A 72089-nucleotide genomic window follows, 5' to 3' on the forward strand; every position below is an offset into this window, starting at 1 on the left:
CCAAAGTTGGTCGCTAATTAGCGAGCAACTTTGGTCGCTAAGGTAAAAGGTCCACCAATATAGCTACCACGCCTGTTTGGACACGTTTTGGTCGGTATATTGAGATAAGCGACTAACGTTGGTCGCTATATGTGGTCGCTTTTTACCGAATTTCTAGTAGTGATATATATATATATATATATATATATATATATATATATATATATATATATATATATATATATAAAACTTTGGTCGCTAAGGTAAAAGGTCCACCAATATAGCTACCACGCCTGTTTGGACACGTTTTGGTCAGTATATTGAGATAAGCGACCAACGTTGGTCGCTATATGTGATCGCTTTTTACCGAATTTCTAGTGGTGATATATATATATATATATATATATATATATATATATATATATATATATATATATATATATATATATATATATATATATATATATATATATGTATGTATATGTATGTATGTATATATGTATATGTATGTATGTATATATATATATATGTATGTATATATATATATATGTATGTATGTATATATATATATATGTATGTATGTATATATATATATATGTATGTATGTATATATATACACACACATCTAACATCTAGTAATTTATTATACGAATTTAACTTGTTATAGCATGTCGCTTACAATTTATTATAGGTTACTAATTAATTTATTAAATAGAGTTACCCGAAATTTAAATGATTATATTAAGTAAATATTTTATCTGCGGCTGAAGATAAGAAGTTTTCGTCATGATCAAGCTTTTTCCACCAATTCTCTACCACTGTCTATTCAACTGCAAAAGGAACAAAAAGAGGAACATTTGCTGGGTTAAGTACTTAATAATTTGATCTGTCGTTGTGCAACAAATTTTAATTACCACTTAGAGGGTGTTTAGATTGGCTTATTTTAAGTATTTATTGGCTTTTAAATACTTTTTTAGTTTGTGTGGTGTTTGATAATGATAAAAAGTGCTTAAAACACTTAATTTTAAGCATAAAAAGTACAAAATAATTCAAAAACCAAAAGTTGGGTATTACCAACTTATGACTTTTGACTTTTAACTTAAAAACTATTTTTTATAAGTCAATCCAAACACCCGTACTTTAGAAAGCTGTGATTTTCTAATTTTGATTGGAGTTACCATCAGGTGGTGTTGGAGAAACCACTGTTGAAAGTGCACTATTTCATTCTATGAGTGCGTATACAATAATGTGAATTCTACTTTCTGTTTCGAGGAACTTTCTCATTAACAAGTACTATAAGAAAGTATATTTAATGTAACAATCATTTCCTATTTTAAGAATCACATGAGAGAGTTCTTTCTTCGACATCTGGAAAGTTCAAGTAGCTTTTAAGTAGATAGGTTAAAGAACGTACAATTTTCGTAAAATGGACCAAAACTAAGATTCGCATAAAAAAGTTCTTTTTCAACATCTGGAAAGTTCAAGTTGCTTTTGTTGAGAAAATAAGTTTAATAATAGAATGTAAAGTACTAAATTTGGTAAAGCTGGACGGCATAATAATATCACTTCATTCCTACCTAAATGATATATAGTAGAAAAATATCACATGAATCATTCATCTGCATGCGTTCGTGTCAAAATATTGCTCCCGCAGGGCTGTGTTTCAGTAGTACTATATAAAGACCTAGTACGAATTCTGGACTTTCAGCTTTATGCAGATTCCAAGTTTGAATGCCCCTTAAATTTTCCAGATATTTACAGTCATTTTGAGAATAAGTAACTCACTAAAACCCTTCACATTCTTCTTCCCAATGTGACGTGCATAAAAGCATGACATTAGTCCTATTGAGTGCTAATTGATGAATAACTTAGAACAAATGAGAGACAGAAAAATGAAGCATTATAATAGTAGGAAATATGCACTGCTAATGGTAATGACTTGTAAAAAATTTGTTAGGCTTTGAATAAAGAGATGAACTCAGGAGCAAGATATGGTGAGTGCTGGTAACTTTAACTTGTTGGGATTAGGAGTTGCTCCTTTACAGGCCAATCATATAATCTGATAATATTACAAGATATTTATCTTCTTCTTTTTAAAATTCCCCTCCCCTTTCATCTCCTTTGTTGGAACTATTGCTTCTTTGGTAACTCGAATCCGCTACCTTGGGTTGTAGGTAGGGGGTGCTGACCATCGGAGCAACCCCTCTTGTCGGATATTTGTCTTTTATTGATTGATTGCGCAATAGAACTCAAACTTCCTTATTTGTTGTATCTATTTCAAACTAATGTTTAATTCCAAGTAAATCATGACTTACCCTGGCTCTACTTTGATATCACTGTGCCAATAAATAGAAACAATTGTGTAAATAAATACAATGGGGTGAGAATGCTAACGTCAGCGGTTCTATGGTGTAGTGGTTAGCACTCTGGACTTTGAATCCAGCGACCTGGGTTCGACTCCCGGTAGGACCTTTATTTTTGCTGCTAAGCAAACTTTCGTTGTTATGCCAATATTATACACGAAAGCCATATCATTCTACAGTTCAACCCCATTTTGCAAAAACTATAAGCACAATAAGATGCACGAGAACGAAAAAGGTCCAATAAAATTTTGGGCCACAAAGAAGGACCTGGTGAAGTGCATAGATAGCTTTTTAGGATCCCTATTTTAAAAAATACTCGAAGTTTACAAAGTTTTCTAAAGTTTAACCACCTCATAATCATCTTAAGTTATAATCGCGGGTCTGATTGAGTGCAGGTCAAAATCAGACCTTCAAAACATGCTAAACTTTGAGTAATTTTGAAAAAAGAATATATTTTAAATAAGAGTGCTAAAAGCGGCTATGTAATGTCATTTGTACGGTGAGTCTTCCTAAAATTCCTTTTTCCCTTCGTTATACCAATGTGATACACGAAGCCCAGATGATTCTACAGTCCAAAGCCCATTGCACAATTATAAGAAGAACAAAAAGGTGCATAAGAACGATTAAAGTCCAAGAAAATCTTGGGCCACAAAGAAAGAAACCTTAGTAAAATGGCGTGTGGTATTTGCTTTTTATCTAGCAATTCTAATATTAAGCAAAAATAATCACTACTTTGTTAAAATTAATATGAAAAGATATTTTTACCCTTTCTTCCATTGCTTTTCTTCTCAAACCCTCGCCTCTCTTTCTCAAGTTCGATACCCATTATTGATCTCTCAAATTGTGTTTGCAGAATCAATATGTGATCCAGCAGAGAAATGGTCAGATCATTAATCATGGTATTCCTTGTCACGGTCCATTTTCTGAACAAGCCGGGATCGGCACCCAATCACTAAATATGACCGAGCGAACCATCTGCGCTTATCAAATTTGTCATAACTTCAAACTTTATATGCCACAATGCACTACTATAACCAAATACTTTTAGATAATTTAAATATCTAAAATAATCCAATTTCAAAACTTTATTCGTAGTAACCAATAAAATACAACTAAGTTATTATCAAAAACATTTGAATCTTAACCTAACGACTATGTCTATGAAGCCTCTACTGATAAACTGACGCACTACTCAGGACATGAGATTTACTGGCCAGTTCTCTAAGTAAACAAAGAAATAACTAAATAAAGATAACTCTAAGAAATACTCCACGAACAAAAGCGGAGCTCACCAATAGCACTGGAAGAGAAGGAAGTCCTAACCAGTAGCTAGCTCGCCTGCAAAACCGGTTCCTACATTGTACCGCATACCCACGTAGGTTCCCAAAGAGAACGCCAGTACCATCCACTGTACTCAGTGAGTCTCAACAACAGGGGATAAAACTTTAATAACATATACATTACGAGCAAAAGTTCTAAATGCATGTAAAACATAAAGCTTATAAGAATAATTCTAAAATAATTGCATAATAACAGTTTATGAATATTCTAAAAGAAATTCTTTTCTTTTTCTTTCTTATAAAAAATACTTCACTTTATACTTTGGGAGTTCCAACTATCCTGACTTAATTCTGTCTCAGTCACCGTGTGATCGGCACGGGTTCGATCCCAACCTGATCGAATAGGCCCAATCCACGAGGTGCCACTCGCTTCATGGTTCTCAGCGCTCATGTATCATACCTTAGCATGGCTAAGTAAATTCTCAGCAACGAGACCCTCGGCTCGTATGCTCCCTACTTTGGCACAAGTAGTTTCAGGAAGTCAACGCCTTGGTCAGGACCCTCGGCCTGGACGATGACCTCTTCTCAGAATAAAGGATACTCCCAAAAATCTTTTCTTTCTAAAACTTCTTCTTGTGACTTTTCAAGTCTAAATCTTTTCTTTATAGAACATCATGTACATGTTCATGCCGGTATCCTTAAATGTAAAGCATGACATAAGAATGAAATAAACATGTAAAAGTGTTTCTAAAGATTCTTGCTTCTTTATAAATTTTTAACATGAAAATAACATATAAGAATAACACAAAAATTTGAAAATTTATACACATATATCATAATAAATCATCTAAACTTTTGCTAGAATAATTCTAAGTTAATAAGTACTCACTCGCTCCAACTAAGTAAATATAAACTCTTTTAAGCAATTCATCAAACATCTTGTATGCATGTTTTTGTGAGTTAAACCACTTTAGTAAAGGGGTTATATCAACTCACCTCAAAACTTCTCAAGCCAATACGTAGGTCCCAGTCTAATTGACACCAGTCAAACAATCAATTTTACAACAACCAGTACATTTTAATCAATTTTAAAGTTTCACGCTTAAACATGAAGTTTATTGTTGATATAGAGAAAGAAGGGAATTAACTATCCAATTCTTACCTACTACTACTTTAGGGTAATTGACAATAGAAAATTTTATATACCTGATTTTAAGAATTAGTGACTTATAAAGAAACCTAAACTTCATGTTGCCTGTGTGAGTATTGAGCAGCAAGGCTCTGTCTCATGATTAGGGGTGGGCATCGGTTGGTTCGGCTCGGTTATGAATATTATCGGTTTATCATATCGGTTATCGATTTACAAATTTGATAAACCGATAACCAAACCGATAAGATATCGGTTATCGATTATCAGTTAATCGATTATCGATCAGTATCGGTTCGGTTATTGGTTTACCCAATAAGATAACTCAATCTAGAGTTAAGCAAAAAAGAGAAGACAATTCACTAGAGTTAAGCAAAAAAGAGAAGACAATTCACTAGAGTTAAGCAAAAAAGAGAAGAATTAACATATAGTATACTACCCATTTCTGCGTTTTGTCCAGTGGCCACAACTAGAATAGTACTAATTCTTCAACAACAGTTATCCAAATACATTAATAATAATACAAAGTAGTAGCAATTTCACCTTAAAATTAACAAGTCCAAACATATAGTACTAACAGCAAAGATAAACTGGATGTTGTTTGTCAAATGCGTAACCTGAAAAAAAAACCATAAAACAAAACCTTGATCTGTGTGTGGGCAATACTAACATAGAAATGAAAAACACCTAGAAGGCAAGAAAATGTTGTCCTGTTGTCAAAGCTCATCGTACTGTACAGAAGAATAATGTTAAAAAATATATCTGAAACTGACGAAGATTGACGATTGAGAATTGATAAGTACGAAGAGAAACTGGTAGTAGGTATAGGCTGCACAACATGAGCTCACAAAATTAAAAAGCGAAAAAAAAAAGAATCATTAACAGTCAATTTGCTATAGAAATAAAAAGCCTAATGTATAAGACTAAAAACTTACGCTAGGAGTAACTAGTAAGGTCTATAAAGAATGAAGATGAAGCAACTGAAGTGTGAGGCTAAGAAATAATAGGAGAAAATGAACTGAAGACCTAGCATATGTATATAGTTAAGGGTAAAGTCATAATTTTATTAATTTTTATTGGGTATCAGTTAACCTATTAACAAATTGGCAAACCGAGGCCTAAACCGATAACCCAATAGTGAAAAATTCTAAATCGTTACCGAACCGTTAACCCAATAACCCGATACCGATAACTCAATAAACAATTAATGGTTCGGGTAATCGGTTTTACCCGATATATGCCCATCCCTACTCACGATTCTGCGTTTATGCGTGAACAAGGGCTTTTTTTAATTCTGCATTTCAGATTGTGCGTATTCTATTTCTTAGTCCAAACCCTTTTTTACTTCTTTTTGCAGTCCACAACTCTTTATGGGTTAAGGACTTTTCACGTTTTCCTTTTTATTTGTTTTCCCTTTTCTATTTTTTTGTGACTTAACTTGTATTTAATTATACCTACTTTTAGTAATTAATAATATTAAAATTATTAATATTCCCCTAATTGTATATCCAATTATTTATAAATAGAGAAGTAACTCAAAAATCAATCACAAGGGTTTAAATCCGTAATAGAAGTTTTATTTAAGATAAAAAAATTTAAATTCTATATTTAGCATATCTTGAAACTTTTATAAATTTGAGGAGTGTTACAATCTTCCCTCCTTAAAAACATTCATCCTCGAATGTTGCTAGGGTTTTATTCTTAAGCTAACAATCATTTCTTAGGTCCTTGAACCTCTTAAGTTTTCTTAGCACTACTCACTCTTGCAAGGGACTCAAAATTTTGGCTAACTTCCTAAAATTTTAAAAATTTCGGCAGAGTTTCCCTTGTAAATTGGACTATCCAAAAAATTTCCCAGTCACAAATACCACAAATATACCAACACCAACCAAATACATCATAACAGGCCATTCCTAGGCACCATACACATCTCATAAACTAGTTACACACACTCCGGCAAGGAGGTACCATAATAACCAACCAAATTTTAAAGCACAACACTTTACAAAAAGTAAATAACTTTAATGAATTAAATATACTCTGGCATGACACTAAATTATTTAATAACTAAAGATACCCTGACAAAAACTAAATTACTTCAGCAACTAAGTATAATCTAGCAAGGACATAAACACATGCTAACTTGTATTTAATAAATGAAATATAAATGTCAAACCAAACTTAGGTTCACATACCTTTTTCCTCAAATAAATATGGATATTTCTCTCTCATATCTTCGTCGATCTCCCACGTAGCCTCTTTTGAATCATGATTACTCCACAAAACTTTTACCGATGCTATATCTTTTGTTCTCAACTTTCTTACTTGCCTATCGAGAATTTCTATAGGTACCTCTTCATAAGTCAAGCCTTATTTAGTTTCTATGGTATCAACAGGTATTATATGTGACTCATCATGAATGTACTTTCTAAGCATAGACACATGAAAGACAGGATGAACAGAGGACAACTGAACGGGCAGCGCTAGCTCATAAGCCACGTTTCCCTTCTTTTCTATAATTTCATAAGGTCCGATAAATCTAGGGCTAAGTTTCCCTTTCTTACCAAACCTCATAACTCCTTTCATTGGTGAAACTTTCAAAAACACCTTATCACCAACTATGAACTATAACTCACGATGCCTCTTGTCAGAATAAGACTTTTGACGACTCTGGGCCGCTTTGAGTCTTTCCTTAATTAGCTGGACTTTCTCTACGGCCTCACAAATAAACTCTGGACCAATCAATGGCACTTTTGCTGGTTCAAACCAAACCACTGGAGACCTACATCTTTGCCCATACAACACTTCATTAGGAGTCATACCGATGATATCCTGATAGTTGTTATTGTAAACAAATTCTATAAGTGGCAAGTGATCATCCCAATTACCTCCAAAATCTATAACACAGGCACGTAACATATCTTCGAGTGTCTGAATGCTCCTTTCTGCCTGGCCATCTATTTGTGGATGGAAAGCGGTGCTCAAATTGACCTTGGTACCTAATCTTTTCTGAAATGCCTGCCAAAAATGCGTTGTGAACTGAGGGCCTCTGTCAGATATGATTGAAACTGGAGTACCATGCAATCAGACTATTTATTTGATGTACAACTATGCATACTGCTCTACGGAATCTGTCGTCTTTACTGGTAGGAAATGCGCGGACTTTGTTAGTCGGTCTACAATAACCCAAATTGAATCATGCTTATAGTACGTGCGAGGTAAACCTACTACAAAATCCATATTAATCATCTCTCACTTCTACTGTGGTATCTCTATATCTTGAGCTAGGCCATCAGGCCTCTGATGTTTGGCTTTGACTTGCTAACAATTCAAATATTTAGCCACATGATCTGCTACTTGTTTCTTCATGCCTTTCCACCAATACAACTCTTTCAAATTTAGATATATTTTGGTATCACCCGGGTGGATAGAGTACCTCGAACTGTGAGTTTCCTCCATTATGGCCTTCCTAAGACCATCTACATCTGGCACACATAACCAATCATTCAACTTCAAAATTCTGTCACTTCCTAGAGTGAAAGCAGTGATTTCTTTGTTTCTGACTCCTTATTTTAACTTCACTAAGTATGGATCTTCGTCTTGCTTAGCCTTAACATGCGCAACAAGGGAGGATTGCGCAAAGGCATATGCAGTTATACCTCCTTCTTCGGTCTCATCCAATCTAATTCCATCATTTTCTAGTTTTTGAATTTGTCGACCCAAAGATCGCCTTTGTATTGCAAGATGGGCCAAGACACCCATTGACTTCCTACTAAGTGCAACTACTACCACATTAGCTTTGCCCGGGTGATAAAGGATATTGATATCATAATCTTTCAATAGCTCGAGCCACCTTCTCTGTCTCAAATTTAATTCTTTTTGTTTGAAAATGTACTGGAGGCTTTTGTGATCTATAAACACTTCAGAATGCTCGCCATAAAGGTAGTGTCGCCATATATTTAATGTAAACACCATTGATGCAAGCTCCAAGTTGTGTGTAGGGTAGTTCTTTTCATGATTCTTTAACTGCCTGGAAGCATAAGCAATAACTTTTCCATTTTGCCTAAGAACACAACCAAGGCCCACTCTGGAGGCATCACAATACACTGCGAACCCACCCAAACCTGTCGACAAGGTTAACACAAGTGCAGTGGTCAACCTCTTCTTTAACTCTTGAAAACTCTTCTCATAAGCGTCTGACCATTGGAACTTAACTGCTTTCTGAGTCAACTTAGTTAATGGAGCTGCAAGTGAGGAAAATCCCTCTACAAACCTTCTATAGTAGCCATCTAACCCCAAAAAACTCCTGTTTTCGGTTGGCGTTGTCGGCCTAGGCCAGTTCTTGTGCTTCTGTCTTCTGAGGGTCTACTTTTATTCCTTCACTAGATACCATATGGCCTAAGAATGCCACTGACTGCAACCAGAATGCACATTTTGAAAATTTGGCATAAAGCTCATTCTCCTCCAAGGTCTGCAAGGCTATTCTGAGGTGTTCTACGTGATCTTCCTTGCTCTTATAGTATACCAAAATATCGTCTATAAACACGATAATAAAAGTATCAAGGAATGACTTGAAAACTCTGTTCATGAGGTCCATCAATGAAACTGGAGCATTTGTCAACCCGAAGGACATTACATTCATAGTGCCTGTAGCGAGTTCTAAAGGCTGTTTTAGATATATCTTCTTCTCTGATTCTCAACTGATGGTACCCCGACCTTAAGTCTATTTTTGAAAAGTACTTTACACCCTAAAGTTGATCAAATAAATCATCAATTCTCGGCAGTGGGTATTTATTCTTAATGGTAAATTTATTCAACTATCAATAGTCGACACACATTTTGAGAGGCCCATCTTTTTTCTTGACAAACAGGACCGGGGCACCCTACGGTAAAACACTCAGCCTGATGAAGCCCTTGTCAAGAAGGTCTTTCAACTGTTCTCTCAACTCATTATGTTCTGCTAGAGCCATGCTATAAGGAGGTATAGATATGGGCTGAGTGCCTGACATGGGATCAATGCCAAAGTCTATGATTCTTTCAGGAGGAAGTCCGGGAAGGTCATCTGGGAAAACTTCTAGAAATTCTCTAACAACTGGCCTGACTGAAGAGCTAGTGGTTCTGATTCTGGATTAATGATGTAAGCCAAATAGGCGAGACACCCTTTACTGACCATTCGTTGTGCCTTAAGGTAAGAAATAAACTTACCTACAAGTGATGCTAAACTACCCTTCCACTCTAAGATTTCTTCGTTTGGAAATTGGAACCTGACTATCATGGCACGACAATCTAACATGGCATAGCAAGAAGACAACCAATCCATACTCATGATCACAGCAAAATTCACCATTTCTAACTCTATGAGATCGGCTTTGGTGTTGCGACCTTGGATTGAAACTATACAACCTCTATAGACTCTAGTGACTTTCTTTGACTCGCCAACTAGAGTAGATACCAGGAATGGTTCCCTAAGTTATCTAGGTTCTAGTCCGAGGTTAATTGCAAAGTATGGAGTCACATATGAAAATGTTGAACCTGGATCCATTATGGCATAAGCATTATGTGAGCAAACTAAAAGTATACCTATAATAACTTCTGCATATGCCTCTGCACTCTGACGATCAAGTGTAGCAAACAAACGGGGCTGTCTCCCTCCTTGAGTAACTCGATCTGCACCTCTGCCTGCCCCATGTCCGGTCTGATTATAAGAACTATGAGCATGAGGTGGTGTAACTGCAATAGCTGAGGAACTAGAAGGATGAGTTGATCCACCACTAAAATTACGTCGCAGCTTTGGGAAGTTGGCCTTTATATGACCAATGTCTCCACAATGATAGCAACTATGAAACCCGAGCTTGCACTGACCTGAATATTGCCGCTTACATGTTCCACAAAGACTTTGTTGGTGTGAATATTGCTCAGCATGACTCTGGCTATATGAGGATGATGTCCTAAAATTCTGATTCTCGCAAGACTGATTCCCATAACTCTGAGTACGTATGAAGAAAGACCCACCACTAGACTGATGACTAGACTGAGCTGGTACTAATGACTCCTTATTAGAGGAATCCCTTCCACCTCCGCTAGATGTACCATTAAACCTGCCCGTTGTCCGGGCTTTCTTGTTATGCTATTTTTCTTCTCTCCTTTGTTGTTTGTCTTTTTCTAAGTGCTTGGTGAATCCCACAACATAGGAGAAAGATGTCATTCCTGCCACTGCAGTTGATGTCGTATCCTTAATGTGGTAAGCCAAACCGCCAACAAACCTGTGAATCTTTGCTTTTTCTGTCTTAACCATGTGAGGAGCATGCTTATCTAGCCTTATGAATTCCATGTAGTACTCTTGCACACTTTTATTCCCTTGCTTGAGATGTTCGAACTCTATAGCCTTAGCTTCCCTATCCTCTTCTGGGGTAAAGTTAGCCATGAAGGCCTCTTCAAATTCTTCCCAAGTAGGCGGACCATAATCTTCATCTCTTTCCTTTTCCCACATCTCAAACCAAGCACCAGCCACATCTCTAAGCTGGTAAGCAGCCAACTCCATAGCTTCATCATCAAATGCTTTCATCACTCAGAGGGCTTTCTTCACACCCTCCAGCCACAACATTGGATCTTCATCAACTATAGAACCATGGAACACTAGAGGATTCAACTTCAAAAATTCATTCACTCTTGAGGACTCAGAATTGTTCTATATATTTGATTAAGGTGGAATCTCATCTCTTCTCTTGTTCTGATTGGCCATGAAAGCTTTAAATATCTCCATAGCATTGTTGACTGCATTAAACATCTGACTCACCTCTGGGGATATAGTTGTCTGAGTCGGAGTTGCTGTTGGGGGCAACACTAGATCCTGAGGTACTTGCTCATCATTATCCACCCCTTCTTTACATTCAACTCGAGGTACTTGGACCCTTTTTATGGATCTACCCTTCTTTTTATGAGTTAAAGCCTTCTTAGTTCTGCCTTGAGCCACAATAGTAGCAATAGTTTCTTGAGCAGCATCCTAAGTGTCGGTGTCTGTAACAACCCGACCGGTCATTTCATGAGTTACCGCTCCATTTCCCCCCATTTCTACTTCTTATTGCTTGTTTATCGGTTCTATGTGTGATCGGGTTGGTTGGCTCGAGTTCGGAAAGGTTTTGGTAATATTTGAGACACTTAGTCTCTTTTGAGGAAGCTTAAGTTGGAAAAGTCATCAGGATATTGACTTATGTGTTAAAAGGCTTGGGTGTGAGTTCCAATGGTTCGAATAGCTTTGGAAGGTGATTTGGGACTTAGGAGCGTGATCGGAATGTGTTTTGGAGGTCCGGAGTAGATTTAGGCTTGCATTGGCGAAATTGGAATTTTGGCATTTTCTGGTTGATAGGTGAGATTTTGATATAGGAGTTGGAATGGAATTCCGGGAGTTGCAGTTGTTCTGTTGTATCATTTGGGATGTGTGTGCGAAATTTTAGGTCATTCAGATATGATTTGGTAGACTTTTTGATTAAAAGTGGAATTCAGAAGATTTTGGGAATCTTAGGCTTGATTTCGATGTGATTTAGTTGATTCAATGTTGTTTGAGATGTTTTGAAGATTGGTACAAGTTTGGGTAGTGGTATATGAGGTGTTGGTTCTTTTGGTTGAGGTCCTGAGGGCCTCGGGGTGATTTCGGATGGATGGCGGAAAGTTTGGAAGTTGGTTTTGACAACTGAAGATGTTCCATTGTTGTCATAATTGCACCTGCGGCTAGGGGACCGCAGGTGCGGTCTCGCATAAGCGAAAAGGGAGTCGCAGATGTGGCTAAGTGGAAGGTTTGCTGGAACTGCAAAAGCGATCGAGAAATTAAGGGTTAAAAATTGGGAAACTAGGGCTTGGTATTAAAGACCTTGACTTGAGGATTTAAGGGGCCATTTGTGGTCGGATTTTGGGACTTTTAATATGTATGAACTCGTGGGGAGATAAGGAATCTATTGATTTAAATTTTATCGAATTCTGAGATGTAGGCCCTGGGGTCGGGTTTTGGTTAATTTCGAGATTTATGTTGTAAACTGATTATTTTCGCATGGGCTTCATTCCCTTGGCATATTTTGACATCGTGATTCTAATTATGGATAGATTCGACGCAGGTTGAGGCCGATTCGAGGGGCAAAGGCATAACGAGCTAGAGTTTGGACCGAATTGAGGCGAGTAATGATTGTAAATGTTGTTCTGAGGGTATGAAACCCCGGATTTCACATCTTTATGCTATATTGAGGTGACGCACACGCTAGATAACGAGCGTGGGGTCGTGCACCGTTGGGGATTGTGACTTAGTTCGTCCTGAATGACTGTTTTACCGCGTATTTGTTTAAAAACTGTTTGCTATCATCATGTTTTGGGTTGAATGCCATATTTAGGCATCGTGCCAACTATTTGGACCCTTATGAGATTTCTTTACTGATATTTCCTCACTATTTTGACTTTTTACTTGCACACAGTCATGTTATATTCTACTGTTTTCATAACTCATCCATGTTTACTCTGTTTAACCCATTAAATAATGTTTTAAATGATAATTTGGGCTGAGCATCATATTTTACTATTGCCCGATTAGCTTATGAGATTCTGACTGAGTAAGGCTGAGGGCCTGTGTTGTGAGGATACATTGATTTATGATTATAAGGCCGAGGGCCTGAGTTGTACGCTACGAGATGGTTAGATATGAGCCTAATAGCCTATTGATTATGCCACGAGATGGCTTGATATTGCGCGTGGGATGTGAGGGGCCCCTCTAGGAGTCTGTACACCCCCAGTAAGCGCGGGTACCCATTGTGATGTGAGATATAGCCCAAGGGGCTGGTATTGTTCCATGATATTGCCCAAGGGGCAGATTTTTATGTGTTTATCTTTTCTAGCTACCTGTTATTTACTTGTTTAACCGTTAAAAAGGTATTTTAAAGAAGCTTAAACTGAACTAAGGTTTTTCATGAGATTTCACAACTTTATTGCACTTTACTGGTTTTACTCTGCCTCTTATTAGCATGTTGTGTTTTTACGTGATTTCTTATCGGTCAGTCTTCATTTATTATTATTACTCACTGATTTGGAGTACTCACTTTACTCCCTGCACCTGATAACTAGGGATTATGATGCAATTTACACTCCTTCTTACTTAGGTTTTAATTAGAAATGTGTACAAAATAGTCTCAAGGCTCACATGTTGTACTTGATTGCAGGGTTTGGTCAACAAGGTGATAATTCGTCAAAACAAGCTCAAAAAGGAGTGAAACATGCACAAGTACCAAGAACGAGTCCAAGCTCAGTATAATAGGACCACTGTGGCCGCACTCCATTCTGTGTGGTCCGTAAATAGGAGGTTCAGAAAGTGCTCATTTCAGGCAGCCAAGCAATGCGGCCGCAAAGCATTTTATGCGGACCGCATTGACTTCATTGTGGACGCACTCGACTTTGTGCGGTCTGCAAAGCTCAAGTTCAGAGAGTTGCCAAGATGGAGGAATATTTCCAATGCGGTCCGTGGTTCATTTTGTGCGGACCGCAATAGAAGCCATCGCGGCCACGGTGCATTTTGTGTGGCTCGCGGTGGCTAAGTTCAGAGAGCAGATGTTTCAGCCAAGAGCCTTAGTGCGGCCGCACTCGATTTTGTGCGGTCTGCACTAGCCCTGCAGGGGTATTTTTGTCCAAAATTTTTGGCCTAGTATAAATAGTTTCTTTTCCCATTTTAGGTCATCAGTTGTATTCTAGATAGTAGTTGCGCTCATGAATAGTGTTCTTTCACCATTTTGAGTAATTTTACAATAGTTTCATCATTGAATCTTCAAGTTTTATCTAGTAATTAAATATTATGGGTTTTCTTCATCTATTTCTTTGTTTTCTTCTATTATCATGAGTAGCTAGACCCATTAGCTAGGGTTGTGACTCAACCCTAGTGTGGGTAATTGATGGGTCTTGTGTTTTAAGGCTTGAATGTCTATGGATGTTTGATATTTGGACTAATTTATGGTTTAAATGTTAAATTAGTGATTGCAAACACTAGTTATGCCTAGTTGACTATGGCTTTTCTTGAGGAAGAGAGCTTAAGTCTATGAAACTGGTCCAACGAGGAATTGGAGTGTATTCAAGAGATTGATAGCCCCAATTAAAAGGGTTAAACCTAGAGATAGTAATACCCTGACTTGAACCTCTATTGCTTGCACAAATTATCATACCCAATTGGTCTTGAGGAAGTCAATTAGGTAAAAATCACTCAAACTACCGAAAGGTATAGAGTGAGAAGTATCGTGCAATGGTTATATCGTAATCCCCAAACATGATAACCTAGCCTTAGATCGAGAACTCGTCAAGTATCCACCTAGGAAAAAGTCACTTCCCTAGTGCCTTTTAACCATTTAGACAACCTTCAATAGTTTACTCTTAGCTTCACTTAGCCTAATTTAGCATCTTAGTAGTATACATTTAGAAGTAATATCAAAACCATCAATGTTAGAAGTGCAATTAGGAACAACTATGCAACTCCAATTTAGATAGACACTCAATTACAATATCTAGCTCCCTGTGGAAATTGATCCCGGCATTCTTGGCTAAAAGCTGCTTTGATCACTTTTGCTACTTTGTAGTAGTGTAGGGTTGGCCTTGATCACTTTTTGGCGCTGTTGCCGGGGAGCTAACGGTTTTGGCTATCTATCTAAATAGTTTTGTGTATTGATTCTTCTTTCCTTCTGTGTTACTAATTTGTGTGTGTCACAAGTTTAGGTACTAAATGGCAACAAACAACGCACCTCTTGGAGATATTCCGTCGGGGGAGGAGGTAGATGACAATATCGATGATGAGGTTCCGGTAGTACCTCAAGCCCAAAGGAGAGGCCGACAGGCCAATGATAATATTCCAGACCCTCCTCCGTCGCCTCCAAGAATGGCTCCTCGAGTGCTTCCAAATCAAGGCTATGCAAGTGCAATTGTCCCACCCCAGATCCGGGAAGGCAATTTTCAAATTACCAATATGATGCTGACATTGCTGGAGCAGCGTGGATATTTCACGGGCGCTGCCAATCAAAATGATTACAAACATCTCAAGGGTTTCGTGGATACCTGTTGGGGGAGCAAGAAAACTAATGTGTCTGAGGATGCACTTGGTTGAGACTTTTCCCATTTTCACTTAGAGGGAAGGCACTAGATTGGCTTGAGCGACTTCTCAAGCATTCCATCACTACTTGGGATGAGTTGACGGACAAGTTCATTGCAAAGTTCTTCTCACCGGGGCATATATTAGCATTGAGAGATGAGATCTTAGCCTTCAAGCAGGAGCCCACCGAACCATTACATAAGATTTGGGAGCGCTATAAAACAATGGTCAAAGAATGCCCCAACAATGATATGACTGAGGCGATGATTCAACAGACTTTCTACAGGGGTATTAACACAGCAAACCAGTGCATAGTGAACCAACTATACGGGGGCAACTTCTTGAAGCTAACTTATGATGAGGCTTGTGACATTCTTGACGAGATGGCTGACACTTCATCTGCTTGGCAAAGTAGAGTCAATATGCCCCAGGGTGACTCCATGGTCACTCATTTGCACAAAAAGCTACATGACCATGGACAAGCTATAGTTGAGCTGACAACTACAATGAACCAACTAGCAATGTCACAGTTGCAACAAGTTCAAAATCCACGCTAAGTGAATGCTATGGAGGGTGTCAACATGCTAGTCAACAAAAGAAGACAAAGAGGTCAACAAAACCAAGGGAATTTGGAGCCATTTGACAATGATTGTGGTGGATTCCAAGATGATGGTTATGATGGGCAGAATGAAGAGGTACAATACGTGAACAACTATCAAGGCCAAAGGGGCAATTCTTCCAACCAACAACAATGGAGACAGCAAGGCAATTGGGGCAATCAACAACAACAACAAGGCAATGGTAATTGGGGGAATAACAACCAAAATTCCAACTGGGGCAATCAGAACAAGCAGGGTAATTGGAATGGCAATAACAATAACTGGGGTGGTAACAACAATCGGGGTGGTTGGAATAATGGCAATCAAGGAAATTGGGGGCAAGGCTTTCAAAGGCCTCCAATGTACCAACAATCGAACAATCCACCCCCATTTCCATCCCAAGGTCCGAGTTCCTCTAACAATGAAATGGGGAGAATTGAGATGATGTTTGAACAGATGATGAAAAAGAATGCGGACTCTGAAGCTCAATTGGTTTCCCACAATACTTTAATTAGAACATGGAGGTTCAATTAGGCCAAATTTCCCAATCCTTGAATACTAATCCTAAGAGGGCTCTACCTAGTGATACAGTAGTTAACCCGAAGGGTGCGAACAATCACGTTATGGTGGTAACTACAAGAAGTGGGAGAGGCGGTGATGTGAATGCCTCCAAACAAAAACAAATTTTGAGTGATGAAATTGAGTTGCAAGAAGATAAAATTCCTTTGGTGGTTGAAAATGTGATTGATAAGAATATGAATGAAGAAGTGAGGATTGATATTCAAGATGCCGAGGTGGAAACTCAAAATGACGTGAACCCATCTAGGGAACACATAATAGACATGCCGGAGCCGGTTGTGCCTAAAGCCAAGGCTCATTTGCCAAGGCCACCTCCACCTTATCCTCAAAGGCTCACGAAGCAGAAAATGAGAATCAGTTTTAAAAGTTTATTGACATGATGAAGAGCTTATCCATTAATGTGCCTTTGGTGGAGGCTCTTAAACAAATGTCGGGCTATGCTAAATTCATGAAGGACTTGGTGACAATGAAACGATCCATGGATTGTGAAACTATAAAGATGACCCACCAAGTTAGTGCAATAGCGCATTCAATGGCCCCGAAGCTTGAAGATCCTGGTGCTTTCACCATTCCTTGCACCATTGGGATTCAGACTTTGCCAAGGCTCTATGTGATTTGGAGGCAAGTATCAACTTGATGCCCTACTCAGTTTTCAAGACTTTGGGTATTGGGAAACCGAGGCCGACTTCCATGAGATTGTAAATGGCGGATAGAATGATGAAGAGACCATTGGGTATTATTGATTATGTGCTTGTCCGGGTGGACAAATTTATCTTGCCAGCTGATTTTGTGATCTTGGATTATGAGGTAGATTATGAAGTTCCAATCATATTGGGGAGATCTTTCATTGCTACTGGGAAGGCCATAGTTGATGTGGAAGTAGGGGAACTCACCTTCCGGGTGGGTGATGAAAAAGTGGTCTTTCATATGTGCAAGTCAATGAAGTAGCCCAACAGTTCTGAGGTGTGCTCTTTTGTGGACCTTGTCACGGCAGTGATAATTGATGATACCAGTGCAATGATCAATGTGGAGGACTCTCTATAGGCTGTATTGTTGAATCTTGATGTCAATGAGGATGAAGGCCGAGTGGAGTGTGTGAATGCTTTACATGGAATGGTATCTTACTTTTATGAGCCTAGGAAACTATCTTTGGACCTTGAGAATAGGAAGACTCCACCAATAAAACCTTCAATTGAGGAACCTCCGGTGTTGGAGTTGAAGTCGTTGCCTATACACCTCAGGTATGAGTTCTTAGGCCCTAGTTCTACTTTGCCAGTTATTCTTTCCTCTTATCTTACTAACATGTAGGTTGATGCCACATTGGCGGTGCTCCAAAAGCGAAAGAAGCAATTGGATGGACTTTAGCTAATATTCGGGGAATAAGCCCCGCATTCTGTATGCACAATATTATTTTGAAAGATGATACAAATCCCTCCTTCGAACATCAAAGGAGGTTGAACGAGGCAATGTAAGAAGTTGTGAAAAAGGAGGTGATCAAGTGGTTGGATGTCGGGGTTGTGTACCCCATTTCTGATAGCTCTTGGACTTCGTTGGTGCAATGTGTACCAAAGAAGGGTGGCATGACTGTGGTTGCAAATTTACAAAATGAGTTGATTCCTACCAGAACCTTCACCGGTTGGAAGGTGTGCATGGACTACCGCAAGTTGAATAAAGTGACCTGTAAGGATCACTTTCCATTGCCTTTTCTTGATCAGATGTTAGATTGACTTGCTGGGCGTGCCTTCTACTATTTCTTGAATGGGTATTCTGGATACAACAAAATCTTGATTGCTCCAGATTATTAGGAAAAGACCACATTAACTTGTCCATATGGCACCTTTGCCTTTTCCAGGATGCCTTTTGTGTTGTGTAATGCATCGGCTACATTTCAGCGGTGTATGATGGCCATTTTCACCGATATGGTGAAAGATATTTTGGAGGTGTTCATGGATGACTTTAGTGTTGTGGGTGGTTCATTTGATGAGTGTTTGAAAAATCTTGATAGAGTGTTGGCCCGTTGTGAAGAAACCAATCTTGTTCATAATTGGGAGAAATGCCACTTCATGGTGGAAGAGGGCATAGTTCTTGGGCATAAAATTTCAAAGCATGGTATCGAGGTGGACAAAGCAAAAATTGATGTGATTTCAAGGCTCCCTCCCCTTACCTCTGTCAAGGGAGTTAGAAGTTTTCTTGGGCATGCGGGGTTCTACCGGAGATTCATCAAAGACTTTTCGAAGGTAGTGAACCCCTTATGCAAGCTATTGGAAAAAGATGCCAAGTTTGTGTTCGATGAGAGATGTATGTAAGCCTTTGAACTTTTCAAGCACAAGTTGACCACCAATCCTATCATTACTGCACCTAATTGGAGCTTACCCTTTGAGCTCATGTGTGATGCAAGCGATGTTGCGATTGGGGTGGTTTTGGGTCAAAGAGTGAAAAAAATGTTTCATCCGGTGTACTATGCGAGCAAGATAATGAATGATTCTCAAGTGAACTGCACGGTGACTGAGAAAGAACGTTTGGCTATTGTGTTCACAATGGATAAATTTTGATCGTATCTTATGGGTACCAAGGTCATAGTCCATACCGATCATGTCGGACTCTGGTACTTGATGACGAAGAAGGATTCCGAAGCTATACTGATGCGATGGGTCTTGTTACTTCAAGAGTTTGATTTGGAGATTGTGGACCAGAAGGGTAGTGAAAACTAAGTGGCGGACCACTTGTTCCGCTTGGAGGTGGAAGGGAGGCCTCGTGATGGCCTAGAGATTAATGATTCATTTCTCGACGAACAACTCCTTTCGCTATCGGTGAATGGTATGTCATGGTTTGTGGATGTTGCTAATTTCCTTGTGACTGGTATAATCCCGTGTGAGATCTCTTCTAACGAAAGGAAGAAGCTCAAACGGGATAGTTTGGATTTCTATTAGGATGAGCCATACTTGTTCAAGATTTGCACGGATGGTGTTATCCGAAGGTGTGTCCTGAAGGAAGAGCAATTGAGTATCATAGAGGATTGTCATTCCTCTCCCTATGGTGGCCATCATGGAGGGGAGAGGATGGCTTCCAAAGTTCTTAGTTGTGGGTTTTATTGGCCAACTTTGTACAAAGATGCAAGTGAACTTGTGAAGAGGTGTGACGAATGTAAAAGAGCGGGGGGAATTTCAAAGAAAGATGAGATGCCTCTCAATGCCATTCTTGAAGTTAATATTTTTGATGTATAGGGCATTGATTTTATGGGCCCGTTTGTTAGCTCGTGTGGGAACACATACATTGTTGTGACAGTTGACTATGTTTCAAAGTGGGTTGAAACCGTGGCTTTACCCAACAATAAGGCCCGAAGTGTTGTTGTGTTTCTCAAGAAGAGCATTTTTATAAGGTTTGGCACTCCTCGTGCAATCATAAGTGATGGGGGGTCTCATTTTTTTAATAGAGCTTTTGACACTTTGCTTGCAAAGTATGGTGTTAACCACAAAGTTTCTACCCCTTATCATCCTCAAGCGAGTGGCCAAGTTGAAGTCTCAAATAGGGAAATCAAGAGTATATTATCAAAGAAGGTCAATGCAAATAGGACCGATTGGTCAAAGAAGTTGGATGATGTTCTATGGGCTTATAGGACTGCTTACAAGACTCTGATTGGTATGTCTCTGTATCGGTTGGTGTTTGGGAAAGCTTGCCATCTACCGGTTGAGTTAGAGCACAAGGCCACGTGGGCTTTGAGGAAACTGAATCTTGAATGGGATGTGGCAACAAATCTTCGTGTGGAGCAGCTTAATGAACTTGATGAATTTCGATTTCATGCCTACTCCAGTTCATCATTGTACAAGGACAAGATGAAGTACCTTCATGATAAATATGTTTGTGGAAAGGAGTTTAAAGTGGGTGGTTTGGTTCTCTTGTTCAATTCTCGGTTATGTCTGTTTTCGGGAAAGCTTAAGTCAAAATGGAGTGGACCTTTTGAAGTGGTGTTTGTGACTTCGTTTGGTGCACTTGATTTGAAGAACAAAAATGGTGAGGTTTTCAGAGTGAATAAGCACAAGGTCAAGCACTACCCGGGCAAGATTGATGACAGCCACGTGGTGGCACTTCTTCATCTCAAGTGATTTAATGGTAACCTGCGTCGTGCCGCGATGTTAAATCAGGCGCTTCTTGGGAGGCAACCCATGTGTTTTTCTTCTTGTTTTTCTTTGATTTTCATTGTAGTGTAGGATTTATTTTTGGACTGACTGGTTGTGAGATGTTGTAGGATTGTGTTGATGCAGTGCAGGAACAAGCTGCAAAATGATCACTCTCTGAAGTTTGCAGTGCGAACCGCACTCATTTTGTGTGGCCACAAAGGCCTTTGTGCGGGGGAAAGAAATCAATGCGGACCGCAGAAGTTATTTGACAAAAGTAGGGAGTCTCTGAAGTTTTCCACCGTGGCCGCATTGCATTTTGTGCGGTTCGCAGTGGTCCACTGCGGCCGCACTAGATTTCTTGTGGTCCGCAGTGTCCAATCTCTTATTGCTTCATGTTTCTGAGCACCGCGAATTGCGGTGCCATTATGTGCGGTCCGCGGTGGGTAGGTGAGCTGGGGCCCAGGACCTTTTTCTATAAATAGGACCTCAGGCCCTCATTTCAAACTTTTCGATCTTTTTTCTCTCAAAGCCCAAAAAAAGTATAGTTCATCACTCTCATAGAACGAAATTAACTGCTAAGACTCGTCAATCTTCAATAAATCTCATTTCTGGTAACACTAATCCCTTCTCAATTGTTGATTTTGTTGTTTTCTTTGAATTTTTGTTTTTCTCAGTTCTTCTTCCTTCCCTTTCCATTTTTCTTTCAGTCTTGTAGCATAGGTTAGTTAAATTCCATTTTACTTAGGACTAATTAGTTAAAACACTGAGGCAACACCTAGGTTATCATCAATAGGTAAATATTTGGACTAAAAATGGACAAAACTTGAACCCTAGATTGGTGCTAATGTTGGGCACTCAGTGCGGACCGCGGTGGAATTTGTGCGGTCTGCGATGCCCCTGTGCAGTCCACAATGCCATTTTGTGCGGACCACAGTGGACTAGGTTCTGAATACTGACATTTGAGAACCGCGGCCGCAACGGATTTTGTGCGGGCTGTGGTGCCTCAATGCGGACCGCAATGCCATTTTGTGCGGTCTGCGGTGCATAGATTCAGAGAGTGGGTAGTCTGAACCCCACCTCTATGCGGACCCACAACAGGGGCCTTCCTCAAGGGAGGAGTTCATACCCGGAGAAAGAAAGCAGACTACTAAATCTACTATTTAAACATATTGTTTGCACTAGTCTCATAGCCATCTCTTTTAACATAACCTTTCGGCGTCTTCCTTTATGCTTCCCTCAAATCAGTACCCCCTCGGTCGTCCTTTTATTCAATATCCGTCATGCTAAGAATAGGGGGTTTAGGAAGAATACGGGCTTTGTTTCGGGGTTTACAGGTGTCGAACTCTTTTATCTTCGCCAAGATGCTTTCTCAGCGATCTTTTCTCATCCTGAAGTTGATCTCCTATCCTGCAGTAGCCTCTTTGCGGTCGCACTTTATTTTATGCGGTCCGCAGTCTGCAACTTTTAACTGTCTGCATTATTTTTTTCTGCAATTCTGAGTTTCATTAGTTCTACTAATACTAACAAAGCAAAACTAAATGTTGATTGTAGACAATGGTGAAATCACGAGGCAAAAGTGGTAAACGATCAGGAAGAGGAGAGTCCTCCCGGGGTAGGGGACAAGGAATGATAAAATTGACCCCACAAGTCCGACAAAACATAAAGAACACAAGGAGGATCATAAGAGCTGCAGACAGAGCTATTGACCAGTCGGTGAGTGAGTATGAGCTTTCGCGGGAGGCGTCTTCAGGCTCCGTGCCAGAGTATGTTCCTGATCGGCCGAAGAGGAACAGGTTGAGGGATACACCTCCAGGCTCTCCCACTACCCAAGCATCAGTGTGGATATCTTCTGAGTAGTCTAAGGGCTCAGCTGCCGGCAGTGGAAATGAATATTTCACCTCTCCTACAACTTCATTATCCGGAGACGGTCCAGTAGCAGAAGAAAGGGAAGAAGTAGAAGGGGGTGAGCCTCAAGTAGGTGGGGTAGAGAGGACTAGTAATCCGGAGGCATGGCAGGACCGGTTTGTAAGTGAGGTTGCCTATCACAAGTTTCGAGAGTGGTGGCCTTAGAGGAAATTGATACCTAAGCATAAATTTATCACCCGGGACCTTTTGCCTCACAACCCCAATGTGTTGAGGCAGTTCAGAGAGAGAGCTAGATGGGACTACTTCATAGGTCATGTGGAGGAATCCAATAAGCATTTAATGAAGAAGTTCTACACAAATGTGGCCCATATCAAAAGGGCACCACAATCACCAAAGTACGGAACTTGAAGGTGAAATTCAATGGCAAAGACCATAAATGATTACGTGGGTTCTTGGAGGAGGATGAGTCCTTGTACTTGCAGAAGATGGAATTGGGTGAGGAAGATCGTCCTTGGTTGGCGGAGTACTTGGCAATCCCAGGTACCACCCCAGATTGGTTGACTTGGCAATCTCAGGTACCTGGGATAGGCTCCCTATTCACTGAGCGATTTTGGTAGAATCTATCATGGCGGGGTACCTGATTAATGTCGGGAATGTGATGTTCCGGGTTATTACACGGGTAGTGAACGAAGGTGACAGATCGTATCACTTCCCCAACTTCCTGACCATGTACTTGGAGGACTTAGAAGTGGAAAAACAGAAGTTTGATATGAAAGTGAAGGCGAAAGCACCTTTCTTATAGTATAGCCTGCAGGATGATGACAACCCTAAGGTCAAGCACTTCAAGGGCAAAACCACTACTTTGACTGGCCAGTCTGAAGAGCCAGTAGTGATAGTGGCTCCTACTCAGCCTCATTCCACCTCAGCAGACATGGCCCCAGGTCCTTCCACTTCTACAGTTACAAAGATACCTTCCTCCACTGCATACCCATTGACTCCCCACTGCCTGAGCCAGGCCCTCGCCAGCATCAACAATTGGAGGCAGACAACTACTTCTAAGTTGTTCGTACAATCTACCACGGTGGCAGCTTAGTCATCACCTCTTCCTCCACATGTCCCACAGTCCATTGAGGACACTCTCAAGGAACTTCTGGACAACCAGAAGAATATCTTAGAGAACCAGAAAATGCTTATGAACGATGTTGATTCATATGGAAAGGAACTCAAGGAACTTTCTAGGGAGGCGAAGAAAATGAGGAAGATTCGGGATTCAAAAGAGTCGGTAAAGGAGCTACGGGTCGAGGTTGAGAGGTTGAAGGCCGGTCACCTTCCTTTAGATTTGCTATTGCATAACACAGCACCAGCATCCTAGCCCCAGCCAGAGCAGGAGTCCGAGAGGCCACCAAAGAGGAAGAGGGTGATTCACCGGTCCGATGATGCAGTTATACAGTTGGAGGACCTGCAGGGAGATTCCTCTAGCCAAGATTCATCCCAGGACTTAGTCCAGGCCCAGGTCCCAGTAGAGCCATAGATCACAGGGATCCAGTCACAGGTTCCCGAGCAAAAAGAGGACCCAGGGACCCAGACTTAGGATCCCATGTAAACGGAGGACCCATAGGGAGTTTCTTTTTCCTCTCTCCTCTATTTTTGTGCTTATTTTGGTTAGTTGGCATTGAGGACTATGCTAGCTTTCATTTCAGGGGGTAGCCCTATTTGGATGTTTGGATGACTGTACATATGACAATATTTTATGCTTTCTTTCCTTTTTATCTTTGGTATGTATATAATTTTAGCATTTCATTGCACTTTTCGTACTTTTTACTTTGGGTCTGTATATAAAAGTTACGTTCTTATGTATATATTCATTCCCCCTATTGTATATTCGATTAAATCCCCTCTTGTACATATTCATTTTACTTTCTGCATTTTTTCTTTCTTAGCTTCCTATTTTATGTTCATAGCTTCTTGTTTTGAGTTTTTGCAATAAGCCTTTGGTTTTCTTAATGTCACGGTTCTTTCCAAAGGTGGAATTTGTGTGAACCAGGTGGCTCTTCCCGATGATGAATAGCATGACAACCTTCTTAAGGGTTTGAGTCTGTTTTCTTTTTGCTTTTTAGTAGTTAGTTGGTAAGGGTGCCTCAAGCAAAGCTTCACTTGGGCCTAATACATTTGCTTTTGATCCTATGGTCAAGAACAAATCGTTGTGTATAGGGTGGTGAAAGTTGTGACCTTGAGACTTTTGTGTTGGACGATAATCATCAAGTGGTTTTTTGGGACCATTGTGTGCTCAAACCTTATCTAATGTTGTTGTGGGCCCCCGACTATGTGTCTTTAGCAATCCCATAGCTTGTGTGGTGAGAATTTGAATTGCAAGTCCAAGTCCCAAGCCATTGATCTAGAACTTGCCCTGAATGTTTGTCTAGGCAAAATCTTGAGTGTAATTTGACTTGAGACGTGATTATAGGCTCTCCTTGATCCGAGTGATATCTTGAACACTTCCATAGCCTACCAATGATAAAATCCCTAGTAAGCCCTTTTGGCCTTAGACCTTTTTCTTTTAAGAACCACGGTACAAGCCTTTACCCATTCTAAAGATACCCTCTCTTGGCACCCGATATTTCCTTAGCACATGGCAAAAGTATAAGTTTGGGGGGAAAGACGAGGATTGCTACAAAGTGATAAAAGGTACAAAATGAAGAAAAGGAAAGGCAATGAAAAAGAAAGAAAATCAAAAAGATAAAAAGAATGTTCGATGTAAAAAAAAGAATGAAGGGATTCAATAAAAGCAAAGAATGAAAGGTGTGGAAAATTGAGAAAGGAGAAAAGATTTGAAATGAACAAGAAAGAGTGACATTGTGTTTCTCTAAACCCTTAGAAAGAAGTGAAATGACTTAAAAAGTCAAGTAAATGTGTGCCAAAATAAAGAAAAAGAAGTGCTAAAGGGAAGATGGAACCTACTTAGACCAAACAGTCCTACCCTAAGCCAAAAGCCTTCACTACGTCTCCACAAAAGCCCTATATGATCTTGAGTTGAATGAAGCTTACATTAGTGGTGACTCACATAAGGGGCAAGCATATGGTACTTAGAGCCGGACTTATGATTTTTCCTTGAGAGAGATGAGTGTATTTCCATTAACCTCGTTCTGAGTGCTACTATTCTAAAGGTGAGGTTTGCTTAGGGAGAATCGAGGATGTGTGAGTTTGGGTTCAACAACGACCAAAGTAATAGAAAGAGTTTCTTTGATGTGTTGAGTCAACTCTTGATGATCTTGTGTCGTACTAAATCCATAGTGATTAAAAAAGTGAATGTTGTTAATAATTCATTTGAATTGAGGGCAATTGTTAGTCTCAATTGATGCTAGATGAGGTCACATTAGGTCAGCTGAATTTTCATGGATTTACTCTTAAGGGGTGGGTCTTATTTTATTTGCTTGAGGACAAGCAAAAGCTTAAGTTTGGGGGAGTTGATAACTAGGGATTATGATGCATTTTACACTTCTTCTTACTTAGGTTTTGATTAGAAATGTGTACAAAATAGTCCCAAAGGCTCACATGTTGTACTTGATTGCAGGGTTTGGTCAACAAGGTGACAATTCGTCAAAACCAGCTCAAAAAGGAGTGAAATATGCACAAGTACCAAGAACGAGTCCAAACTCAGTATAATTGGACCATTGCGGCCGCACTCCATTCTGTGTGGTCCGCAAATAAAAGGTTCAGAGAGTGCTCATTTCAGGCAGCCAAGCAATGCAGCCTCAAAGCATTTCATGCAAACCGCATTGACTTCATTGCGGCCGCACTCGACTTTGTACGGTCTGCAAAACCCAAGTTCAGAGAGTTTCCAAGCTGGAGGAATATTTCCAATGTGGTCGGCGGTCCATTTTGTACGGACCGCAACACAAGCCACCGGGTCGTGGTACATTTTGTGTCGCTCGCAGTGGTCAAGTTCAAAGAGTAGATTTTTCAGCCAAGAGCCTTAGTGCGGCCTCACTCGATTTTATGCTGTCCGCACTAACCCCGCAGGGGTATTTTTGTCCAAAATTTTTGGCCTAGTATAAATAATTCCTTTTTCCATTTTTAGGTCATCAGTTACATTCTAGACAGCAGTTGCACTCGTGAATAGTGTTCTTTTACCATTTTGAGTAATTTTACAATAGTTTCATCATTGAATCTTCAAGTGTTATCTAGTAATTAAATATTATGGGTTTTTCTTCATCTATCTCTTTGTTTTCTTCTATAATCATGAGTAGCTAGACCCATTAGTTAGGGTTATGGCTCAACCCTCGTGTGGGTAATTGATGGGTCTTGTGTTTTAAGGCTTGAATGTTTATGGGTGTTTGATATTTGGACTAATTTATGGTTTAAATGTTGAATTAGTGGTTGCAAACACTAGTTTATGCCTAGTTGACTATGGCTCTTCTTGAGGAAGAGAGCCTAAGTGTCACGTCCTTAGTTATTAACTAAGTACACGTGCGACACTTGATAACTCCTTCACGATCTTGTACAACTTGCTCACGTTCTCGCTATGTCAAGTTAGTCTTACTACACTCAAGATCGCTAAGAGAATGGAAGCAAGAACACAAGAGAATTGTTAAAGGAAGCTTTGTATTAGAGAGAACTTGAATTGTTTGCTTGATGAATTACAAATGAATGGTCCCCTTTATATACTAGTCTCCTAGGGGCTAGTGTGTAAATATTAATTATTACATAAGTCCTTGATATTTACAAGATAAGGGCTTTTCCTAGAATTCTCTACAAGCCTAGAAGATTCCAAGGACTTTCCTAGCAAATCCATAAGGATCTAGGATCTTCCTAAGGAAATGTTCATACCTCTCTAGAATCTTCTCAGAAATGCTAGCCTTCTTCTTATGTAAACTTCCACATGGTACTAATATATACCAAATGGTGCCTATGTGGCATGATGACATGGCGGATCATCATACTCTCCCCCACCCAATATTGCGACGACCGCGGCGCAATACTACTGCATAAACTCTCGGATCTTACCTTTGAATTGCCACAAGTCTTCATATCATTCCCACATGGCCTCCTCCGGTGATTTCCCTTTCCAAAGGACGAGGAACATAGCGATGGCTTTTTGCCCTTGTTTTCGCCTGGCCTGGTAATTTATGATAGCCTCAATCTCCCAATCATGCGAGGCGGTGATAGTCATTGGCAGCCGACTTGATTGGCCCCTACTCGGATCATCCTTATCTTCATGATATGGCTTTAGCATGCTGGCATAGAAGACAGGGTAGATCTTAAGATACGATGGCATGTCAAGCTTGTATGAGATCTTGCCTACCTTGGTGATGATCTTAAATGGCACCTCATACTTGCGAATCAGATTCTGATGCATGCCCCGTAGTGCCTTGAACTGTCTTGGGTTAAACTTCACCATGACCATGTCCCCAACTCTATAGTATATGGGACGCCGCTTACAGTCCACAAACTTCTTCATCTTCTTAGTTGCCTTATACAAGTAGGACTTAGCAGTGTCAAGTTGCTCATCCCATCCTTTGGACATATGATAAGCCCCCAAACTCTTTCCCTCGAACGCGACTGGTAAGGAATATGGAGTTTGTGGTTGTTTGCCTGTGGCTAGCTCAAATGGTGTCTGTCCCGTGGACTCACTCCGCTGCAAGTTATAAGAGAATTGGGCAATGTCTATGAGCCTTGCCCAATCTATCTGATGCGCGCTTACATAATGCCTCAAGTAGCATTCTAGTAAGGTATTGACTGGTTCCATTTGTCCATCCGTCTGTGGGTGGAAACAAGTAGAAAAGTGCAGCTCCGTACCAAGTATATCGAACAGCTCTCTCTAAAAGTTTTCAGTAAAGTGGGGGTCTCGATCACAGATTATATGCCTTGGTAAGCCCCAATACTTCACCACGTTCTTAAAGAATAGCTTGGCGGTTTCATTGGCTGTGGAACCTAGTGAGGCGGGCATGAAGGTGGCATATTTGGAAAATCTATCCACGACCACCATAATAGTACCATAACTGTCGGACCTTGGTAGGCAAGTGATAAAGTCCATAGTCACGCTCTTCCATGGACGCTCTACAACTGGTAGTGGCTCCAAAAGTCCTCTGGGCTATTGTTGCTCAACCTTGTCCTGCTGACATACAAGACAAGTCTGCACATAACATTCTATATCATCTCGCATGCATGGCCAATAGTAGACTGACTCAACCAAGGACCTCGTGCGATGTTGGGCTGGATGACCAGCCCATATTGTATCATGACTCTCCCTTATGATCCGCCGTCTAATGTCTCCAAACTTAGGCACGTAGACCCGCCAACCCGTGGTAAGCAATATGCCATCTTCTACCCAAAAACGTCTCGTCTTGCCCTGGTTGGCCAACTTGTTGTTTGGCTGCTGGATCATGTTGCATGTCTTCTTTTATAGACTCCCGAATATCCCATATCACTGAAGTGATTGCAGCAAGCTCGGCTTTCCAGCTCAAGGCATCGGCTACAACGTTACCTTTGCCCAGCTTATACTCCAGCGCATAATCAAAGTCGGCCAAGAAATCCTGCCACCTAGCCTGCTTTGGTATGAGCTTATTCTGTGTCTGAAAGTAGCTAGTAGCCACATTATCAGTCTTGACCATGAACCTCGACCAGAGCAGATAATGTCTCCATGTACGAAGGCAATGCACAATGGCAGTCATTTCCTTCTCTTGTACCGTGTAACACCGCTCCGTCTCATTTAACTTGCGGCTCTCAAATGCTATGAGATGCTTATCCTGCATCAGGACATCCCCAATAGCAAAGTCTGAAGCATCTATGTGCACCTCAAAAGTCTTGTCAAAGTCAAGTAACGCCAAGACTGGCTCCTCTATTACTGCTGCCTTAAGGCCTTCAAACACCTTTTGACAATGCTCCGTCCAAACCCATGGCTTGTTCTTCTTTAGCAACTCAGTCAATGGTGTGGCCTTTGCTGAGTATCCACTGATGAACCGACGATAGTAGTTAACAAGGCCAAGGAAAGATCTCAACTCAGTTACCTTTATGGGTGCCTCACACTCCTGGATAGCACGTACCTTAGCCTCGTCCATGCGTAGCTTGCCATTGCTAATGACATGGCCAAAAAAGTGCACCTTTGATTGTGCAAACTCGCACTTCTCTCTCTTGATGTATAGGTCATTCTCCCGCAAGACTTGGAAAACCTTCCTTAAGTGCTCCATGTGTTCCTCCAAGGTGTTGTTGTAGATGACTATGTCATCTAGGTAGACTCACGAACTGATCAAGGTAGGGATGAAAAATTTTGTTCATAAGGGTGCAAAATGTGGCCGGTGCATTAGTTAAGCCGAAGGGCATCACCAACCACTCAAAGTCTCCATATCTCATCACACATGTTGTCTTTGGCTCATCCCCTTCCGCAATGCAAACCTGGTAGTAGCCCTTTCGAAGATTCACCTTGGTAAAGTACTTGGCTTGCCCAAGTCTATCAAACAAGTCATCAATGAGCGGGATCGGGTACTTATTCTTCACAGTGAACTTATTAAGTGCTCGGTAGTCTATGCACAAATGCAACGATCCATCCTTCTTCTTCTGGAACAATACTGGTACGCCAAAAGGTGACTTTGATGGACGAATGTGATCAGCATCTAGCAACTCCTTCAATTGTTTTCTGAGCTCCTCTAGCTCGGGAGGTGCCATACGATATGGGGCAAATGCGGGTGGCTTAGCCCCTGGCTCCAACTCAATCTTGTGATCCACCTCTCGCCTGGGCAGCAAGTGCTTAGGCAACTCATCAGGAATGGCATCTTTGTTTTCCTTAAGCAACTTCTCTATGCAAGGCGGCATTGTCTCTTAAAAAATTTTATCTTCCTCTAGACTTGCAATGGTTGCACGAATGTCGGCTCCCCCTTCTTGATCCCCTTGACAACCTGCATAGCTAAGAGTTGTGCTTGGATCTGTCCATGTGGCATAGTCACTGTAGGTACCATGGAAGCTCCTTCTCGCTCCATAACCAAGAGACGTTGGAGGTAGGGGTCAATTAAAGTATGACAATGTCTAAAGAACTCTTTCCCCAGTATGATGTCAAAGATATCCATAGCGGTTATGGTAAAGTTTGTCATCCCTTTCCAAGTTCCCAATTTGACACCAACTCCATTAGTTACCCCACGAGCATTCTGTATCTCGGCATTCACAGTCTTGATGCGAGAATTGGTTGGAGCAAGCTTCAATTCTAGTCTATTTGCGGCAGCCTCAGTCACAAAATTATGAGTTGCTCCAGTATCCACCATTGCACGAGTGGGCTTGTTGTTGATGGTGAGATCCACGTACTAATTGCCATTCTCAGTAGGTTGGATATCTTGCTTCGTGATAGTACCACATAATCCAATCATACCCAACTATGCGGTTCCCGGACTCTCTCTCCTTGTGGATGCTCCTTCCGCTCACGTACCATGGCACTAAGGCTCTTGTGGTCAGGACAATTCCTGAAGCCATGTGGCCCTCCGCATATATAGCATCCCTTCTTCTCGACCTGCGCCTCCTTCTCGGCGTAGCCCTGACGACCACTCGACTTTTTGAAATCTTGAGTCTTGGAGTATTGTTTTTGTATCTCCTTGACTTTGCCACGGTCTCCCCCACCTTTGGCCTTGTTAACCTTTGACTCCTTAACATTGCCTTTGTCGTGTTTGTCATGCCTGAAATCCATCAATGATTCGGCCTCCACTATGGCTAGGTCTATATCAGTGACTTGTCGGCGTTGTAACTCCTGCTTAGCCCAATTTTGCAACTCGTCTATGAAGTGGAACAACAAGTCATCATTGGTCAGGTTGGGGATTTGAAGCATAAGGGTAGTGAACTCCTTGACATAGTTACGTATGCTCCATGTTTGCTTCAATTCCCTAAGCTTGCGCCTTGCCTCGTACAAGACATTGTTTGGAAAGAACTGTCGCTTGAACTCTGCTTTGAACTGATCCCATGTGCTAATAGTACATAGACCTTTATCTACATCAGCCATCTTCCTTCTCCACCATAGTATGGCAGTTACTGAGAGGTACAATACCGCAGTGTTGATCTTGGCCTCGTCGTCCCTCACTTTGTCATGCCTGAAGTAGTTCGCCAAGTGCCAAAGGAAGTTTTCCACTTCTTGTGCATCATGAATACCTTTGAACACCAGGGGTTTGGGAGCCTCGATCTTGGCCTCCCTCGTCACCACAACATTGTTGGCTACCTCGGTCAAGCCAGCATTGACATGCTCCTCGAGTGACTCTATCTTTGCCTTCATAGCATCGATAGTACTCAAAGCCTCCATGAGTCTGCCCTCTAAGGCAGTGATGGTTTGCCTTAGTTCCATCTCAGTCTATATACGTCCCTCCAAGTCATTTTGGATACTCTTAATATCTTCAAGAGTGTGCACCTCAAGAACGTTAAGGGTGCCTTCCACCTTCCCCAAGCGTTGGCAAAAGATATCCATGGCGTCCATCCCCACGTTCATCTTCATCACCCCCTCTTTACTGAGCGAGACATCCTTTGGAAGGACCTCCACTTCATCCTCGCTCACCTCAGTGGCAGATAGTTCTTGGGATGTAAGCCCTTCGTTTGACACAACCTCAGGTGGCACCTCCTGGCTCTTGTTGGTGGCATTCCTCTTTTTTCTACGGCCGCTCTTGCCAGCAGCATATTGGATGACATTGGCTTGGGTGTTGGCAGCGTTAATTTCTCCATTGTTCACCATTCCCTTAGTTGAAACCTAAGTTGTGATACCACGTTGTCTCATCCTTAGTTGTTAACTAAGTACACGTGCAACACTTGATAACTCGCTCACGATCTTGCACAACTTGCTCACGTTCTTGCTATATCAAGTCAGCCTTACTACACTCAAGATCGCTAAGAGAATAGAAGAAAGAACATAAGAGAATTGTTAAAGGATGCTTTGTATTAGAGAGAACTTGAATTGTTTTCTTGATGAATTACAAATGAATGGCCCCCTTTATATACTAGTCTCCTAGGGGCTAGTATGTAAATATTAATTATTACACAAGTCTTTGATATATACAAGATAAGAGCTTTTTCTAGAATTTTCTACAAGCCTAGAAGATTCCAAGGACTTTCCTAGCAAATCCATAAGGATCTAGGTTCGTCCTAAGGAAATGCCCATACCTCTCTAGAATCTTCTCACAAATGCTAGCTTTCTTCTTATGTAAGCTTCCACATGGCATTAATATATGTCAAATGGCGCCTATGTGGCATGATGACATGGTGGGTCATCACACTAAGTTTATGAAATTGGTCCAACAAGGAATTGGGGCGTATTCAAGAGATTGATAGCCCCAATTAAAGGGTTAAACCTAGAGATAGTAATACCCCGACTTGAACCTCTATTGCTTGCACAAATTATCATACCCAATTGGTCTTGAGGAAGTTAATCAGGGCAAAATCACTTAAACTACCGAGAGGTATAGAGTGAGAAGTGTCGTGCAATGGTTATATCGTAATACCCAAACTTGACAACCTAGCCTTAGACTCGAGAACCCGTCAAGTATCCACCTAGGAGAAAGTCACTTCCCTAGTGCCTTTTAACCATTTAGACAACCTTCAATAGTTTACTCTTAGCTTCACTTAGCCTAATTTAGCATCTTAGTAGTATAAATTTAGAAGTAATATCAAAACCAACAATGTTAGAAGTGTAATTAGGAACAACTATGCAACTCTTATTTAGATAGACACTCAATTCCAATATCTAGCTCCATGTGGAAATAGATCCCGACCTTCTCGGGTAAAAGCTACTTAGATCACTCCAGCTACTTTGTAGTAGTGTAGGGTTAGCCTCGATCAGCACCCTGTGTGCAGATTTAGGCGCTTCGGGTCCCGCTAGCGAGTGTTGATTCCTTCCAACTCAAGAGGATTCGGAGACTCACTAGGTGGCTGCTCGGCCTTCGCAGCCAAGTGCTTCTCCCCTATCTTATTCTCTCTGTTTTAGTTCTGTAATAGACTATGTAGACTTTTCCTGTCTTTAATTGGATAGTAGATGCTCATGACTTGTGACATCCCAATGTCGGGCTATGTCTATTCTGCAATTGTACTGTTCACCTTACTTTGGGATTATTATTATGTTAAATACTTAATTTGTATTATTTTAACTGCTTAAAATGAATAAGGTATGTGTCGGCTGGCCTTGTCTTCACGAGAGGCGCCATCACGACCGGGTCTGGGTTTAAGGTCATGACAGTGTCAAAGTTGCGAGTACAAGCCATTTTTGCGCGTTTTGCAGAAACAAATACATTAGATAATTTCTTAGATGTAGACTCTATTGCACGATCTAAAGTATGAAAAAATGAGTTTTTCCTAAATGCTTGTAGCCTCATGTTTATAAGTATGACGTGCTTCATACCCATATATAAGACTCTACTAACACGGCTTCATAGACCCCTAGGACACCATAAACCTGAGGCTCTTATACCAACTTTGTCACGACCCATTTTCTGAACAAGCCGGAATCGGCACCAAATCACTAAACATGACCGAGCGAACTATTTTCGCTTATTAAATCTGCCATAACTTCAAACTTTATATGCCACAAGGCACTACTATTACCAAATACTTTTAAATAATTTAAATATCTAAAATAAGACAACTTCAAAACTTTTTTCTTAGTAACCAATAAAATACTGCTAAGTTATTATCAAAAATATCTGAATCATAACCCAACTACTATGTCTATGAATCCTCTATTGATAAACTGACGCACTACTCAGTACATGAGATTTCATGGCCAAATCTCTAAGTAAACAAAGAAATAACTAAATAAAGATAACTCTAAGGAATACTTTCCGAACAAAAGCGGAGCTCACCAATAGCACTGGAAGAGAAGGAAGTCCTAACCAGTAGCCTGCTCGCCTGCAAAACCGGTTCCTACGTTATACCACAGACCAATGTAGGTTCCCAAAAGAGAATGTCAGTACCATCCATTGTACTCAGTGAGTCTCAACAACAAGGGGCGAAATTTTAATAACATATGCATTACGAGCAAAGGTTCTAAATGCATATAAATATAAAGCTTATAAGAATAATTCTAAAATAATTGCATAATAGCAATTTATGAATATTCTAAAAGAAATTCTTTTCTTTTTCTTTCTTATAAAAAAATACATCACTTTATACTTTGGGAGTTCCAACTATCCTGACTTAATTCTATCTTAGTCACCGTATGATTGGCACGGGTTTGATCCCAACCTGATCAAATAGGCTCAATCCACGAGGTGTCACTCGCTTCACGGTTCTCAGCGCTCATGTATCATACATTAGCATGGATAAGTAAATTCTCAGCAATGAGACCCTCGGCTCGTGTGCGCCCACTTTGGCACAAATAGTTTCAGGAAGTCAACGCCTTGGTCAGGACCCTCGGCCTGGACGATGACCCCTTCTTAAAATAAAGGATACTCCCAAAAATCTTTTCTTTCTAAAACTTCTTCTTGTGACTTTTCAAGTCTAAATCTTTTCTTTATAGAACATCATGTTCATGCTCATGCTGGTATCCTTAAATGTAAATCATGGTATAAGAATGAAATAAACATGTAAAAGTGTTTCTAAAGATTCTTGTTTCTTCATAAATTTTACATGAAAATAGCATATAAGAATAACACAAAAATCTGAAAATTTATACACATATATCATAATAATCATCTAAACTTTTGCTAGAACAATTCTAAGTTAATAGGTACTCACTCGCTCCAATTAAGTAAATTTAACTCTTTTAAGCAATTCATCAAACACCTTGTATGCATGTTTTTGTGAGTTAAACCACTTTAGTAAAGGGGTTATATCAACTCACCTCAAAACTTCTCGAGCCAATACGTAGTCCCCAGTCCAATTGACACTAATCAAACAATCGATTCTACAACAACCAGTGCATTTTAATCAATTTTAAAGTTTCAACGCTTAAACATGAAGTTTATTGTTGATATAGAGAAAGAAGAGAATTAACTATCCAATTCTTACCTACTACTACTTTAGGGTAATTGACAATAGGGAATTTTATATACCTAAGTTCAGGAGTTAGTGACTTGTAAAGAAACCTAAACTTCCTGTTGCCTGCGTGAGTATTGAGCAGCAAGGCTCTATCTCACGATTCTGCGTTTGTGCGTGAACAAGGGCTTTTTTTAATTCTGCATTTCAGATTGTTCGTATTCTGTTTCTTAGTCCAAACCCCTTTTTACTTCTTTTTGCAGTCCACAACCCTTTTATGGGTTAAGGACTTTTCACGTTTTCCTTTTTATTTGTTTTCCCTTTTCTATTTTTTTTGTGACTTAACTTGTATTTAATTATACCTACTTTTAGTAATTAATAACATTAAAATTATTAATATTCCCCTAATTGTATATCCAATTACTAGTTATAAATAGAGAAGTAACTCAAATATCAATTACAAGGGTTTAAATCCGCAATAGAAGAATTATTTAAGATAAAAAAATTTGAATTCTATATTTAGCATATCTTGAAACTTTTATAAATTTGAGGAGTGTTACAATCTTCCCTCCTTGAAAACATTTGTCCTCGAATGTTGCTAGGGCCTTATTCTTAAGCTAACAATCATTTCTTAGGTCCTTGAACCTCTTAAGTTTTCTTAGCACTACTCAATTTTGCAAGGGACTCTAAATTTTGGTTAACTCCCTAAAATTTTACAAATTTCGGCAGAGTCTCCCTTGTAAATTGGATTATCCAAAAAAAATTCCTGTCACAAATACCACAAATACACCAACAACAACCAAATACATTATAACAGGCCATTTCTAGGCACCATACACAACTCATAAACTAGTTACACACACTCCGGTAATGAGATACCACAATAACCAACCAAATTCTAAAGCACAACACTTTACAAAAAGTAAATAACTTTAATGAATTAAATATAATCTGGCATGACACTAAATTATTAAATAACTAAAGATACCCTGACAAAAACTAAATTACTTCAGCAGCTAAGTATAATCTAGCAAGGACATAAAGACATGCTTACTTGTATTTAATAAATGAAATATAAATATCAAACCAAACATAGGTTCACATACATTTTTCCTCAAATAAATATGGATATTTCTCTCTCATATCTTCCTCGACCTCCCACGTAGCCTCTTTTGAATCATGATTATTCCATAAAACCTTTACCGATGCTATACCTTTTGTTCTCAACTTTTTTACTTTCCTATCGAGAATTTCTATAGGTACCTCTTCCTAAGTCAAGCCTTCTTTAGTTTTTATGGTATCGACAGGTATTATATGCGACTCATCATGAATGTACTTTCCAAGCATAGACACATGAAAGGCAGGATGAACAGAGCATAACTGAACGGGCAGCGCTAGCTCATAAGCCACGTTTCCCTTTTTTTCTAGAATTTCATAAGGTCTGATAAATCTAGGGCTAAGTTTCCCTTTCTTACCAAACCTCATAACTCCTTTCATTGGTGAAACTTTTAAAAACACCTTATCACCAACCATGAACTCTAACTCACGATGCCTCTTGTCAGAATAAGACTTTTGACGACACTGGGTCGCTTTCAGTCTTTCCCTGATTAGCTGAACTTTCTCTAAGGCCTCACAAATAAACTCTAGACCAATCAACGGTACCTCTGCTGGTTCAAACCAACCCACTGGAGACCTACATCTTCGCACATACAATGCTTCATAAGGAGTCATACCGATGCTAGCCCGATAGTTGTTATTGTAAGAAAATTCTATAAGTGGCAAGTGATCATCCCAATTACCTCCAAAATCTATAACACATGCATGCAACATATTTTCGAGCGTCTGAATGATCCTTTCTGCCTGGCCATCTATTTGTGGATGGAAAGCGATGCTCAAATTGACCTTGGTACCTAATCTTTTCTGAAATGCCTTCCAAAAATGCGCTGTGAACTGAGGGCCTCTATCAGATATGATTGAAACTGGAGTACCATGCAATCAGACTATTTATTTGATGTACAACTATGCATACTGCTCTACGGAATCTGTCGTCTTTACTGGAAGGAAATGCGCGGACTTTGTCAGTCGGTCTACAATAACCCAAATTGAATCGTGCTTACGGTACGTGCGAGGTAGACCTATACTAAATCCATATTAATCAACTCCCACTTCCACTGTGATATCTCTATATCTTGAGCTAGGCCACTAGGCCTCTGATGCTCGGCTTTGACTTGCTGGCAATTCAAACATTTAGCCACATGATCTGCTACTTGTTTCTTCATGCCTTTCTATCAATACAACTCTTTCAAATCTAGATACATTTTGGTAGCACCCGGGTGGATAGAGTACCTCGAACTGTGAGCTTCTTACATTATGGCCTTCCTAAGACCATCTACATCATGCACACATAAACGATCAATCAACTTCAAAATTCCATCACTTCCTAGAGTGAAAGTAGTGCTTTCTTTGTTTCTAACTCCTTATTTTAACTTCACTAAGTACGGATCTTCGTCTTGCTTAGCCTTAACATGCGCAACAAGGGAGGATTGCGCAAAGGCATAAGCAATCATACCTCCTTCTTCGTTCTCATCCAATATAATTCCATCATTTGCTAGTTTTTTAATTTCTCGAACCAAAGATCGCCTTTGTACTGCAAGATGGGCCAAGACACTCATTGACTTCCTACTAAGTGCATCTACTACCACATTAGATTTGCCCGGGTAATAAAGGATATTGATGTCATAATATTTCAATAGCTCGAGCCATCTTCTCAGTCTCAAATTTAATTCTTTTTGCTTGAAAATGTACTGGAGGCTTTTGTAATATGTAAACACTTCAGAATGATCACCATAAAGGTAGTGTCGCCATATTTTTAATGCAAACACCATTGATGAAAGAACCAAGTCGTGTGTGGGGTAGTTCTTTTCATGATTCTTTAACTACCTAAAAGCATAAGCAATAACTTTTTCATTTTGCATAAGAACACAATCAAGGCTCACTCTGGAGGCATCACAATACACTGTGAATCCACCTGAACTTGTCAGGCAAGGTTAACACAGGTGCAGTGGTCAACCTCTTCTTTAACTCATGAAAACTTTGCTCACAAGCGTCTAACCATTGGAACTTAACTGCTTTCTGAGTCAACTTAGTTAATGGAGCTACAAGTGAGGAAAACCCCTCTACAAACCTTTTATAGTAGCCAGCTAACCCCAAGAAACTCCTGATTTCGGTTGGCGTTGTCGGCCTAGGCCAGTTCATAAATACTTCTGTCTTATAAGGATCTACTTTTATTCCTTTACTAGATACCATGTGGCCTAAGAATGCCACTAACTACAACCAGAACTCAAATTTTGAAAATTTGGCATAAAGCTCATTCTTCTTCAAGGTCTGCTAGGATATTCTGAGGTGTCTGCATGATCTTCCTTGCTCTTAGAGTATACCAAAATATCGTCTATAAACACGATAATAAAAGTATCAAGAAATGGCTTGAAAACTCTATTCATGAGGTCCATGAATGCAGCTGGAGTATTTGTCAACTCGAAGGACATTATTAAAAATTCATAGTGCTCGTAGCGAGTTCTAAAGGCTGTTTTAGATATATCTTCTTCTTTGATTCTCAACTGATGGTACCCCGACCTCAAGTCTATTTTTGAAAAGTACTTTGCACCCTGAAGTTGATCAAATAAATCATTAATTCTTGGTAGTGTGTACTTGTTCTTAATGGTAACTTTATTCAACTGCCGATAGTCAACACACATTTTGAGAGACACATCTTTCTTCTTGACAAACAGGACCTGGGCACCCCACGGTGAAACACTCGGCCTGATGAAGCCCTTATCAAGAAGGTATTTCAATTGTTCTCTCAACTTATTAAGTTCTTATAGAGCCATCCTATAAGAAGGTATAGATATGGGCTGAGTGCCTGGCATGAGATCAATGCCAAAGTCTATGATTCTTTCAGGAGGAAGTCCAGGAAGGTCATCTGGGAAAACTTCTAGAAATTCTCTAACACTGACTGAAGAGCTGGTGGTTCTAATTCTGGATTAATGATGTGAGCCAAATAGGCGAGACACCCTTTACTGACCATTTGTTGTGCCTTAAGGTAAGAAATAAACTTACCTATAAGCGATGCTGAACTACCCTTCCACTCTAAGATTTCTTCATTTGGAAATTGGAACTTGACTATCTTGGCACGACAATCTAACATGGCATAGCAGGAAGACAATCAATCCATACCCATGATCACATTAAAATCCACCACTTCTAACTCTATGAGATCGGCTTTGGTGTTGCGACCTTGGACTGAAACTATACAAGCTCTATAGACTCTAGTGAATTTCACTGACTCGCCAACTAGAGTAGATACCAGGAATGGCTCACTAAGTTGTTCAGGTTCTAGCCCGAGGTTAATTGCAAAGTATGGAGTCACATATGAAAACGTTGAACCTGGATCCATTATGGCATAAGCATTATGTGAGCAGACTAAAATTATATCTGTAATAACTTCTGCAGATGCCTCTGCACTCTGACGATCAAGTGTAGCAAACAAACGGGGTTGTCCCCCTTCTGGAGTAACTCGATCTGCACCTCTGCCTGCCCCATATCCGGTCTAATTATGAGAACCACGAGCCTGAGGTGGTGCAACTACAGTAGCTGAGGAACTAGAAGGACGAGTTGATCCACCACTGAAATTACATCGCAACTTTGCGTAGTTGGCCTTTATATGACCCATGTCTCGACAATGATAGCAACCATAAAAACCGAGCTTGCACTGACCTGAATGTTGCCACTTACATGTTCCACAAAGACCTTGTTGGTGTGAATATTTCTCAGCATGACTCTGGCTATGTGAGGATGATGTCCTAAAATTCTGATTCTGGAGAGATGGTTTCCATAACTCTGAGTACGTCTGAAGAAATACCCACCACCAGACTGATGACTGGACTGAGCTGGTGCTAATGAATCCTTATTAGAGGAATCCCTTCCACCTCCGCTGGATGTACCATTAAACCTGCCCGTTGTCCGGGCTTTCTTGTTATGCTTTTTTTCTTCTCTCCTTTGTTGTATGTCTTTTTCTAAGTGCTTGGCGAATCCCATAATAGAAGAGAAAGTTGTCATTCCTACCGCTACATTTAATATCGTATCCTTAATGTGGTAAGCCAAACCACCAACAAACCTGCGAATCTTTGCTTTTTCTGTCTTAACCATGTGAGGAGCATGCTTAGCTAGCCTTATGAATTCTATGTAGTACTCTTGCACACTTTTATTCCATTGCTTGAGCTGTTCGAACTCTGTAACCTTAGCTTCCCTATCCTCTTTTGGGATAAAGCTAGACATGAAGGCCTCTTCAAATTCTTCCCAAGTAGGCGAACCATCATTTTCATCTCTTTCCTTTTCCCACATCTCAAACCAAGCGCCAGCCACATCTCTAAGCTGGTAAGCTGCTAGCTCCACAGCTTCATCATCAAATGCTTTCATCATCAATCACAACATTGGATATTCATCAACTATAGAACCATGGAACACTGGAGGATTCAACTTCAAAAATTCATTCACTCTTGAGGACTCAAAATTGTTCTGTCTATTTGATTGAGGTGGAATCTAATCTCTTCTCTCATTCTGGTTGGCCATGAAGTCTTTAAACATCTCCATAGCGTTGTTGACTGCATTAAATATCTGACCCACCTTTGGGGATATAGTTGTCTGAGCCGGATCTGCTATTGGGGGAAGCACGGGATCCTGAGGTACTTGCTCATCATTATCCACCCTTTCTTCACGTTCAACTCGGGGTACTTGGACCCCTTTTATGGATCTACCCTTCCTTTTCTGAGTTAAAGCCTTCTTAGTTCTACCTTGAGCCACAATAGTAGCAATAGTTTCTTGAGCAGCATCCTGAGTGTCGGTGTCAGAGTTGCGAGTATGAGCCATTTCTCCGAGTTTTGGAGAAATGAATACATTAGATAATTTCTTAGAGGTAGGCTCTACTACACGATCTAAAGTATGAAAAAAATGAGATTTTTCCTAAATGCTTGTAGCCTCCTATTTATAAGTATGGCACGCTTCATACCCATAAGCAAGACTCTACTAACACGGCTTCATAGACACTTGGACTCCATAAACCAGAGGCTCTGATACCAAGTTTGTCAGGACCCATTTTCTGAACAAGCCGGGCCCAGCACCCAATCACTAAACATGACCGAGCGAACCATCTGCGCTTATCAAATCTGTCATAACTTCAAACTTTATATGCCACAAGGCACTACTATAACCAAATACTTTTAAATAATTTAAAATATCTAAAATAAGCCAACTTCAAAACTTTATTCGTAGTAACCAATAAAATACTGCTAAGTCATTATCAAAAATATCTAAATCTTAACCCAACGACTATGTCCATGAAGCCTCTACTGATAAACTGACGCACTGCTCAGGGCATGAGATTTCCTGGCCAGTTCTCTAAGTAAACAAAGAAATAACTAAATAAAGATAACTCTAAGGAATACTCCATGAACAAAAGCGGAGCTCATCAATAGCACTGGATGAGAAGGAAGTCCTAACCAGTAGCCTGCTCGCCTGCAAAACCGGTTCCTACGTTGTACTACAGACCAATGTAGGTTCCCAAAAGAGAACGTCAATACCATCCATTGAACTCAGTGAGTGACAACAACAGGGGGCGAAACTTTAATAACATATACATTATGAGCAAAGGTTCTAAATGCATGTAAAACATAAAGCTTATAAGAATAATTCTAAAATTATTGCATAATAGCAGTTTATGAATATTCTAAAAGAAATTCTTTTCTTTTTCTTTCTTATAAAAAAATACTTCACTTTATACTTTGGGAGTTTCAACTATCCTGACTTAATTCTGTCTTAGTCACCATATGATTAGCACGGGTTCGATCCCAACCTGATCAAATAGGCCCAATCCACGAGGTGTCACTCGCTTCACGGTTCTCAGCGCTCATGTATCATACATTAGCATGGCTAAGTAAATTCTCAGCAATGAGACCCTTGTCTCGTGTGCGCCCACTTTGGCACAAATAGTTTCAGGAAGTCAACGCCTTGGTTAGGACCCTTGGCCTGGACGATGACCCCTTCTTAAAATAAAGGATACTCCCAAAAATCTTTTCTTTCTAAAATTTCTTCTTGTGACTTTTCAAGTCTAAATCTTTTCTTTATAGAACATCATGTTCATGCTCATGCTGGTATCCTTAAATGCAAAGCATGCCATAAGAATGAAATAAACATGTAAAAATATTTCTAAAGATTCTTGTTTCTTCATAAATTTTACATGAAAATAGCATATAAGAATAACACAAAAATCTGAAAATTTATACACATATATCATAATAAATCATCTAAACTTTTGCTAGAACAATTCTAAGTTAATAGGTACTCACTCACTCCAATTAAGTAAATTTAACTCTTTTAAGCAATTCATCAAGCACCTTGTATGCATGTTTTTGTGAGTTAAACCACTTTAGTAAAGGGGTTATATCAACTCACCTCAAAACTTCTCGAGCCAATACGTAGGCCCCAGTCCAATTGACACTAGTCAAACAATCGATTCTACAACAACCAGTGCATTTTAATCAATTTTAAAGTTTCACGCTTAAACATGAAGTTTATTGTTGATATAGAGGAAGAAGGGAATTAACTATCCAATTCTTACCTACTACTACTTTAGGGTAATTGAAAATAGGAAATTTTATATACCTGAGTTCAAGAGTTAGTGACTTGTAAAGAAACATAAACTTCACGTTACCTGTGTGAGTATTGAGCAGCAAGGCTCTATCTCACGATTCTGCGTTTGTGCGTGAACAAGGGCTTTTTTTAATTTTGCGTTTCAGATTGTTCGTATTCTGTTACTTAGTCCAAACCCCTTTTTACTTCTTTTTGCAGTCCACAACCCTTTATGGGTTAAGGACTTTTCACGTTTTCCTTTTTATTTGTTTTCCCTTTTCTATTTTTTTGTGACTTAACTTGTATTTAATTATACCTAATTTTAGTAATTAATAACATTAAAATTATTAATATTTCCCTAATTATATATCCAATTATTTATAAATAGAGAAGTAACTCAAAAATCAATAACAAGGGTTAAAATCTGTAATATAAGTATTATTTAAGATAAAAAAAATTTAAATTCTATATTTAGCATATCTTGAAACTTTTATAAATTTGTTGAGTGTTACACTCCTGTTGAAGTTCTTGAGAATGTGCTAGAAGCTGGACATAAGTTCTTTGAGTAGCCTGTTGAGGAAAGGAGGAAGTATTTGAACGAGAATTCACCCACTCTCTATAGGTGGAGTTCTGACTCTTGTTGATGCATGTGTTGTTGAAAGGATTTGGTCCTTAACTTAGAGTTACAACCACAGAAATTAAGGACATGTAGCCCTTAACTTAGAGTTACAAGCACAGAAATTAAGGACGGGTAGTCCTGAACATAGAGTTACAAGCTCAAAAACTAAGGACAGGTAGTCCTTAACTTAGACTCACAAGCTCATAAATTAAGGACAGTTAGTCCTGAACTTACAAGAACAAGCTCATAAGTTAAGGACATTTGGTCCTGAACTTAGAGTTGGAAGTTCAAAAATTAAGGACAATTGGTCCTTAACTTAGAGTTACAAGCTAGGGTTGCTCGGTGGGCTGGGCCTGAATCGTACTGGACCGGGCCCGCGGTCCTAACGGGCTTGGTGGGCCGGTCCTGGGTGGGCCGGTCTTGGTGGGCCTCCTGAGCCCGTCACGGGCTGGTCTTCAAGGTTGAGCCCACGAGCCCGGGACCGTTTAGCCCGGGACCGGCAGGCGGGCCTGGGCCGGTCCTGGCGGGCCCAACGGCTATTTTTAAAAAAAAAATTAAAATTCTACAACGGCCATATTTAAAATCTAGCCGTTTGGGCTGAAAATATGACCGTTTTTAATTTTAAAAAATGGTCATTTGGCCCCCCAACTTTATTTTAACCCCAAACTTTATATAATTACACTTTTCCCCATTTCTCAACTATAAATACTCCCTCATTCTTTCATTTTTATTCACCAATTCATCAATATCTCTCAATATCTCTCAATCTCTCTCAATCTCTCTACTACAATTACTTAATTTATTGTTGAAATTTCGTGAAAAATTGTGAAGTTGTTGAATTGAAGTTTTCAAGTGTTCAACGATTTTCAATTTTCAAGAAGTTGTTCGGCAATCCGGTAAACTCGTTTCAACTCTTACGTTTTTAGAATATATTTTTGTGTGGTTTAGTTTGCATAATTATAATTAATATGGCATTTACTTTGAAAAAAATATTTGGTAAAGGAAAAGATAAAACCGGTGAAAGTAGTGGCCAACCAACTACCCTTCCCCCGGCTCCCCGACCTAGAAAAGATAAGCAAGTTGAAAGTAGTCGCCAACCTAGACGTCCTCCTCCTTCCGTAATTCTTGATAGTGATCACCCTTGTTTTCAATTTACCGATAGTGAATTTTATCATAATGTTGCACCAGGTGATAGATTAGATGATGAAATTATGAATGCTCTTTATCCTAATGAAACCATCTTAGAAAATAATGAGGAAAATGAGGATGATGATGAAACCCAAGCACCGGATTTAGATGATACACCTACTAGTCCTCTTAATAACCCAAGTGATGCACCGGTCGACCCACCTGTAGAAACTCCTACTTTTAATAGAGAACATGCTAAACGCCTAGAAACATCATTAGTTTGGAATTTTTTTACTCAAGTAAGAGAAAAAAATAAGGCTAAGTGTAAAACTTGTGGGAAATTAATGTCGCATAAATATACTGGAGACCGTAGCGACACAGGTAGTTTGACTAGGCACATAAAAACACACCCTAGAGATAAGGCTAGATTTTTTCAAATGAAAGCGCAGCTAGAGGGGACAAGTGTAGATTCTGCGGTTAACCCTAGTACAGGTTCAAATCTAGTTCAACCCGGAATTAACACTGTCACCGGAGGTATTTTATATTACGATCCAAATAGAGATCGTGAAGAATTAGCAAAGATGATTACTGTTATGTGCTTACCTTATACTTTTGCTTCTAATCCTAATTGGGTTCATTATATTAGAAGAGTGTTTAATCCTACTTATAAAGGTTGGCCTCGCGCAACAGTTAAGAGTGATATTTATAAATTCAAACATGAATATGAACAATATTTGCAGTATTTATTTACTCATATACCTAATCGGATTTCTATTACTACTGATATTGGTAGAAGTGGTAATGATTGTGATTACCTAACTGTTACAAGTCATTGGATAGATGAGGAATGGATAATGCAAAAACGCATAATTGCATATAGAATAATTAATTCGCGTCACACAAGTAAGTTTATAGCTAACATTGTTGCAGATATTTGTAGATATTTTTGCTTTAGCGATAAAATAATGGCAATTTCAATGGATAATGCTTCTAGTAACACCAGTGCTATAGGCATGCTTACAACAACACTAAATCCTGCATTTACTAATATTTTCCATGTTAGATGTATTTGTCATATTTATCATTTAATTGTCGGTGATGGTATGCGAATATTAAACATAGAAATTGAAAAGGTTAGAATGGCTCTTAATTGGCTTTTTTATTCAAACCGTAGAAGTAGAAGAAACTTTGGAATTGCAGAAGCACAACCGGCGATAGATGAAGCTTATGAAGAAATGATAGCGGAACTTGCGGAGGATTCGGCTTCGCCCGGAAGTGGTGATGAACAAGCTTATTTTCCACCACCACCAACGCAACCTCCTCCGAACCTTGAAGGATTTATGAGATTTGTTAGAGATAATACATAGAATAATATGTAACTTGTATTTTGGCACATCTTCCTTAGTTTTTTTCCTTCTAATGGTGGTATTAGTACCTTGTTGTGCTCATTCCATTGGGGGAAGGATGACTAAGAAAGATATGCCATTTTTTGGTAATAAAATTTATTGCTTCTACCCATGAGCTTCTTTTCGCAATATTTCTTTGTCTATACTTAGAATTGTTTATAAGCTACAATATATACATAATATACAATATATATACTACAAGAAAATATATAAGAGAATATATATACATAAGATACAATATATATACTACAAGAAAATATATTATGCTACAATATATACATAATATACAATATATATACTACAAGAAAATATATAAGAGAATATATATACATAAGATACAATATAATATACTACAAGAAAATATATAAGAGAATATATATACATAAGATACAATATATATACTACAAGACAATATATTATGCTACAATATATACATAATATACAATATATATACTACAAGAAAATATATAAGAGAATATATATACATAAGATACAATATAATATACTACAAGAAAATATATTATGCGAAAAATATATACATAATATAACAAGACAATATATTATGCTACAATATATACATAATATACAATATATATACTACAAGAAAATATATAAGAGAATATATATACATAAGATACAATATAATATACTACAAGAAAATATATAAGAGAATATATATACATAAGATACAATATATATACTACAAGACAATATATTATGCTACAATATATACATAATATACAATATATATACTACAAGAAAATATATAAGAGAATATATATACATAAGATACAATATAATATACTACAAGAAAATATATTATGCGAATATATATACATAAGATACAATATATATACTACAAGAAAATATATTATGCGAATATATATACATAAGATACAATATAATATACTACAAGAAAATATATTATGCGAATATATATACATAATATACAATATATATACTACAAGAAAATATATTATGCGAACATATATACATAAGATACAATATATATACTACAAGAAAATATATTATGCGAATATATATACATAAGATACAATACATATACTAAAAGAAAATATATAAGAGAATATATATACATAAGATACAATATAATATACTACAAGAAAATATATTATGCATGACAATTTAGTGTTTTACTATTGTTTTGTTATTTTCTTTTTCGTCAAGCACTTTAATAATTAGATATACATATATACTACATATATATTTTTAATATAGCCATGATACTACAAGAATTTGTCTTTAAAAAAAAAAAAAAAAAACGCTAAGTCTGCTAGGCCCACGAGCCCGGCACGTTAAGCACAGGACCATGTGGGCTTAGGCCCGTCACGGGCCGGTTCCACCCATTGAGCCCACGAAGACCGGGACCGCCAGGCCCGGGACCGCCAGAGCCCAGGACCACGAAGCCCGGGACCGCGAGGCCCAGCCCGTTAGGCCCACTAAGGCCCGGGCCCGGGACAAAATACAGCATTATTACAAGCAGAGAAATTAAGGACAGGTAGTCCTTAACTTAGAGTTACAAGCACATTAATTAAGGACAGGTAGTCCTAAACTTTGAGTTCCAAGTTCAAAAGTTAAGGACATGTAGTCCTGAATTTAGAGTTACAAGTTCAAAAGTTAAGGACAAGTAGTCCTAAACTTAGACTTAAAAGCTTATAAATTAAGGATAGCTAATCCTGAACTTACAGTAACAAGCTCATAAGTTAAGGACACTTGGTCCTGAACTTTATGAGCAGAAGGGTATTTTCATTAGGGCGAGTAAAGTTTATTAAAGTAGTGGCTAAAGACTAAAGATATTTTAAACAATGAATTAAAAGTAAATACATGTCTTATTATTGGCTAATTGTGCACTTCCCCGCAGCCTTACTTGTTCGTTTTAAAGTTATTTGGGAAGTAAACTTGAGAAAATTTTCCAATTCTTATCTAATAAATTATGGAGTAATCAATCAATAAGATTCATCTCATTTTGTATTTATTTGAATGTAATTAAAAAAATATTTGACAAACATCGAAATGTACTCTTAGGGAGATAGAAGATTGCACATCCGATCGAGTACTCGATAGTACTTGTGTCTTCTTCATGGAAGAGTAAGCACTTGACAAACCTTTAGAGTTTAGATAAGCAACTCTATGGTTGTTATTTTTCATTTCTTTGTTGTTTCTTTTTTCACTTTTATTTTTTACACAAAAAAAATGGTTGGGGTGTGAGTATGTGAATAATTAGTGAAGAAAGGTAAAAAGTGATAAGGATAAGGATAAGCAGAGCTAAGATTCTCATTTGAATTCAAATTGTTGTATATATCTCCTAAACCTCTCTTCCCCATCTACAAAACCCCTACTACAAATGTACTTCTTCAGATATAAATGTACCCATTTACATGACTGAATAATACAAGTTGGAACACCAAATACTCACTATTTTATTGTATCAGAAGCCGTAAGCTCATACGAGCAATTCCAAAAGTCTACAACTTTTTCTTTCCCTCATCCAGTTAAAGCATAATGGGATAAAACTCAAGCACCACCACCTCACCAACTATTTTCAGCCATGGACATGTGATCCAACCAACACAACTGATTTCCTTCAACCCAGCATCACAGCTCTCGATCAAACTGATGGGAAGCTCAAACTATTCGAGTTGGCAAGCCCAAGTAACCACCTTACTATTTGGATATGATCTCATATCCTACATCGATGACACATCTATTATTCCTCCAGTGTATATTGCATATGACAAAGGCAATCAACTTTCTAATCTAAACTATAAGTTGTGGCTAAGGCAAGACAGCCTTGTTCGCAGTGCAATCATGGCCTCTGTCGATCCATCCATTGTGCCGCTGATTGCTCAAGCAGCTAATGCGAAAAATGCATGGGACAGTTGCAAACGACCTATGCGAACAAATCTTAAGCAAGAATTTTTTGTCTTCGTGAGTTATTCTTAAACATCAGGCGAGACTCCAAGCCAGTCAGCGACTACATGAAAGATATTAAATCCATTGCGGATGACTTGGATGCCTTTGGCTCACCTATAACAAATGAGGAACTAGTCATCAAAATTTTGAGCGGACTTGGAGCAGAATACAAAGAGATCTCCGCGGCTATACGCGCTCGTGATAATCACATATCTTTCGAAGAACTATTTGACAAACTTCTTGCTCATGAAATTTTCATCCAGCACTCAGAATCAAAGAATGAGCAGCCTATTATCATTGCAAAATTTAGCCAACAGCGCACCTCGTTTAACCAATCTAAAGGAAGAAACCACACTGGTTCTCAGCGAAGGGGAGGGCATTCCAATTTCATGGCTAACAACCGTAATTTTTCTGGACAAATGACCAACTCAAAGGCGTTCAATAACGGGTCTAATCAACAAAGAGTGCAGTGCCAACTTTGCGACATGTTTGGTCATATAGCTAGGGTGTGCCGCTCTAAATCTCACGATGCACTTGAAGCTCAGGCAAATTTTACTAATCATGCAAACTACGCTGCCAATTGCTCAAGTTCATGGATTGTTGACTCGGGGGCTTCTCACCGCATCACAGATAATCCAAACTCCCTTCAGTCTGCTACTCACTTTTCAGGCAATGATGAAATCATCATCGGCGACAGTAAAGGAATACCAATTACTCATATTGGTCAAACTACATTTTCTTATGATAACACTAAGCCTTTTCATCTGCATAATGTTCTTTGTTTTCCAAGAATCAAAAGAAATTTAATTTCAGTTGCTAAATTTTGTCGCCACAATCAAGCATCTATTGAATTCTTTCCCTATTCTTTTTGTGTGAAGGATTTGAATATGGGGGCACGCCTCCTGCAAGGACAGAGCAAAGGGGACCTCTATGAATGGCCACCTGACAAGTCACAACATCGTCCATCTTCTCCCCTTGTTCACTTCACAACTACATCCACGCCAACATTGCACCTATGGCATGCCAGACTTGGTCATCCTCAACCTAGAATAACGAAATCATTTGTTTCTTCCTTTAAGCTTCCTATTGCTAGTAGTAGAGACGATTCCTTTACATTCTGTCATTCATGCTTATGCAATAAAAGTCATCGCCTTCCTTTTGGTGACAATTCCATTAGTAATTCTAGACCTTTTGAATTTTTGTACTCTGATATTTGGGATCCTTCTCCTATTCACTCATTTGATAATTTTCGATTTTATGTGATTTTTGTGGATCACTATACAAAGTACACTTGGTTATTCCCATTAAAGAATAAATCAGATGTTCAAGGAGTATTTGTGAACTTTCTTAGAATGGTGAAAAACCAATTTCACCTTACTGTTGGCACACTCTATTCAGATGGGGTGGAGAATACATAAGCTTAAAATCTATCCTTACGCAACATGGCATTCAACATCTCACTAGTCCTCCCTACACTCCTCAAATTGTTGGAACAGTTGAACGCAAGCATCAACATATCATAGATACTGCTATAACTTTAATGTACCATGCATCTGTACCTTCATGTTTTTGGTCATTGGCTTGTCAAACAGCTGTCTACCTTATCAATAGGATGCCTACTCCATTGCTCAAACTTCGTTCTCCTTTTCAATGCCCCATTCACACATCCCCTAAACCTTTTAAATTAAGAGTTTTTGGTTGTTTATGTTACCCCTGGTTAAAACCATATAACAACAAACTTGCTCCCAAATCAAGACCTTGTGCTTTCATGGGATACTCACCTTCTACAAATAGTTATACACATCTTGATCTTTCAACCTCCAAAATATTCATTGTCACACCCCTTTTTAACCAAACTTCACTAAACCCTCTTAGATAAATAAAAAAAATTAGTAAAATCTTGAAAAGGGTTTTTCAATTTTGAAAGTGACAAAAGATAGTGTTCAAAAGGATTAACTCAGAGTCGCCACCTGACATTTGATATCGGTGTGTCAGGTCACCATTTTTTCTAAAAATAATTTTTCCTTTCAAAACACTTGAGACTCCAAAATTAAGTCTGCACCAGAGATTAGGGTAAGGGGGTTCATTTGACTCGGGAGAAGGTGTTAGGCATTTTCCGAGTCCCGTAACTAGTACGGTTGCATAATTGATCTAGTCGACTTTTAAAATATTCGAATTGAGGTAATAACACACAAAAAGAGAATAAACAATCAAAAGAGGCTCGAGGTTGTTCCCACCTAAAATAAAAAAATAAAAATGAAAATAAAACAAAAATACAACAAGTTCTATTTTTCGGTCTCCCATTACAAAGTTCTACAAGGCATTCCCCAGAATGAAATATGTACAAATCCTTCGGGGCATTTCCCGGACAAATTTAACTAAGGGAACGACCTCTCGCCTCAAAAATAACAAAACTCCTAAGGCTTGCCTGTCCGAGCGTGATTGGCCTAAACATGTTACTAACGAATAATAAAAGTAGAAACAAAATTAAACTAAAGCAAATGAAATTCACTTCGTGCTCATTTTTTCATTAGACCAGGCCTAATCTTAAGCATGCAAATAGATTTAATCACTAATGAGCTTTGGCCTTTTCCCATTCCCACGACACGCACTCATTTTTTCAAGCAAGTTCATCACAAACATGGCGCGTCAAACAAATATGGCATCTGACATATCTAATAAACCGGACGAATTATAATAAACAGAAGGACAAATAAAGCAGGAGTGAATTTAAATATAAGAAGAGCCATTTAAAATTCCATTATCTTATTCTTATAATTGTCACTACGTGATCATCTTAATTAGGATTCCTAAGATAAAGCTAACAATTAGCCAAAAATGAGACAAGCAAATCATTTGCATTTTTTTTAATTGAAAGAAGAACATAAGAATACATAAGAATTAGAACAGCAAGTAATTCGTCCATATGCATATATTACGTCCTTTTGATTAGAACCTCTAAAAAGGAAAATATTGGGAAAAAGGAATTAAAGCGAACAAACAGTATCAGCACACTCTCGGAAATTAAACCACTTTCTTCAACTAACAATCACGAATAACAGCCCAATCGAAATCAAACTTGATTAAACAGAAATCAAATTTTTATAAACCAAAATTCAACTAAGAAAATTCAAATCCCTTAACCCATAAAACTTAAACAAATTTTAGTGGTTCTTATTATATTTCAATCACATATAGATTATAAAAATGAGAAAGGGAGATGAGATGGACCTGAATAGCCTTTAATGATTCTTTGTTTGGAAACAAAAGACACAAGCAAAAGCTGACGCCACGACTCGAACAAAATCGGAATAAGCCAACAAGAATCCGCAAACCAAGGCTCGAACAAACTGTGAACACCGACTCCTCGAACATGAACCAGATCTCAAGCATAACCCATTTTCATTTCACTTGCCTATCTAAATCGAATTTTCAGAAATGGCAGCGAAATTTGCCTAGTCGTCTCCTTCAACAGTATCGAAAGTAGCCGTAAAAGTTGGAATTGCCGGAAAATTAGTGTTGGTCACTTCTTTTTTTATAGAATCGGAGGTGGCTTTAGTCACTGTAATGTCAAGGGTGAGAGGAGAAAGAAGGGAAGGTTGTGTGAACTTGAAGATGCTCACTGTGTTAGTTGAGCTTGGTCGACAAAAAGCCTTAGAAGTTTTTGATGACTTCAAAGTGCAGACACGATTAAAGAGATGAACAGAACTAGAGGCTTTCTCTTTGCTTTTTTTTTTTTTTGATATCTCCCAGCTCGGCCGAGACTCTTTGGCTCCAGGGTCTCTTTTTTTATTTATTTTATTAAGAAGAGTCTAGAAAGTCTTCTAGGGTTGGCTTAATGGGTAATGTGTATTGGGCTTTGGATTATGGGCTAAGAGATTGGTTTAATTGGGCTACAAGCAAGACTAAAAATATTGATTTCTTTTCTAAAACAATATACTATAAAATTGTAAAATCATTACTAATTAATCAAAACAAACTATATTATGACATGAAGCTATTTTTGATATTTTCAAGAATTATAATACACTAAAATAGGTTCAAAGTAACATATCCTTTTAAAAATACATAATACATGAATTAAATAGAGAAATATGGAACTATTTTTTGTATTTTTCAATTTTGTGATAAAAATAATGTAAAAGAGTCAAAATTAGTTGAAATAATTGTATTAGGCCTAAACTAAGTATTTAAGTGCTAAAATATATAAAATCTTGGGGAGGGTCAAAAATAACATGTCTACAACTGCTCCTCTTTGACTGGAAATACGAAGTATTTTCGGACAAAGAACGACTAGACAGTTTTTTTTTTACCCGACCCTTATTTAGGGAGACCAAAAACTACGAGGAAGGGGGATTTGGCCGAGCCCTGGTATCTGAGCTGCCTACATATCCTTGGCTATAAAGGAATCAGGCCACGTGTAGTTCAGAGGTGAGTAAGAGGACGGAGTATACTGAGGTGGAGAGCCAGTCGAGGTTCCGGTCCGCGGTTCCTGCCATTACATCGAAAATAAAAGAAAAATTACAGCAGAAGTAAAAGAAAAGTACAAGATCCTATCTACTTCTTGTCTTGAATCTTCCTTGAATCTCTACTTGATCTTCAATATGAAATTGAAAAATGGACCATGTTCTTCAGGCAAGCTCCTGATGCTTCTTAAATTTGCGAATTGAAGTAACTCTGAAATAAATTCCCTCGTTCTCCAGGTGGGCGCCTGCCAATAGCTTGACTTTGATATGAATTCTAAAATAAGTTCTCTCGTTCTCCAGGTGGTTGCCTGCGACCAACTTGAAATGAATTCCCTCATTCTCCAGGTGGGTGCCTGCAAATGACTTGAACACGAAATAAATTTCCTCATTCTCCAGGTGGGCGCCTGCCAATGAATTAACTTGAAATGAATTCCCTCGTTATCTAGGTGGGTGTCTGATTGCCAAAAACTTGAATTGTATTCCCTTGTTATCCAGGTGGGCGCCTGATTGCTAAAACTTGAACTGTATTCCCTCGTTATCCAGGTGGGAGCCTGATGGCTAAAACGCGAAACTATATTCCCTCGTTATCCAGGTGGGTGTCTGATTGCTAAAACTTGAAACTGTATTCCCTCGTTATCCAGGTGGGCGCCTGATTACCAAAATTCGAAGCTATATTCCCTCGTTATCCAGGTGGGCACCTGATTGCTAAAACTTTAAATGTATCCCCTCGTTATCTAGGTGGGCTCCAGATATTGCAACAAAACAGACAAAATAAAAGAAATTTTTCTGCCCCAGTTTGGGATCTGGGCATATTTGTGAGTGCTAATCAGATCATGTTACCTACAGAGCTCTAAGAATTTAAAAGCTAAATCACATTATCCAGGAGGGCCCTGAAAACTTCAAATTAAATCTCATCTTAAGAGTGATAACTTTAAGGCTAAATTATATTTTCTAAAGGGAGAACTTATGCTAAAACTTAAAACTAAATCCCATTATCCAGGAGAGTCCTAAAAACTTTAAATTAAATCCCATTATCCAGGAGGGTCCTGAAAATTTAAAAACTAAATCTCATTATCCATGAGGGTCCTAAAAATTTTAAATTAAATCTCATTATTTAGGAGGGTCCTGAAAACTTTTAAAATTAAATCCCATTATCCATGAGTGTCCTGAGAACTTTTAAATTAAATCTCATTATTCAGGAGGGTCCTGAAAACTCTTAAAATTAAATCTCATTATCCATGAGGGTCCTGAGAACTTTTAAATTAAATCACATTATTCAGGAGGGTCCTGAAAACTTTCAAAATTAAATCTCATTATCCAGAAAGGTCCTGAGAACTGAGAATGAACTTGCCTGAGCTATGCTTTCATCTTGGAGGATCCTGAACAGAAATCTTGTTGCATCATTGCTGAAAATGTGGTGGTTAGTTTGTTGCATCATTGCTGAGCATCTGCTTCCGCCACTGCCGTGCTTCATTCTGATTAGCTGCTTCGGGCTAGCAAGGAGTTGTTTGACTTTGATTGGAACTGGACCACAAAACCTCTGCATGACCTGAATCTCTCACACTCACTTGTTGCATTGTGTTTTCATTTTGAAAGTTACTGAATCCTTGTATTTTCTCAAAATTCAAGATTCACTTGATTGCCTGAACCTCAATTATCACCATACTGCTTATTCTAAATCAAGTCAATTGTGATGTGTCTGGCCGCACTCCGCTTTGTGCAATTTAGAAGCCGGTAGTAGGCTTTGAAATCCTTTCCTGCTTGTTCAACAAGGGCTAACTCGAAAGAGACTCATAAAGATAGACTCAAAGAGCAAAGTGAAATGATTTTTGACAAAAGGAACAAAGGAAAATTCTGAACACAGATGACTATATGAAGAAGAATGAGAAAAAGAAGACTTATCTGAGGGAAGAAGTTAGCTCCAATGATCATGACATGCATTCTGGATTGATCAGCCTAATCCGTCCAACCAATCATATTTTCAGTTCATGTCCTGTCTTCATACTTCAAAATCGGGCTTTCACTGATCCAATTTCTCTATAAAGTCATGAGCCTCATTCGACTTGTAGTGCCCTAAAGGGTTTTCACCAACAAGCCTCTCTCATTTGTTCATCTCTCAACTCACCATCGCCTTACGGTGCCCGCGAGGGTTTTCACCAATAAGACTCTCTCATTTTAAATTTTCTCTTAGCTCACCATCGCGTTACAGTGCCCGTGAGGGTTTTCACCAATAAGACTCTTTCATTTTAAATTTTCTCTCTTGCACCCATGAACAAAGTATTATCCATGATGTAAATCATACCTCTATCTCTCTCGATCTGGCATCCTCAAAGATTGATCGGAAGGCCTTTCTTTGGACCGTAATATAGGCTTTTGGACAGGGTTAGAAAGAAAGGATGGCACGAAGGCTCAAACTAAGTTAAGATGAAAAGGGGTTAAAATTACAACTTTTGGAATCAGATCTTTTCAAAACCAAAACTTCTGCCCCAGTTTCTTTGGGTCTGGGGAATTTTAATTTTTATTTTGATGGGACCGAACCGTGAGGCTGCCTATATATCCTTGAAAGGAATCAGGTCGAACGTAGTTCAAAAGAAAATTGTTTGTTTTTGTTTCCCTTTTTTCTTTTCTCTTTTTTTTTCTTTTTCTTCTTTCTTTTTTTTCTTCTTCTTCTTTTCCTTCCTTTCTTCCTTTTTTTTCTTTTCTTTTTCCTTCTTTTTTGTTTTTCTTATTTTCACTCATTCATCATCATTTTTTTCATTCTCTACTTCTACTACTAATATCAAAAGAGGGGTATGAAAGAAAATAAATAAAGCTCAAAAGGGGTAACAAAGGATGAAAGTGTTTGGGTAGCGGAACAAAATGCCTTCGTCATTTCAACTTTGAACATGCCAAGTACAAAATACAACTGAAGGTAAGCAAAGAAATCATACATGGTACCTCTTAACTGCATCAGAATTGATAGACATATCTACACATTTGTCTTTTATGTCTGTTAAATGCACAGCACCATTGGGGAGTGAACTTGCCTTTGGCTTCCACCTGATAAGAAAGGATGTGTTTCAATACCATCTGGCCCACTTTGAATTTTCGAGGACGCACCTTTTTGTTGTATGCTCTTGCCATTCTTTTCTGATACAATTGACCATGACATACTGCAACCAATATTTTCTCATCAATCAAACTCAACTGCTCTAGCCAGGTTTTGACCCACTCATCATTATCAATTTCAGCTTCTGTAACGATCCGAAGGGATGAAATCTCAACTTCTGTAGGTATAACTGCCTCAGTTCCATATAATAGCAAATAAAGAGTTGCACCTACTGAAGTGCGAACAGTAGTGTGATAACCTAGTAAGGCAAAAGGTATCTTTTCATGCCACTGCCTAGAACCTTGAACCATCTTACGAAGTATCTTTTTTATGTTCTTGTTGGCAGCCTCAACAGCTCCATTTGCCTTGGGGCGATACGGAGTGGAGTTCCGATGCATGATCTTGAACTATTGGCATACCTCTTTCATCAAATGACTATTGAGATTAGCAACATTGTCTGTAATGATCACCTTGGGAATCCTGAACCGACAAATGATGTTTGAATGAACAAAATCTACCACTGCCTTCTTGGTCACAGACTTGAAAGTTACAGCTTCAACCCACTTGGTAAAGTAATCAATGGCCACCAGAATAAACCTATGCCCATTTGACGCTGCCAGCTCAATTGGTCCAATAACATCCATGCCTCAAGCAGCAAAGGGCCAAGGTGCAGACATTGTGTGTAACTCAGATGGGGGAGAATGAATCAAATCATCGTGTACCTGGCATTGATGACACTTGCGAACAAAACTGATACAATCCCGTTCCATGGTGAGCCAATAATAACATGCTCGAAGTATCTTTTTTGCCAAGACATACCTGTTCATATGTGGCCCACAAACTCTAGAATGCACTTTGGCCATGATAGTTGAAGGTTCTTTAGCATTTATGCACCTCAACAGTCCTAAATTCGGAGTCCTCTTGTGCAAGATTCCTCCACTCAAGAAAAATCCACTAGCCAGACGTCGATTGGTTCTCTTTTGGTCACCTGTAGCATGTACTAGATACACCCCCCAAACCTGATGTATTCCTTGATATCGTGGAACCAAGGTTCGCCATCGATTTCCTCTTCCACCACATTACACTAAGCATGTTGATCATGAACTTGGATATGCACGGGGTCGACATAAGCCTTGTCCAGATGATGTAACATTGACGCCAGAGTAGCCAAGGCATCAGCAATCTCATTATGAATCCTGGGAATATGTCTAAATTCAACCGACCTAAATCGTTGACAAAGATCATGCAGGCACTGTCGGTACGGTATGAGCTTCAAATCTCGAGTCTCCCATTCTCCTTGAATCTGGTGAACTAACAAATCTGAATCTCCCAGAACAAGTATTTTCTGGATTCCCATGTTTATATCTAACCTAAAACCTAGAATACATGCTTCGTACTCAGCCATGTTGTTGGTGCAATAAAATCGAAGATGGGCTATTACAGGGTAGTGTTTCCATGTTTTAGAGATAAGTATAGCCCCTATTCCGACCTCTTTCATGTTAGCAGCTTCATCAAAGAAGAGTTCCAACCTGGCTTTTTATCATAGTCACCCTCGTCAACACACATGACCTCTTCATCAGGAAAATAAGTCTTCAGTGGCTAATATTCATCATCCACAGGATTCTCGACCAAGTGGTCGGCCAATGCTTGGGCTTTCATCGCGGTCCGAGTCACATAGATGATGTCAAATTCTGTAAGTAAAATCTGCCACTTTGTAAGTCGTCCCATGGGCATAGGCTTCTGAAAGATATACTTTAGAGGATCCATACGAGAAATGAGGTAAGTAGTGTAGGACGACAGATAATGCTTCAACCTTTGCGCCACCCAAGTCAGGGCACAACATGTCCTCTCAAGCAGAGTGTACTTAACCTCATAGGGAGTGAACTTCTTACTGAGATAATAGATTGCTTGCTCGTTATTTCCCGTGATGTCATGTTGACCCAATACACAACCAAAAGAATTATCCAAAACTGTCAAATAGAGAATTAAAGGTCTTCCAGGCTCTAGTGGGACCAGCACAGGTGGATTCGACAGGTACCTCTTGATCTTATCAAATGCTTCTTGACACTCGTCAGTCTACTTGACTGCAACATTCTTCTTCAGCAGCTTAAAGATGGGCTCACAGGTTGTCGTGAGTTGAGCAATAAACCTGCTGATGTAATTTAACCTTCCAAGTAGGCTTATCACCTCCGTTTTGTTCTTTGGCGGCGGTAACTCTTGAATGGTTTTGATCTTTGATGGATCCAACTCAATACCGCGTCTAATGACCACGAATCCCAGCAGTTTCCCAGAGGGGACACCAAATGTACATTTTGCTGGATTGAGCTTGAGGTTGTACCTACGGAGCCTTTGGAAAAACTTCCTCAAGTCCCTGACATGGTCAGACTGCTTTTTTGACTTTATGATCACATCATCTACATAAACCTCAATCTCTTTGTGTATCATGTCATGAAATATGGTGGTCATCGCCCTCATATATGTTGCCCCAGCATTCTTCAGACCGAATGGAATTACCCGGTAGCGATATGTCCCCTATGGTATGATGAACGACGTCTTTTCTGCATCTTCCTCATCCATCAAGATCTGGTGATATCCCACGTAACAATCTACAAAAGACCCAATCACATGCTTGTCACAATTATCGATCAGAATGTGAATGTTCGGCAATGGAAAATCATCCTTTGGGCTTACTTTGTTAAGATCACGGTAATCAACATATACCCTGGTCTTACCATCTTATTTTGGTACTGGCACAACATTGGCTAACCAAGTGGGATATCGAGTGACCCGAATGACCTTTGCAGCTGTCACACCTCCTTTTTCCGCGCCCGAGGGGCGCAGGGGAGTTTTTTTTCCAATTTAAAGGACAATCGAAACGGGATTGGTTTAATTATTTCAGAGTCGCCACTTGGGAGATTTAGGGTGTCCCAAGTCACCAATTTTAATCCCGAATCGAGGAAAAGAATGACTCCATATTACAGTCTGCGTACCAGAAATCCGGATAAGGAATTCTGTTAACCCGGGAGAAGGTGTTAGGCATTCCCGAGTTCCGTGGTTCTAGCACGGTCGCTCAACTGTTATATTCGGCTTGATTATCTGATTTTATACAAGTGTGAACTTATGTGCAAAATTTAACTTTTAACCGCTTTTATCATTTACTGTTTTTATCAAGAATTGCAACGTTGTGAAAATGTATCTCGAACCGCGTTACAATCAATGTACCCGCGGTCGTCGACACACTTTGACTCCGTTGAAATTTGGATTTGGGTCACATCAATGTGCACCCGATTTTAAGGAAATTAAATTTATTAAAGGCGCGCCTAAAGCGACTAGCGTATTTATTTTGGGTAGGACCGTGGAATTTTACTAAACGGTCCATCCCGAAGTCTAAACAATTTTTAAAGCAAATATTTACTGAGGGCCCCGCAATTTGCATTTTTATTTGGCGAGGCTCATCTCATTCTTATTTTTTTTAAAAAAAAAAATGAATTTGCAACGTCATGGACACGCATCTCGAACCACGTCACAATCAATGTACCCGTGATCAGAAACACATTTCGACTCCGTTGAGAATTGGATTTGGGTCACATAAATGCGCACCCGAGTTTAAGAAGGTAAGATTTATTAAGGCGCGTCCTAAAGAGTCTAACGCATTGTTATTTTTAGGAGAGTTGTGAGATTTGCTAAACAACCCGTCCTGGAAACTAAATGCTTCACTAATATGCATTTAACAAGGGCCCCGTATCTGCGTTTTGTTTATTTTTATCGAAGCTCATCTCGTTGTTATTTTTAAGGGATATCCTATAGCAACTATGTTTCTCGTCGTGTTTGTCTCTATCAATTGAAAGCAGTAAATAGCCTTAGTTGATTATAAAACCGGATTTAAAGTGCTACTACAGAATAATAAAACGTGACTGCATTTATGGACAACTAGTCGCAAATTATGGGCCCAAACCCAGCTCATGCGAGATGGCCCGACTTGGGCCCTGTTTTTCCGATACAGGCCTAGCTGATTTTCGATTTGGGCTCGGCCTTCCTGGGGTGGAGGCCTAGAACTGATTCTTTGTTCTTTATCAATTTATATGTGACAAACTAGCAAAAGGGGAAAGAACTTTAACTCATGTGGATAGTTTTCCTATTTTGGCCTACATTACAGCATATATGGCAAAGTAAACTAAATCTGAGATGCAAACCAATTTATTGAGAATACTTTTAACTAGCAGCATACGTATACAAACTGATATTCAATTACCATGCATTGACATCTACTAGGCGTGCAAGCTACTTCCAGCATCCAAACCAAAATAAAAATCATTCTACATTACATGATATTTAATGCAACAATCTACGTATAAAAGACATTCTTCAGGTTTTCTCATTTTTGTATTCATCCTCAATTTCCAATTACATCTGACAGTGTATTAGGTGTGTACCTGGTATAGAGAACAAAAGAAGAAAGGAATGATCAGCTGGGCAGTATGCAGTAAATACAGCAGCAGCAGACACACAGCAACAACACAGCAACAACCAACTAAACCAAGTGTTTTCCACAGCCACATATAACCAACAATATCTCCCAGAATACAAGGACTAGCAGATAGTCGAAACCAAGCCAGCAATCCCAGGAAAGAGTAAGGAAATAACAGCAGTAACTGAGGGTTCAAATGCAGTAAAACTAACAGTTCAACAACCAACAAACAACTCAGCCAATGCAAGCAACAGAACTTGGCCAAGACAGCTTTGACCAATATGCACTCTTGTACAACTTTCAGGCAGTGTTTGGTTACAATGTCTATTGGAAACTACCTTGTGTTTACGCTATTATGATTTGGGACTCACTAGACCTCTCTTCAGACTAAAGTTTTTTCTTTCTGAAGACTCAAAAGTCCAGCCCTTTTTTAAGTTTTCCACTGGCCTATTTATAAGCCAAAGTGGCCAAGTGCAGCTAAGCTGCCCTCGTGCTGCAACTTTGCAGCCTGCCCATACTCTGTTAAAGCCATGCCTAAGCATCTTTTGTGCCAGCCCCTTTTGTTCCCCACGCCTGGTCTTTTGTTTAATCAAGAGTTATGGGCATTATTTTATTATTCATTTCAAGCCCCATACTCTTATGTCTTGCTCCCCATTGGTATTAGTTTAATCCTAAATTAGTACCCTACTTGTCAGCTCATTTAAACTAATTATTTTTGTTCTTTTCAAACCCCAGACTACCCCTGTTAAACCCTGGTTATCACTGTCTTGACCCTTTGCAGCATCAGGGCATTTTTGAACTGATGAAAGTTCAAATTCAAGACTGCCTAGACTGAACCTTTCAGTCATTTTTCAATGCAAACAAACTATTTCAAACAATGATGGGGCCTTCAATCAGTGGCAAAGTTCAATTAGTCATGCGACATCATTAGCTCGTTTGATTCATTAGTTATAGAAACTAATCAACGACATTTATCGAGTCTACTATACTAATTATAGCAGGTAATAATCAGTCGCTCACATAAACAATATGTTCAGGGACCTAAAGGGCATCAGACAATTTTGTGTTCAATTACTGGGAACCTATATAAGTTTATTCATTTGACGACTAATCTAATCGAACATGTACATTACAGAATACATTCAAATCATACACAGAAAACAATTGACCAAATAAAAGGTCTTTACAGAGATGAAAGAAATCCGAATGAAAAATAACAAAAAATAACAAACAAACACAACGAAACATGCTGACCACTTAATCAAAACTAACACAAAAGAAAGGAAAACTTACCGAAAATGTTTAAATCAAACAGACCCAAATCTGATTCATCTTCGAACTTTTGAGGCCGAACAAACTTTAATCAGGGTGTTCTCACATGAGAACACCTTGATTAAGGTCTATTAGACCTCAAACCCATGTCCAAACCGGTCGGATTCCCCAGGTGCATGTGTTCTAAAGTCTGGATTTCCAGATCTGATTTTTAGGGAGTTGTGGGTAGATTCGGACCAAACCAAGCACCAAACCAAGCTTGGTTTGGTCACGAGGAAGGTCAGGGGAGTGTCTGGTATGAAGATGGGGAGGTTTGGCATAGATCCGGGTTCGACTCAAATCTTCAAATGAAGATTCGAGACGAACGAAAGTGATTCGAGGCTCGTGGTTAGTGGATTCGTGTTCAGGACAGTGAGGTGGTCCTAGGGTGTTCAGGAGGTGGCCACCGGCGTTCATGCCGCCGGGTTTTGGTGGAAGGGAAACTAGGGCGGCGTTAGGGTTTGGGGGTTTCAGGGTTCGGGGAAGGAGATGACTGAAGGGGGGGTTCGGATAGGGGGTGCGGGGTAAAGGGCTGAGTTTATATATGGGGAGGCTGATTGGATCTGAGCCGTTAGATCAGATGATCTCAACGGCTAGGATCTGATGCTGAGAAATGAGACGGGGTCGTTTGGTAGTCAAACGGGGTCGTTTGGTTTAAGTGAGGGGTTGGATCGGATTGGTTCCTGGGTCGGGTTTTGAAGCGGGTTACTGATAGAGGTCCTGAGCCGTTGGATCGAGAGTTTGAACGGCTGAGATGGATTGGCCTGAAACGGTGTCGTTTCAGGAGGTGTCTGGGCAACCGGATTTGGACTGGGCCTGATCGAATTGGTTTGGGCCTATTTTTGGTTTATTTCCTTGGCCCAAACCGTTTTCTTCATTCTTTTCTCCCTTTCTCTTTTCTTTTTTCTTTTTTTTTTTTTTTAATCTTAAAACTAAAAAATAAAATTGAAATTCAAACAAACATAATTATCAAAATATTTAAATAGGTTAAATCGCACCCTAGAATATTTTTGTGAATTTTTCTTTTACTGAATGAATTATGGTCTAATTACCAGGACATACACATTTTGTATTTTGTTTAATAATGTAAAAATGGACAAAAAATGGACAGAACCACACATGACTAGCAGCACACGTTACGGAAAATTGAAAATTGTACAGCGAGGTCCTTTGTTACTATTTCTTTTGGAGTGACTGTCCGTGAAACAAAAATCACGTGCTTACAGCTGCCCCTCTTTGCACGAAGACACGAAGGGTTTTCGCGCAAAGATAAAGCGAGCGATTTTTGCCCGTCCGAATACTCCGTGTGAAGCATTTTTTGAAAGAGATTTGACCGAACCTTTGCTTCAGAGGTTTCCTACATATCCTGGGCTGAACAGGAATCAGGTCAATGTAGTTCGGGAAATTTTGGTAGCTGGGACTACCGTGTGGCTGTAATGCTTGCTGTTGTTGTGCGTTGTTGTATGTTGCTGTAGGATGCTACTGCTCAACCGATCTCCCTATTACATTGCTCTAAAAGGAAAACAAGAAGCTAAGCTAAACTGAGGATCCTGAAATCTCATCCATCTTCAACTTGTTCTTGTTGCCTTGCTTTCTTGTCGGCTAACGCTTTCCTCTGACGCCTTTATTTTGTGAACTTGGAGATGATGCTGGTCCTTCACCTTTTCTGAATGCCAGTTCTCATCACTTTGCTTGATTTGCTGGGGACACGGCTTTCTTCTTTAGATCTTCCAATGGTTTCTTCAGTGGTATGGCTTTTCATCAGAATTGTTATACTGGGCATGGTACAACGTTCCCAAACTACTTCTTTTGAGACGCGTTCCTTTTTCCCTTTGAATTGTGCGCTTGCCTCTGCAGTTGTCCGCTTCTTGATGCTGGGATTTTATTGTTTCCCGTTCGGGGCTCTCTGTTGTACCCTTCCGTTTTCGGGTGGGGTGACTGATTGGGCGACCTAGAACTTAAAAGTATTCCTGCATTATACTGGTGGGCGACCTAGAACTTAAAAGTATTCCCGCATTATACTGGTGGGCGACCTAGAACTTAAATGTATTCCCGCATTATACTGGTGGGCGACCTAGAACTTAAATGTATTCCCGCATTATACTGGTGGGCGACCTAGAACTTAAAAGTATTCCCGCATTATACTGGTGGGCGACCTAGAACTTAAATGTATTCCCGCATTATACTGGTGGGCGACCTAGAACTTAAATTGTATTCCCGCATTATACTGGTGGGCGACCTAGAACTTAAAATGTATTCCCGCATTATACTGGTGGGCGACCTAGAACTTAAATGTATTCCCGCATTATACTGGTGGGCGACCTAGAACTTAAATGTATTCCCGCATTATACTGGTGGGCGACCTAGAACTTAAATGTATTCCCGCATTATACTGGTGGGCGACCTAGAACTCAAATGTATTCCCGCATTATACTGGTGGGCGACCTAGAACTTAAAAGTATTCCCGCATTATACTGGTGGGCGACCTAGAACTCAAATGTATTCCCGCATTATACTGGTGGGCGACCTAGAACTTAAATGTATTCCCGCATTATACTGGTGGGCGACCTAGAACTTAAAAGTATTCCCGCATTATACTGGTGGGCGACCTAGAACTTAAATGTATTCCCGCATTATACTGGTGGGCGACCTAGAACTTAAAATGTATTCCCGCATTATACTGGTGGGCGACCTAGAACTTAAATGTATTCCCGCATTATACTGGTGGGCGACCTAGAACTTAAATGTATTCCCGCATTATACTGGTGGGCGACCTAGAACTTAAAATGTATTCCCGCATTATACTGGTGGGCGACCTAGAACTTAAATGTATTCCCGCATTATACTGGTGGGCGACCTAGAACTTAAAAGTATTCCCGCATTATACTGGTGGGCGACCTAGAACTTAAAAGTATTCCCACATTATACTGGTGGGCGACCTAGAACTTAAATGTATTCCCGCATTATACTGGTGGGCGACCTAGAACTTAAATGTATTCCCGCATTATACTGGTGGGCGACCTAGAACTTAAAAGTATTCCCGCATTATACTGATGGGCGACCTAGAACTTAAAAGTATTCTCGCATTATACTGGTGGGCGACCTAGAACTCAAATGTATTCCCGCATTATACTGGTGGGCGACCTAGAACTTAAAATGTATTCCCGCATTATACTGGTGGGCGACCTAGAACTTAAATGTATTCCCGCATTATACTGGTGGGCGACCTAGAACTTAAAAGTATTCCCGCATTATATTGGTGGGCGACCTAGAACTTAAAAGTATTGGAGTTGTTTCCCCGTGCTTCCGAGAAAATTTTCGACAATCGGCAGAAAATTTTCTGCCTCGGTTTTTGGTGACTTCCATGGCGTTGCATTTTGCTGCCCTTATCAATCCTCTGTTCCCCTGCAACAGACAAAAGGATTTGGTCAGTTTTAATCGTGGTGGTAGAGGGTGCCTTTCTGGCGAGCCGTTTTTCTCCCTTCCCCCTTTCTTGCTCTTTGTTCCCATAACTGGTTGGCGGGCAAAGTTGCCTATTGGGGGTCTCTAGCCTGCTGGGGATTGGTTTTCAATTTATCCCCTTTTCTGCTTTCTCTTTAAACACATGATGTGGGAGTCTGCTTCTAACTCCCGGAACCACTCCCTTTTGGAGCTTACTTCTTCCAAAAATTTCCGGGCACAATCACTGCATTGCCTGGGACCGGCCCTTAAGACTGTTTGTATTATCCTGCATTGGGATGAATTCCCCTTCGGTTTCTGGTAGTAAGCTTTGAAAAATCCTTTCAAGACACATTTTAGGAAAAGAAATAAAGATATGAAAAAGAGAAAAACTTTCTGAACTAATATTTTGTGGGAGGAGACAATCCAAAGAACTTATCTGGAGGACACAACTGGTCCCCGTGATCATGACGTGCACCATAGATTCCCGACCCAGTCTATTTGTATCAATCGATTTGCCCGATGGTCTGACTTGCTGGGGATGATAAATGATTGTCCATGTTGTTGCAAATGTGGTAGCTTTTGTTGATTCGTCTTGTCGCCTCATAGTGCCCTTCGAGGGGTTTTCACTAATGAGACTCTCTCTTTTCTCTCATCTCCCGGCGCCTTATGGTGCCTGTGAAGGTTTTCACCAATAAGACTCTCTCATTTCATATCCCTCATCTTACATCGCCTCTCGGTGCCTGTGAAGGTTTTCACCGATAAGACTCTCATTTTATTTCTTTCGAGGATCCGGGGTGTTGTAGGTGCGACCCTCTCTTCCGGGGATTCTTTTGACTATCAACTCAATCCCAGTCTTACGATCCTCTTCTTTGCTGGGGATCAGTGTATTATTCTCGGCCTTATTTGCCGGATTTGGCATCTCTCGAACATTGATCGGGAGGTCTTTTGGATGTCGATGTTGGTTTTGGTGTGGGAATGAAGAAAGGCTATAAAAATGAAAACAACTTGAAGGGTGATGTGCTACAACTTTTGGAATCAAACCTTTGTTGGAACTTAAAACATAACCTCTGCCCCAGTTTTCTTGCTTGGGGAATTTATTTTTTACGCTTATGTTGAGTTACGTGCGTTACGCACATTGTGCTATATTGTGCACACTATGTACATTATGCATCCTATATTTGCTACGATGCATACTATGACCGAGCCGTGAGGCGCCTACGTATCCTCTTTGAGGAATCAGGTCAAACGTAGTTCCCACAGTTTTGTATTTCTTGTGATTTTATCTTCCTCTTTTTTCTTTTCCTTCTTTTCATTTTTCTTTTCCTTTTCTTTTTCTTTTTCTTCTCTTTTTTTCATATCTTTCCCATTAGTGATTCCAAAAGAGGGGTATTGAAAGAATTACCTAAAGCTCAAAGGGGGAAGCAAGGGTTAAAAGTGTTTGGATAGAAGAAAGAATTGCCTCCGTCATCTCATTATTCAACAAATGCCAAATACAAACAAATAAACCAAAATTGCCATAATTAAAGAAGTTACGCATAATATCTCTTGACTGCATCTGAATTGATAGCCATGTCGACACATCTACCTTCGACATCTGTCAAACACAAAGCACCATTGGCCAAGACTCTGGTCACGATATAAGGCCCTTGCCAATTTGGGGCGAATTTGCCTTTTGCCTCGACCTGATGTGGGAGGATCTTCTTCAATACCTGCTGCCCTACTTCAAACTTCCTGGGGCGCACCTTTTTATTATACGCTCTTGCCATTCTCTTCTGGTACAACTGACCATGGCACACTGCTGCCAATCTTTTCTCATCTATCAGGCTCAACTGTTCCAAGCGAGCTTTGATCCATTCATCATCATCAATTCCGGCTTCAGCGACAATTCGGAGGGACGGAATTTCGACCTCCGCTGGTATCACGGCCTCAGTTCCATACACCAACAAATAAGGAGTTGTGCCTATGGAAGTCCGGACGGTAGTGCGGTAACCCAACAAAGCAAAGGGTAATTTCTCGTGCCACTGTCTGGACCCTTCCACCATTTTTCGCAGTATCTTCTTGATATTCTTATTGGCTGCTTCGACTGCTCCATTTGCCTTAGGACGATATGGGGTGGAATTGCGGTGTGTAATCTTGAATTGTTGGCATACCTCTCTCATCAAGCTGCTATTAAGATTCGCACCGTTATCCGTGATGATCACTTTTGGGATCCCAAATCTGCAGATGATATGGGAGTGAACAAAGTCCACCACTGCCTTCTTGGTTACTGATTTGAAGGTTTTAGCCTCAACCCATTTGGTGAAGTAATCAATGGTCACTAGAATGAACCTATGACCGTTGGACGCTGCTGGCTCGATGGGCCCAATGACATCCATGCCCCATGCTACAAACGGCCAGGGTGCTGACATCGTATGTAACTCTGTTGGCGGAGAATGAATCAAATCTCCATGTATCTGGCACTGATGGCATTTCCTTACGAAAGTGATACAGTCGTGTTCCATGGTTAGCCAATAACACCCTGTTCGAAGGATCTTTCTTGCCAATACATATCTGCTCATGTGCGGCCCACAAACTCTGGCATGTACTTCCGCCATAACCGTCGTTGCCTGCCCGGCATCTATGCATCTCAACAATCCCAAATCCGGGGTTCTTTTGTACAATACTCCTCCACTGAGGAAGAAACCATTCGACAAACGCCGAAGGGCTCTTTTTTGGTCCCTAGAGGCATGTTCCGGATATATCCCCATCCCGAGGTATTCCTTGATATCATGAAACCAGGGTTCGCCATCTGCTTCTTCTTCTATGGCATTGCAGTAGGCGTGCTGATCACGGACCTGGATGTGTAGAGGGTCAACATACATTTTGTCAGGGTGGTGCAGCATTGATGCTAAGGTGGCTAAGGCATCCGCAACCTCATTGTGAATTCTCGGGATGTGTTTGAACTTTACCGATCGAAATTGCTTGCTCAGATCATGCAAGCATTGTCGGTATGGTATGAGCTTTAGATCTCGTGTTTCCCATTCACCCTGAATTTGATGTACCAAGAGGTCCGAGTCTCCCAAGACCAAGACGTCTTGGACATCCATGTCAGCAGCCAAGCGCAGACCCAGAATGCAAGCCTCATATTCGGCCATATTATTGGTGCAATAGAAGCGCAGTTGAGCCGTAACAGGATAATGCCGTTCTGTTTCAGAAATGAGTACTGCTCCTATTCCAACCCCTTTTGCGTTTGCAGCTCCATCGAAGAAAAGCTTCCAACCCGGTTCCTCAGGTAATTCCAACTCATTCGTATGCATCACCTCTTCGTCAGGAAAATACGTTCTTAAGGGCTCGTATTTTTCATCAACGGGATTCTCTGCCAAATGGTCTGCCAGTGCCTGGGCTTTCATGGCCGTCCTCGTCACATAGATGATATCAAACTCTGTGAGCAGAATTTGCCATTTTGCCAACCTTCCCGTGGGCATAGGTTTCTGAAAGATATACTTCAATGGGTCCAAGCGGGATATGAGATAAGTAGTATATGAAGAGAGGTAGTGCTTCAACTTCTGAGCTACCCAAGTTAGGGCGCAACACGTTTTCTCGAGTTGAGTGTACTTGACCTCATGCACTGTGAATTTCTTGCTAAGATAGTAGATGGCCTGCTCCTTCCTCCCTGTGTCATCATGTTGCCCCAGTACACAACCAAATGAATTTTCCAAGACCGTCAGGTAAAGGATTAGGGGTTTCCCGGGCTTAGGCGGGACCAATACGGGTGGATTAGACAGATACCCTTTGATTTGGTCGAAGGCCTCCTGACACTCTGCTGTCCAACCTACTGCAGCGTCCTTTCTCAGCAGCCGAAATATGGGCTCACAAGTTGCTGTGAGTTGAGCGATGAACCTGCTGATATAATTGAGTCTACCCAGCAAACTCATTACCTCTGTTTTGTTCCTTGGCGGTGGCAAATCTCGGATGGATTCAATTTTGGACGGGTCTAACTCAATTCCCCGTCGACTGACGATGAATCCTAGCAACTTTCCTGATGGAACCCCGAATGCGCATTTGGCCGGGTTAAGCTTGATATCATACCTCCGGAGTCTTTGGAAAAATCTCCTTAGGTCTGCTACATGGTCTTCCTGACGCCAAGATTTGATGATCACATCATCGACGTACACCTCTATTTCTTTGTATATCATGTCATGAAACACAGCAGTCATTGCTCGTATGTACGTTGCCCCAGCGTTCTTTAACCCGAACGGCATTACCCGATAGCAGTAGGTTCCCCATGGAGTAATAAACGCTGTCTTCTCAGCATCCTCTTCGTCCATTAGGATCTAATGATAACCCGCATAGCAATCCACAAAGGATCCGATCTCGCGCCCAGCGCAATTATCGATCAGGATATGAATGTTGGGTAACGGGAAATTGTCTTTGGGACTTGCTTTGTTGAGGTTGCGGTAGTCGACGCACACCCTGATTTTTCCATCCTTCTTTGGGACTGGTACCACATTGGCCAGCCAATCGGGATATCGAGTGACCCGAATGACCTTCGATTGCAACTGCTTGATCACTTCTTCTTTGATTTTTACACTCATTTTTGTTTTAAATTTCCTTAGTTTTTGCTTGACCGGAGGGTATGCCGGGTCAGTGGGTAGTTTGTGAACCACTAAATTGGTGCTCAATCCAGGCATATCATCATATGACCATGCAAAAACATCTTTGAATTCCCTGAGAGTTTCGATCAATTCTGCTTTGACATTCGGCTCAATGTGGATGCTAATTTTGGTCTCTTGGATGTTATCAGCGTCTCCTAGATTCACAGCCTCAGTGTCATTTAGGTTAGGCTTGGGTTTCTCTTCAAATTGGCACAGTTCTCGGTTTATTTCTTCGAAGGCTTCCCCTTCGTCACATTCGGATTCATTATCACAAACGACCTCTTGCATCATTGAGTCAGATTCAGATTGATTTATTAGACTAGGTCGAAGATCCGCTGTGCATGCCATGTCATTAGGACCAGTAAAAAGAGAACTGTTCAGAAAGAAAAAGAACAAAACAAGAAATTAAAATGGGACAAAAGAAAAGAACTTTATTAAATTTGCAGGATAAAAAGGGTTCACACTTTTACAAAACGAAAGTAAAATTGGGATTACACCCTTGAATAATCCGATCAAACAAACAAACAAACAAAACATTAATCAAAGCCTACTACCAAGACTCCCCTCGGACAGGAAGAGGAGTAACCGTCCAATTGTTGGTCTTGGCCTCAGGCCCCACGAATTGTATCTCTGCTCTGCTGGAACCCTCTCCAGCTTCCACCATACTGACATCCGCGAATAGTCTCTCAAAACTCTGATTCAGGTCTTCACTTATGCCGATCGAAGGTCCTCGAATCTTTGGGATCGCTGACCCCTTGGCACTAGCTTTAACAAAAGACCTTGAGAGGCGTGGCACTGGTTTGGGCAGAGACCAGACTCTCTTCTTCATTTTTCGCGCTTGCTTCCTGTCTGCTGCGGTTGGCTTGAACCCCAACCCGAAAGTTTCCAGATTTTTAGGAAGGGAGACAGGTTGGACTATCCCTTGAAGTTCAACTCCCAGGCCTTTTCCCGGCAC

The 72089-nt window shown here is 39.7% G+C and overlaps 1 protein-coding gene and 1 non-coding gene across 5 annotated transcripts; one reads left to right on the top strand and one right to left on the bottom strand.

The window, feature by feature from the left end:
* The first annotated feature begins 2379 nt into the window (after positions 1–2379).
* On the top strand, positions 2380–2451 carry TRNAQ-UUG (transfer RNA glutamine (anticodon UUG)). The gene has a single exon. It is a non-coding gene; the product is annotated as a tRNA-Gln (tRNA).
* A 2721-nt stretch (positions 2452–5172) lies between these two features.
* Positions 5173–53500, bottom strand: LOC142181962 (uncharacterized). Of its 4 annotated transcripts, XR_012710850.1 has the most exons (3): positions 52958–53500; positions 34843–34888; positions 5173–5386 (listed from the first exon to the last, which is right to left on the bottom strand). XR_012710850.1 is itself a non-coding variant. In XM_075255679.1 (2 exons), the coding sequence occupies exon 2, from the start codon at positions 41432–41434 to the stop codon at positions 40673–40675; it is 762 nt and encodes a 253-aa protein (XP_075111780.1). In that variant the 5' UTR covers positions 41435–42526; positions 52958–53500; the 3' UTR covers positions 34899–40672. The 4 variants fall into 4 exon arrangements, 1 of the variants encoding a protein (XP_075111780.1); XR_012710848.1 differs by lacking the exon at positions 5173–5386 and having other exon boundaries at positions 34653–34888; XM_075255679.1 differs by lacking the exons at positions 5173–5386; positions 34843–34888 and adding an exon at positions 34899–42526.
* Between the last annotated feature and the right edge of the window lie 18589 nt (positions 53501–72089).

This window comes from Nicotiana tabacum, chromosome 6 (genome assembly GCF_000715075.1).
Source record: "Nicotiana tabacum cultivar K326 chromosome 6, ASM71507v2, whole genome shotgun sequence".
In the NCBI taxonomy this organism is placed as follows: Eukaryota; Viridiplantae; Streptophyta; class Magnoliopsida; order Solanales; family Solanaceae; genus Nicotiana; species Nicotiana tabacum.

What these genes read in the sequence shown, in the direction of transcription:
- LOC142181962 (XM_075255679.1), bottom strand. Translation starts at nt 41,434, where the DNA reads ATGATGAAAGCATTTGATGATGAAGCTGTGGAGCTAGCAGCTTACCAG.